This window comes from Gymnoscopelus microlampas, assembly GCF_963454915.1.
Source record: "Gymnoscopelus microlampas genome assembly, chromosome: 1".
In the NCBI taxonomy this organism is placed as follows: Eukaryota; Metazoa; Chordata; class Actinopteri; order Myctophiformes; family Myctophidae; genus Gymnoscopelus; species Gymnoscopelus microlampas.
Window position 1 is genome coordinate 33,197,741 of NC_139962.1, and position 70,511 is coordinate 33,268,251.

A 70,511-nucleotide genomic window follows, 5' to 3' on the forward strand; every position below is an offset into this window, starting at 1 on the left:
GGAACATTTGCAATAGCAATGCATTGTGAGTTTGTAGATCTGCTATTTTCGGCAAAGAGATTTGCTAATTATTAGTTTACTAAGTGGAGGGTTTAAGTGGTTAAATAAACAGAATTTACGGTAGAGAAACGAAGGGAAGACTTGCTGCAAAAAAGCAGTCACAGTTGAACAGTATTGCCACATTTATGCTCTGCCAAAAATAGCCGATCTACAAGCGTTACATCCACGGCACGTTGTGAGCTTGTACATCTGGATATTTTCAGTGCACGACACCTTCGTACAATGAAGTATAAATCAGGCTAATGGACATGGAGGCTTATGGCTCTGGTATCTCTAACTCAAACAACACAAGCATGCCGGGGTTTTGTCCAGTCAGATTGCAGCTCATTTGTAAACAGCCTCTCAGAGCCACTTGACTCCCCTATCACCCACCCTTGTTGGTCCTACACACATTAACCATTTACGATGTCTTTTTGACAAGTTGATCATTGTCATTGACCTTGAACATTTGGCTTTCTCACCCAACAAGTAAGGGATTGCCTGGGTATCACCCATTTATTTTCTTGTGTCTTTATCGTTACATGTGGTCAAGAAGTGTAGCTCTGTCTCCACCAGAGAGAGAGCACAGCCTGTCCTCTCTGGGCAGCCAGGTTTGCCGGCCTTTCTTGATATCCAGGCTGTGCACTCTGTACATTGTTAAGATTTTTCTCAGTTTATTAGTCGCAGTGGTCCCTATCCCTTACCACACCCAATAAAACCCAAGTAACACAATCCCCATTTTTTTTATTGGGTATTGTGTTACTTATATAATTTAGAAAACATCTCTTCGATGTCCAAATATCAGATTTACACAACTGGACTGTTAGTATGATTATTACGTAATTCTTTGCCTATTTCCCATGCAGGGAGAGGAAAAAATAGCCTGTTACGATTATAATTGTATAATTGTATGGTTGTCAGGCCCTGTCACATCAGGCCCCCTCACAGCACTGAATGGAGGGCTGTCATGGCCCTGTCACCATGACCATGATACTGACATGATACTGGTTATGTCAGTATCATGTCAGTATCATGTCAGTATCTTGGACAGTATCATGGTCGGTATCATGTCAGTATCATGTCAGTATCATGGTCAGTATCATGGTCAGTATAATGTCAGTATCATGGTCAGTATCATGGTCAGTATCATGATCAGTATCATGGTCAGTATCATGTCAGTATCTTGGACAGTATCATGGTCAGTATCATGGTCAGTATCATGTCAGTATCATGGTCAGTGTCTTGGTCAGTATCAGTATCATGTCAGTATCATGGTCAGTATCATATCAGTATCATGTCAGTATCATGGTCAGTATCATGGTCAGTATCATGTCAGTATCTTGGTCAGTATCATGTCAGTATCATGATCAGTATCATGATCAGTATCATGATCAGTATCATGGTCAGTATCATGGTCAGTATCATGGTCAATATCATGGTCTGTATCATGGTCAGTATCATGTCAGTATCATGGTCAGTATCATGTCAGTATCATGTCAGTATCATGGTCAGTATCATGATAAGTATCATGGTCAGTATCATGTCAGTATCATGGTCAGTATCATGATAAGTATCATGGTCAGTATCATGTCAGTATTATGGTCAGTATCATGTCAGTATCATGTCAGTATCATTTTTCTTACGTCAATAAGCACACAAAAAAAGGTTTGAAATCATTGGTAGGCTGGTTTTGGAACTGTCTACAGCACTCCTCTGAGACACAGAGTGAGTAGACGGAAATGCTACCATCTATATAATAATATAATGAGCATTAGTGAGGACCAATTATCTGAAGAAAGAATCTTAAGACTTCAAGTGCCCAGTTATCCAGTGTCCACTTCATTTTATTTCCCTTTGTTCAACAGTATCCCTAGTGGTGGTACAGTAATGGGTATTACATTAGCCTGCTACTGTACTTCCTCAGTCATGTAGCCTGGCTGTCTCTGTTGGAATGTGGTAGCCTACTTGGAAAGAATAACATCGCCCTCAAGTGGACAATTGCAATATTGCAGCATTTGTGATTGTCAATGAAATGTGATGGTCATGTTTTGATATTAAACCAGAAATAAATGGCCGCGTCCCCTCCCATCTTCAATGTTTAGGAAACTAGTTAAATGTAGTTAAATATTGTGGAGTAGCGCACCACCACCTAGTGTTTTATTGTTAGGAGAAAAGCTTGTCTTTGCCTCTGTCACGCTTGGCTTGTATAACAAGAGAGAGAGAGAGGGGAGGGGAGGGAGAGAGAGGGGAGGGAGAGCGGGAGTGTGTAGGGGGGGGGGGGGGGGACGACGACAATACAGTCACTGTATGTTTTGTAATGATAATCAAAATCTACGAAGTAACTATAGTAACTAAAGCTGCAAATAATTGTAGTGGAAGTAAAAGTACAATATTTGCCTCTGGGATGTAGTGGAGTAGGCCTAGCCTAGAAGTTAAAGTACTGAAAACTGTAATTGCTCCAATAAAGTAAAAATACCTCAACATTGTACAGTAATAGAGTAAATGTACTTAGTTACTTTACACCACTGGTGAGAGGGGCTAGAAAATGCTACACACACGTGAGCTGTCCAATCACAACAACCACTGCTCCAAATTCCCCTGCCATTACTGCACAACCACAAACTCAACTCATGTAGAGGCATGTGAAAGACTGGAACCCCCTCCCCCCCCCCCCCCCCCCCCCCCCTCTCTCTCTCTCTCTCTCTCTCTCTCTCTCTCTCTCTCTCTCTCTCTCTCTCTCTCTCTCTCTCTCTCTCTCTCTCTCTCTCTCTCTCTAGGAATGGAATGACAGCAATGTAAACAACGTGCCATTTAAACCATCACGTGTAGGGCAGGTTTTATTGAGTGCAGTCAGTCAGTGCACATGTCATGGTTTGAAGACATAATTCATGACATGATGTGTAGATGAATATCTACATGCAAATGATCAGAGCCAGCAGATGCAGAAGAATGAGCCTGTTTGTGTCCCCTGGGGAAACAAAGGTTCATATCAGTAGTTGTACTTACAGTATGGTATATATATCATTGCTGTCAGGTGGTCCTTTTTTATAATATTTTTTTTCATTCACTACTTTTGTGCGACACTCGCAAAAATGATGAAGTAGGGCATTCATTTATGAAAAAACACAAACGTTGAAATATGGAGATAGAGGGTTCTGCCCGACAGCAACGATAATACAAAATGAAAGCTAGGTGATCATTATCAAAGTTGTTCCCTTACATTATGTAATACCTAAGTTGGATATGATGTAAAAAGATAAAAAACATTAGTTAATTTGCTCTCAATTTCTTTTACAGACAGATGAAGACATTAATGAACTATTAATAATTACAGCCAGTAATCAATAGATTGCAATGATGTAAACGTTTTATCAATGGTTATGGATAACAGTTTCATTAAGTGGAATTACACCATATTGTGTTTAATCTGAAAGATGCTGTGTGTCTGAACATACCTGTTTGTTCCCAACTGCTTGTAGGTGGTGAAATACTGGGCTCTAAACAAAGCAGACAAACCGTCATCATCACACCTGTCCCACCTGTCCAACACACTCACCTGTCATCACATCAAACCCAACTGTCATCATATCAACACCTGTCAAGTGTCAATCAAGCGTACCTGGCTGTCATCACTTCAAACATCACATGTCATGCACTATATTATTAATATATCCCAAGTGATTTACAATATATTTTACGTTCATACACATATTCACACTGATGGCAGAGGACACCATACAAGGTTGGCTCATAGGGAGCAGTTAGGGGTTCAGTGTCTTGCTCAAGGACACTCGATATCAAACCTAGTCATGACATCAAACTCACATGTCATCCACATCTCACTCACCTGTCATCAGGGCCACATCGATGCTGACATCAGAGAACTCATGTGGCTTGCTGACGGAGCAGAGGTGAGTTCCGGCGTCTTCCATTTTGACTGCTTGGATGGTGAGAGCTATCCTGCCTGGTGTGTATGATATGCTGTAGCCCACACTGCAGTTCTGGAAGCTCTTGTGTTTGATGTAGTGACACAGGAGGCCATTGTGTGGGTTTCTCCACTGCACAGACAGCTGGGTGATGTTAATGAGGTCTTCATAGTGGTACTCACAAGGCAGAGTGACCGCTTCGCCAGGCCGTGATAGCACTTTTACTACGCTGCCTGGAGATAGAAACGATGGGACAGATTGCACTGTCAATATCGATCATGGTACTGATGGTAGCATAGGATTTTTTGTGCCCACTGCCCAAGGCACACCAATGTGCAAGTAAAAATATCAAGGCACACTTGTATTCATAGTGAATTACATGATCACAAGATTTTAGATCTGCTAATTCTTTTGTGTGTGTGGCAGGTAACGACATGCCCAAAATAGGGACTCCAGGTCGAAAGTGGTTAAAGTATTTGTTTTAAGGTCTAGAATTTGCCTCCGTATTGGGAAATGAATGCACACAAAGTAGTACTGGTGATATAGTAAATGACATTTTTGTAGAGATATATATTGCAACAACAATGCGTTGTCACAAAATCACATGGCATACCTGGACTTGTCCCACAGCACACCTGTGTTTTACAGCCATTGATTTATTGTAGGCCTATATATACAGTGCGATCAATGTATTTAAGGACAAATAAATGCATCTGGGAGTAGAATACTGTTCATAACAAAACTTCTCTACATGCCAATCACATTTTTCTGCATTGCAAACTTACCCCTCCCAACCAGGTGTAACATGACCAACCCCAAACACAGCACAGCAGTCCAGGTATGCCAACGAAATGCTGCTCGCCACATCTAGTTCTGGTTGGACCCTAATCTTTAAATATCTGCGTACATTCTAGAGATGACTAGGGTTTTCTTGGACACTCTGGTCACTTCAGAAGTGAAACCTGCCAACTGTCACTTTTCTTTTGAACATCACATGCCTCGGCTTGAGTAGAACTGTTTACTAAATCTATGGTTACCACATAGGAAGGTCCCTAAAGAGTGAATTTAGTTGTGCACCAGTGTCGCGCACCTGAAACAGCTGATTCATACAAGCTCACGACATGTTTTAAATACCTTTTGTTTTGTTTTTGTTTTAGTCTCTTCTGCTCAGTCCTGTACTTTTATTTGTATCAGTTGTCCTATACCCTTTATCATAGGTTTCTATATATGGACCATTCTACCGAATTGGTTGAAATTGCAGTCCCACAATGAAAAAACTATTTTAAAAAACAATTAAGTAGTCAGACCTTACATGTGTACTAATATCATCTTATAATCTATTTAATCACAATACATTAATTGAGATAGAACAAAATCTAATATATAAAAAAAATACTTTATATGTTACTTCATATTGGGAGGTGGCTGTCCCAACCCCTAACTCCTAAATTTCAATTCATGAAAACAATATCTAAATGTTTTTTGTCAATTTAATACATTTTGTTTTTAAATACATCCTTTATATTTATCTTAAAGGGAAGTTGAAATATTAAGATTGATTTTGTGGATTTTCTTTAAATTAAAAAACATTATATAAAAAAGCTGTCCCATGTTTTCATGTCACTACCGAAACACAACAAGTTTTAGTCCATAGGTGGAGCCTGGTTTTAGCCACACTCCCACACTTTTCACCAAGAAATGACATAGACTTCCTGTTCATCATGGCCCCCTGGTGAGTAGCTAGTTTACTTCAGTCAGAAGTAAATGTCTTCCAAAGTCTGAAAATCAGTGTGTATTTTTAAGGATTGTCACTACCGAACACATCATTTCAGCAATTATAAACTCCTTTTGGGTTTTACTTCAAATGTGATGTTTTTTATCCATGTAGGCCTACAACTGCTCAAAGCTGTGTTTGCAAGCCATGTCTTCACTGCTGAGAGTTTTCTCAACCTGCAGCCTGTCCCTGTCCGAGACCAGCAGAGCCGAGTCATCTGCGAACAGGAACAGTTTGCAGTCGCAAGATTAAAAGCCACAAGGAGATTCCTCTAGATAATAAGAATAAGAATAAGAATAACTTGTAACAGAGTATTTCACTACACAATACAATACACTGCGGTATTGATACTTTTACTTGAGTAAAAAACAGTGAGTACTTCTTCCATCAGTGTATTAAAGGACATAACTGCTGTATTTTAATGCAGTTCAAAGGTGCAGATCTCCATAATGTCCAAGACCACAAACCAGATGTATTAAGCAGAATATATTTTCAATAGATCAATAGAGAGATTGATTGATTCTTTATAAAGGTATTAGTAACTATTCATGAATAAGCCATGTATAATACATCTGTAAATGATTATTAAATAATTTGTAACTGATGTTACATAATATATACAAGCTATTGGTAGCTTGTTCATGTTTAACATATGCTTTGTTAAACTTTCCTAAAGTATCTATAAATCCTTAGTACATGTTATTATGTGCCCTATAGTAAAGTGAAGACAGTTCATCATTTACAACTGTCTGTTAATGTGTTTGTTCATGTTTAACATGCTTTGTAAAACATTCCTAAAATATCTATAAATCCTTTGTACATGTTATTATGTGCCCTACAGTAAAGTGAAGACAGTTCATCATTTATGACTGTCTGTTAATGTGGACTTTCTCCTTACCTGTTGCAAACAACCTGGCTTTCATGAATGCAGACACCAAACAATTACTAGAATTATCATTCATGTTAAGCAAATGATGCGTAAGACATTCGTAAAGAGTATGTAAACCATTTGTGGTGTTAGGGACCAAAAAAGTCACTACAAAGTACTACCAATCAACTCTAAATTGCCTGAAACGTACTCCTAACAGGTTTTTGGGGGGACGATTTTGGCCTCCACACTTAGTGATTATTTCGGATTTAACTTTCGTTTCGGTGGTGACCAACTTTCGTTTCGGTAGTTTGATTACAAAATGTAAGTTGTGTAAAAGATAATCTGACTATACTAAGTTGTTATTTGTTTGTTTAAGTCAGGCTATACTCTACTCAGAGTCATAAGTTTACAAAATGTACTAAAGTACAGTGAACGTCTGTGCGGTTTGTCTTCATCACTGAAAATAACGTACATGTAAACTGATGTCATGTGCAGTTGGGGTGAAGAAACACAACCATTTCACTCCTAATAATACCTATCTGATTTAACATCCTGACTTGCTGCTGTAGCTGAGGCTTGAACCTGTTACCTGCTGCTCACTAGTCAGTGACTCTATCCATTCACCTACAGCTGTTTCCTTGGAATCTGTGGTTCTGAAACGTTTTGTTGTCAACCCCCTAAATTGACATGTATTTGGGCAGTGGACCCCAATGTGAAAAGATGTAGTGTCAGGGCCCCCCATGAAAACGATTTATATTTATGCTGTAACACTTTTTTTTTTAAAGTTATTTGTCTTGTTTGTTGTTCAAGTCAAAGCACCAGGAAGGCTGTACTTGTCAGCCATCTGTTAGCTCAATGGGTTGAGACGCAGTATTCATGATCCAGAGGCCATGAGTTCAAATCCCATTGATGTCTTTCCTATGATTCTTTCCTTTGCAGACTGGCTTCCAGAAGATCAACTGAAAACTACCAGGAAGGCTATATTTGTCATCCAACTGTTAGCTCAATGGGTTGAGACGCAGTATACATGATCCAGAGGCCATGAGTTCAAATCCCATTGATGTCTTTCCTATGATTCTTTCCTTTGCAGACTGGCTTCCAGAAGATCAACTGAAAACTACCAGGAAGGCTGTACTTGTCAGCCATCTGTTAGCTCAATGGGTTGAGACGCAGTATTCATGATCCAGAGGCCATGAGTTCAAATCCCATTGATGTCTTTCCTATGATTCTTTCCTTTGCAGACTGGCTTCCAGAAGATCAACTGAAAACTACCAGGAAGGCTGTACTTGTCAGCCATCTGTTAGCTCAATGGGTTGAGACGCAGTATACATGATCCAAAGGCCATGAGTTCAAATCCCACTGGTGTCTTTACTGTGATGCTTTCCTTTGCAGACTAACTTATAGAAAAACAAGTTAAAACCACCAGGAAACCTGTAACTCTCAGCCAGCAGCTTAGCTCAACTGGTAGAGCGTCTGTCCAATAACATGACTTGACCTGACTTGAGTGGGTTCGATTCCCACTCCGAGTCATGTGTCCCCGGTAACTTGGGGCAACGGATAAATTGACTGATATCCTTCGTGATGCTTCCATTTGCAGAATAACTTCTAGAAAAACAAGTTAAAACCACCAGGAAACCTGTAACTCTCAGCCAACAGCATAGCTCAACTGGTAGAGCGTCTGTCCAATAACATGACTTGACTTGACTGGGTCAAGTCAAGTCAAGTCAAGTCAAGTCAAGTCAAGTCAAGTCAAGTCATTGGACAGTCTGTCCAATGACTTGACTTGACTTGAGTGGGTTCGATTCCCACTCGAGGCAAGTGTCCCCGGTAACTTGGGGCAACGGATAAATTGACTGATATCCGTAGAATAACTTATAGGAGTGTCCTGGTTCAAATCCAGTCACCACCTTAGTAACTGAAACCGAATCTGGCCAATTCGGTCTCAGTTACTGAGGATATCAGTCAATTTATCCGTTGCCTCAAGTTACCGGGGACACTTGCCTCGAGTGGGAATCGAACCCACTCAAGTCAAGTCATGTTATTGGACAGACGCTCTACCAGTTGAGCTAAGCTGCTGGCTGAGAGTTACAGGTTTCCTGGTGGTTTTAACTTGTTTTTCTATAAGTTAGTCTGCAAAGGAAAGCATCACAGTAAAGACACCAGTGGGATTTGAACTCATGGCCTCTGGATCATGTATACTGCGTCTCAACCCATTGAGCTAACAGATGGCTGACAAGTACAGCCTTCCTGGTAGTTTTCAGTTGATCTTCTGGAAGCCAGTCTGCAAAGGAAAGAATCATAGGAAAGACATCAATGGGATTTGAACTCATGGCCTCTGGATCATGAATACTGCGTCTCAACCCATTGAGCTAACAGATGGCTGACAAGTACAGCCTTCCTGGTAGTTTTCAGTTGATCTTCTGGAAGCCAGTCTGCAAAGGAAAGAATCATAGGAAAGACATCAATGGGATTTGAACTCATGGCCTCTGGATCATGTATACTGCGTCTCAACCCATTGAGCTAACAGTTGGATGACAAATATAGCCTTCCTGGTAGTTTTCAGTTGATCTTCTGGAAGCCAGTCTGCAAAGGAAAGAATCATAGGAAAGACATCAATGGGATTTGAACTCATGGCCTCTGGATCATGAATACTGCGTCTCAACCCATTGAGCTAACAGATGGCTGACAAGTACAGCCTTCCTGGTGCTTTGACTTGAACAACAAACAAGACAAATAACTTTTAAAAAAAAAGTGTTACAGCATAAATATAAATCGTTTTCATGGGGGGCCCTGACACTACATCTTTTCACATTGGGGTCCACTGCCCAAATACATGTCAATTTAGGGGGTTGACAACAAAACGTTTCAGAACCACAGATTCCAAGGAAACAGCTGTAGGTGAATGGATAGAGTCACTGACTAGTGAGCAGCAGGTAACAGGTTCAAGCCTCAGCTACAGCAGCAAGTCAGGATGTTAAATCAGATAGGTATTATTAGGAGTGAAATGGTTGTGTTTCTTCACCCCAACTGCACATGACATCAGTTTACATGTACGTTATTTTCAGTGATGAAGACAAACCGCACAGACGTTCACTGTACTTTAGTACATTTTGTAAACTTATGACTCTGAGTAGAGTATAGCCTGACTTAAACAAACAAATAACAACTTAGTATAGTCAGATTATCTTTTACACAACTTACATTTTGTAATCAAACTACCGAAACGAAAGTTGGTCACCACCGAAACGAAAGTTAAATCCGAAATAATCACTAAGTGTGGAGGCCAAAATCGTCCCCCCAAAAACCTGTTAGGAGTACGTTTCAGGCAATTTAGAGTTGATTGGTAGTACTTTGTAGTGACTTTTTTGGTCCCTAACACCACAAATGGTTTACATACTCTTTACGAATGTCTTACGCATCATTTGCTTAACATGAATGATAATTCTAGTAATTGTTTGGTGTCTGCATTCATGAAAGCCAGGTAGTTTGCAACAGGTAAGGAGAAAGTCCACATTAACAGACAGTCATAAATGATGAACTGTCTTCACTTTACTGTAGGGCACATAATAACATGTACAAAGGATTTATAGATATTTTAGGAATGTTTTACAAAGCATGTTAAACATGAACAAACACATTAACAGACAGTTGTAAATGATGAACTGTCTTCACTTTACTATAGGGCACATAATAACATGTACTAAGGATTTATAGATACTTTAGGAATGTTTAACAAAGCATATGTTAAACATGAACAAGCTACCAATAGCTTGTATATATTATGTAACATCAGTTACAAATGATTTAATAATCATTTACAGATGTATTATACATGGCTTATTCATGAATAGTTACTAATACCTTTATAGATGATTTGTAACCGTAGTTATAAAGGTTTTAGTAATCATTTACGAATGTTAATAAACAGGTTGTTAATGATTTGTTAATAGTCTACAAACTGCTTATAAACGTTTATAAATGCTTTAGAATGGGTCGTTACAAATGATTTAATAATCTTTTACAGATGTATATAAATGGCTTATTCATGAATAGTTCACTACTTACTAATACTTTACAAATGATTTGTAACTGTAGTTATAAAGGTTTTAGTAATCATTTACGAATGTCAACAAACAGGTTGTTAATGATTTGTTAATAATCTACAAACTACTTATAAACGTTTATAAATGCTTTATAACGGGTCATTATTGTAAAGTGCTACCCTTTTTTTTTGGTCCCTAACATTCATCGAGCTCTGGACTTAGTCATTTTTTTTCCGTTTCGGTAGTGACACTACCGAAACGAGAAAAAAAAAGTTCCCCCAAAAACCTGTTAGGAGTACGTTTCAGGCAATTTAAAGTTGATTGGTAGTGACTTTTTTTTTTGTCCCTAACATTCATCGAGCTCTGGACTTAGTAAATTTTTTTCCGTTTCGGTAGTGACACTACCGAAACGAAAAAAAAATTGTTCCCCCAAAAACCTGTTAGGAGTACGTTTCAGGCAATTTAAAGTTGATTGGTAGTGACTTTTTTTTTGGTCCCTAACATTCATCGAGCTCTGGACTTAGTCATTTTTTTTCCGTTTCGGTAGTGACACTACCGAAACGAAAAAAAAAATTGTTCCCCCAAAAACCTGCTAGGAGTACGTTTCAGGCAATTTAAAGTTGATTGGTAGTGACTTTTTTTTTTGGTCCCTAACATTCATCGAGCTCTGGACTTAGTCATTTTTTTTCCGTTTCGGTAGTGACACTACCGAAACGAAAAAAAAAATGGTTCCCCCAAAAACCTGTTAGGAGTACGTTTCAGGCAATTTAAAGTTGATTGGTAGTGACTTTTTTGTGACTTTTTTTTTGGTCCCTAACATTCATCGAGCTCTGGACTTAGTCATTTTTTTCCCGTTTCGGTAGTGACACTTAACCTGACGCTACCAGATCCAAGAAGCTTGCTCCACAGGTTAGAGTCATTTCACACATGCCCTATAACTAATACACTGCTTCCCCCTCCACAAACAGCACACCACACTACATACACACCAACATGCAACGCCTGCATGTACTACTCTCTCCACCCACACCCCTATCTACATTTGCCTGCCCAGCTGCACATACCACCAACACCACAGCACATCATTTCTCCCATCCCTCCCAAACACACTGCACATTATTTCTCACATCTATCCCAAAGACATTATTACCGTTCATGACCACACCTCACATGCATATAGCAGTACTGTGTTTTTTTTCCCCCTCACATCCAACTATCTTTACTTCTCAGCTCGACTCCTCGCAAAGAAGACACACAGGCGGGAACAGCAAAGCCAGGCACAGAGACGTAGACGCTCATTGCGACAAGCTGCGGCCACTGGTGAGTTATGAATGCATTCACATTCATCGTCAAACACTATGCATCCACTACACTGACATGCCAATTCACAACCTCACCACTAAAAAAACACCACTCTCATTCTCCTCCATACAACACCTGGCCCCTTCATGCCTTCATTTCACATTCCACTTATTAATCTAACTCCACTGTCTTTCCTTCTCAGCTGCACACCAGGAACACACACGCCAGACACCGGCCCAGGCCACTGACATGGAAGCACAACACAGCCAACAAAGGCCACACCGACCACGCAACTCGCAAACAGCCACAAAGACAACAACCCCGGCCTCATCTCAAACCTGCAACTAAGACTTTGCACTTTCTCAATGGCAACCTACAAATCCCTGAACTCACACGCACAACTGACACTATTGGCATTACAATCAGCATCAAGTGCGTCAAATGTGGCGCATATAAATTCAAGAAGGAGACGAGCAGTCTCTGCTGCTTACAGGGCAAGGTACGTCTTCCAGCCTTCCCAACGCCCCCACAGCCCATCAATGATCTGTGGTTTGCCGACACCCCTGAGGCCAAGCTCTTTCGCACACACAGTCGTGTCTTCAATAACGCTGTCTGCCTCGCCAGCCTAGCAGTACATGAGCTCAGATTCACTCACTACTCCCCCACTGTCATCTTGCAGGGCAGGGTCGTCCAGCGCATGGGCCCACTCCAGGCACAGGCAGGTGCCCAGCCTGTCTTTGCACAACTTTATGTCCTTGACCCCAGTCTGGAGACAACCACAAGATTTGCCAACATGACCCTTCCTACCAACTTATCCGATCCCTTGAAGGAGACAATGAAGGATTTGCTTGAGACTGCCCAGAAAGCCATTCACCAGCACAATACCTTCATTCAAGACTTCAAGCAGATTATTGAAATCCCAGAACAATAACTACACCAAGGCAAAGTTGTCATCAGTGCTAAAGCAAGGCCACAGGGAGGCCATCCCCGACTTTACAATCTGCAGGCCAATCTCCAAGAACTTAGCATTGTCACCAATGAAGAGCCACATGATCTGGTACTCAACTTGCGTGGCGGAGGCCTCACAACCATATCTGACCTCAATCCGAAAGCCATGCCCCTCCACTTCACACTCCTCTTCATTCAAGGCACATCTGGCTGGGACCAACATCTCAAGCATTACCAAAGTAGCAAAAGGCTCACAACCCGTGAGTTCTTCGCCTACCACATGAACATCCGCCATACTGGGAGCGACTACCTTTTCCAGGCTGGAAGGCTGTTCCAAGAATGGATCCTCAATGCCTGGATAACATGCGAGAACCAGCGGCTGACTTACCAGCGCCTCAACCAGCATACCTTACGTGCTGACACCTACACGAACGTCCCCCCTGATCCAACCGAAGTGGGAATCTCAGCCCAAGAAACAGCACGTCGCCAGCCACTGTGGAATATTGTCCTCTCCAATATGATCCACGGCCCCTGTGGAGTACTGAATCCCAACTGACAATGACGCAAATTACCACTTCACAGACATTTCACTGCCTTGCCCGCACACCAGCGCAATAAGGTGAGTCTGCAATGAGCCAATATTCACAACGCCTCTTTGCAAACAACAGAATCCCACGATCCACCTCCCTTAAAGGAGCATACATCCCATCTTAATGCCCACTCTGTGCTACAGCGACACAAACAAAGACAGACACACGTAGGCACCAGCGAACGCAAAGCCCCGCGCAGCGGCTGGGGTCTCGGGGGGCTACGCCCCCGAGACTCTTGTAAATGGATAAAGTGGTTAAAATGTTTATGATGCTACCTTAACTACTTTAGCTGGGAACCCCCTGAAATCCCCCCAAGGACCCCTGGGGGTACCCGGACCCCACTTTGAGACAGGCTAAGAGCTTGTAGCTGCGTTAGCATTTGGAACCGTATCCATCACACTGTCAGAGCTGGTGTGTGGACTTCACGTCTGATAAACCATTACAATACCAGTAATCCTCAAACTTTTACATTTCAAGGACCACCATAACGGGTCCATTTGGTTCCATTTGTACGCTAAATAGTTACAGACCTGTAATGGTCCATTTGGTCATCAACAATTATAATGATAATGAAGGATCCCAACCCTACACAATGAACATAAAGAATAAAACAAACCATTTAAGGGTAAATACAACATTATGAACGTAAAGATAAAATAAACCACATAAGGGGAAATACAACACTATGAACAAAGAATTAAACAAACCATGTAAGGGTAAATACAACACAATTAACATAAAGAATAAAACATAAAACCATAAAGGGTAAATACAACACTATGAACATAAATAAAACAGACCATATAAAATGGTAAATACAACACTATGAGTAGGGCACTGCAGGGAATTGAACCCCATCCCGGTAAACCAGGAGAACCACACCAGAGCCTTTGTTTTTATGTTGTTATTTACAAATCACATGGTAACATTCACTCATTTACATTTCAACAGTAAAGTCACTTTACAATTTTCAATGTAGATATTCATCTATACTCTTTGTCCAGAGTGACTCACAACAAACAAGGTAAACACATACATAGAATGCAGAGACAGTGTAGTGTCTCAGTAAACTAGGATCACAGGTAAACCAAGAACCTAGCATCAGTCTAAACGGTATAATAAATTCATAATCTGTACATAGAAACTATAGGATGCCAGGTCAACAAATGAACCCAGCATCTGAGGTATTTTTTACTTTACTGGAGTATTTCCAATTTTCAGTACTTTTACTTAAACTCCACCACACCTCAGAGGCAAATATTGTATTTTACTCCACTACAATTATTTGAAACCTTTAGTTACTTTGTAAGTAATTTTGATTATTACTACAAAACATACAAACATTAACCCTATTTAAACTTTGTCCATTTGAAAATAGCAGATCTACAAGCTCAAAATGCATCTAAGTGCTACAGGATGAGGTGGAGTCTGAAGATGAGTCTCTCTCACATTACAACAATGATGAGCTACGCTGTTTGTCACAGAATTCCTGAAGCAGCACAGCTGTACAGTTACAGATAATGAGCCTATTGAGATCAGATACGGTAATGTTTAGTGATATAGCGCCTTTATAAAAAAAAAAGAAGCAATAAATAAACAAATAAATACAATTACAAAAAAACACATTCAAATACAGTAAATGGAAGTTAAAACAAAACATACATTTCAACTGAAATATTTTTTGTGCAAATATTACATAATTTCCAATGATATTATCCATCAAAGACTAATGCTATTATGTAATTTTGACAAGCCTATGAAGTCATGACGACCAAGAAGAAAACAGGAAAACAACCCAAAATACATGTCAATAATTAACATTACAACAATAAAAAAGGAGAAAAACTAAAACAAAATACAGATAAGATACAATAAACTAACAGATATTCAAATTAATATTTGCACAAAAAAAAACTTGTGCTGACCTCCCTCATCTATCCCGTCACAGTTCATCCATTTACCAATTTAGTTTATCCACTTAACAAGGCTGCCATGTTAAAGGACAAGTCCGGACTAGATTAACAGCCTTTTTTCCTACTTTTATTGATCCAAAATGACTGGCCATGGAAAATTCATGGACAGGCCATAAATAGGTAGCCATGTTTTCACTCCACACAAACTTTAAGGAAAACTCCTTAGACAGAGATTAAGAAAATATATTTGCATTTTATTTGTTCATGCTCATAAAGTGCTCCAAGAGCTAAGTGAAAAGTGCAGCAGCAAACTTTTGGGTCAAAGGACCATCGTCAGTGCCTCGCCTACTGACCGCCGTGAATAATGAAGCTTTACCCGCAAATGACAACACATAAATCCACATCACATACAGCGCCTACGGTCATATGTGATGTGGACTGACGTGATGAAGACTTACCTGCACATGACTGAAGTGAAATGATAAGACGAGACGCAAATCAAATTACGCAAAATGAAACGAGACTTAAGTCCACATCAAATACTACACTACACTACACCAGACATACACTATGGTCATATGTGATGTGGACTGACGTAATGAAGCTTTAACCGCAAATGATTAGATCTGATGATATAGCACTGACGATGGTCCTATGACCTAAATGTTTGCTGCTGCAATTTTCACTTTGATCCCTTGGAGCACTTTATGATCATGAAACAAATAAAATAAAAATAGCTTTTCTTTGTCTCCGTCTAAGGAGTTTGTGGAGGGAGTCTTTTTTTCTGCCAGTTTTGCTTTGTTTTTGAGACCAGCTACAGTCAGTAAATATTCCTCTTTTTCCTTTTAGTTTCCTACAATAAAAAAAAAAGAAAGAAATGTACAGAAATAAAACGTTATTTTTCAAAGGAACTTCATATATTTAAGGAAACACATGGAACCAAATGGACCCTTGTCCACTGTTTCCCAAGTTATGGGTCGGGACTCAATAAAGGGTCGTGGACACATTTTCTTGGGTCATGAGTAAATAACCCCCCCCCCTCCCCCAACCTGTTAATTAAGTATTCAATCAAAGCTTCCAGCAGGTGATTGGCCTGTGGATTACGGTTCATTGAACATTGTAATGTATTAAATACATTTGAAAATGACATTGGTTTGTTCTGAATGGAGCAGATATGACACATTGGAATATTGTTGATGTCCAAAAAACATAAAAAGTGAAAATAGCCGATCTACAAGATCAATGTCACAAAATACAGAAAAACATTCAAAATAATGTAATTTAAGAAAATGCTAAATAAGAAATTCCATAAAGAAAAGAAAATAATGAAAATCTACAAGAGTGAAGATCTACAAGCTCAAAATAATTTCATAAAGTAAATTAAAAAAAGAAAAGCAATTCCATAAAGTAGGTGAATCATTTGTTTAACATACAACGTACATTTAGTTGAAATCTAAACCAGTGGTTCTCCTCCTAAATATTTGGCAAAAACATTAAGATTTAATATAAAAAAGTTATACTAAATAAAGAATTTATACTAAGTTAGTACCAATGGATTGATTGGTCTTTAAAGCATGCTCTGAAAAGGCCCACCCATCTGTCCACTTAACACGGCTGCCATGTTAAGTGGTCAGATCCAGAATAAGGTTGAGAACCACTGATTTACACATTTCAAAGATCTACAACTACAGCAGAAATGAACATTTAAATAAAGATCTACAACTACGGCAGATGAAAACCTAACCCTATGGATTAAGTACATGAGCAACATGTAATTAAGTTTCACAATTAAGATTGACATTTTTAGAGGAACTTTATTTTAACACTTTTTTAAAGCTCTGTGGACATTGTTTTAATAAAAACCTGATAATGCTTTTAATCGGGTAAAAGACATATAGATCATATTTGTTATCAAAAAACAAAAATGTCCACAAAACTTACAAGTGTGAAATAAAATCTCGACTCCTCCAACCAATTTTATATTTTTGAAAATTGTAATAATGTAATCATTTACAGACCATAAATGGATAGGCATGTTAACATCTTATAAAAACCGGTTGAAGAAAAGACTCACTCCACAAAAACCTTATGGAAAACTCCTTAGACAAAGACTAAGTAAATATATACACATTTCAAAGATCTACAACATCAAAACATAACCCTATCGATTAACACTTAGTACATGAGCAAAATGTAGTTAAGTTTCACAATTAAGATTGTTTTTAAAGGGTTTAAAGGGTTATTTTATTCAACACTTTTTAAAGCTCTGTGGATTTTTTGTTTTACTTTTTTTTTTTAAATAACCTGATAATGCATTTAATCATCGGGTAAACAATACATCATATTTGTATCAAAAAAACAAAGCAAAAATATCCACAGAACTTACAAGTGTGAAATACAATCTTGACTCTTCCAAACAAAAACATTTAGAAATTTGTAATAATTTAATCATTTACAGACCATAAATGTGAAGCTGTGTTAACATCTTTATACAAAAGGAAAACCGGTTGAAGAAAAGACTCACTCCACAAAAACCTTAAGAAAAACCCCTTAGACAGAGACTAAAAAAATATATTAGTGTTTTATTTGTTCATGCTCATAAAGAGCTCCAAGTGCTAAAAGTGAAAAGTGCAGCAGCAAACGTTTGGGTCAAAGGACCATCGTCAGTGCCTCGCCTATTGATCGGCATGAATAATGAAGCTTTACCCACAAATGACAACACATAAGTCCACATCACATACTACACTACACTACACTACACTACGGTCATTATGTGATGTGGACTGACGTGATGAAGCTTTAATTGCAAATGATTACATCTGATGATATAGCACTGACGATGGTCCTACGACCTAAATGTGTGTTGCTGCACTTTTCATTTTGAGCACTTGGAGCACTTGATGAACATAGAAAAAATAAAATAAAAATATATGTTCTTAGTCTCTGTCTGAGGAGTTTTCCTCAAGGTTTTTATGGAGTGAGTCTTTATTTCTGCCAGTTTTCATTTGTTTTTGAGATCAGTCAGTAAATATTCATTTTTCCTTTTAGTATCCTACATTTGTTTTACATGAATAAAATAAAAATATTTAGAGTAGTAAAACGTCCTTATGTTTCAAAAGAACCCGATACATTTAAAAACAAAAATCAAAGAAATTCCATTTAAAATATTAAAATAAGAGTAATGAAAATAGCAGATCTACAAGCCGAGCTTGTAGATCTGCTATTCTCACTAGGTCCCAGGGAGACATCACATTTCTCTTTTGGGTCTCGAGCTAAAACGTTATGAAAATATTTACACTGAAATGTTTACATTACAGTGTGTTTTTGCCATTGCTTGTTTATTGATAATTTCAGATCCAGATTCAAACAGTGACTATTTTTCTTGGGGTCAAATAGTAAAATTAAAATGAATTAAAAGCACATATAAGCAGCAAGCAAAATAGAGCATATGCTATTTCGTGAAAACAACAAATCTAAGCAATAAATTAGAAACAAACAAAAAAAGAGGTTGTGAAAATAGATTTACATGCTCGTTGTGAGCTTGCAAATCTATTATCTTCACTAGTTTGGGTCCTGAGCTAAAAGGTTTGGGAACCTCTGTAGTGGCACAATGCCTGGTAGCTGTTAAATTAGAGCTTGCACATTTTGAATGACATCAGTTATGACTGTAATGTTTAGAATGCAATCACACAGTTATGACTAATGTTTATTTTATTTGCCAGCAGTTATACAGTCTACAGTGACTGAACTGCCTCTTACACAGTGTCACAGTGGCTGCTAGCTGATGCCTATGAGTTCAATTCAAAGTTTACAATTTAAATGGTGCATTTATCTATAGTACCTTTAACCAAAGCACTTTGTAATGTGCATTACATTCACCAACATACTTAGCAGGGGGAGAGATAGAGAGATGAGGGATAAAGAGACAGAGAGAGGGATAGATAGAGAGACCCGTATAATTTACATCATTTGTGAACGATTGACAAATCATACGAGGCGCATATGACGCAATGGCAGCAGCATTCTTTACTTCATGTTCTCTGCATCAGTCTCAGTCCAGCATCAGTCCATTTTCTTCATTATTCTCCTGCCAAATGACGAGCATTGTCCGCAAACAACGTGAAACGAAGTCCACATCACATACTGGTCATATGGTTGTATGTATCTTTATATTATATTATTATATTATTATTATTATTATTATGTGATGTGGATCGACGTGATGAAGCTTTACTCGCAAATGACGGCACAAATAACGAGTAACTATACGTGATGCACATGCCGACATCCGTCACACACCTTCACATCACATACTGGTCATATGTGATGTGATTTGGCGTGATTAAGCTTTAACGCAAATGACGCAACGCAAAATCAATTGTGCCAATATTTGTCAGCAATACAGCAACAGCATGAATGACATTAGTACACAACATACAACACTATGAATGACATTAGTAAACGACATACAACACTATGAATAACATTAATACACAACATAAAACACAAGCAACAGGAATAACCAAAGTCATTAACCCTTTAAGACCTGAAGCCGATTCTACATGTCTCCTAAATCCCAACAGTTTTCTGAAAAACATAATTTTCTATATCAGTGGTTCTCAAACTTTTTCATGTCAAGGACCCCCAAAATGATATGTATTTGGCCGTGGACACCCATCAAAATATTTTGTTCCAGGGACCCCCCCAGAAGCAAAGATTTGAGTTAAAAAATATTCGCTTTAAAAATATATATATTCAAAGATTTGCACACATTTTTAAAAAAAATCAAAAATAACAGATCTACAAGCTCATAGCGTGGCACTCGGTGCTGCGCTATGAGCTTGTATATCTGCTATTTTTGAATAGCCAAAGTGTAAAATAAAGCTTTTTAGCTCAAATCTAAAAATGACACAGTTCCAGGTCTTAATAGGTTAAATGCATATGATATGAATGATGGCCCTACATCTCTTCCTGTTCTGACCAACTGTAAACAACGGCGTGTACCTCGCCTAAAAGAAAAAAATTGCCGACCGATGTGAATGACGAGCTATCCGCAAATGTCGTGAAATAATCACAAAATCACATAAATCCACATCACATTAACTGACCAGTAATGTGATGTGGGCTGACGTGATTTACTCGCAAATAACCATAAACGGTACAACACCAATCATATTACGTGAAACAACACACGACGTAAAGGACGACATGCATCACATACCTCCACATATGTTCATATGTGACGTGGAGTAACGTGATGATGTTTTACCCGCATATGTTGTGAAATGACACAACACAACACATACATCACATCAATGCACATCACATGCGGCCCCCCTGTACGGTCATATGTGATGTGGGCTGACGTGATGAAGACTTACCTGCATATGACGGAAGCGACGTGAAATCAAATGTAATTTTTACCCGCATGTGTTGTGAAATGACAACACATACATCACATCAATCCACATCACATACTACACTACACTACACCATGGACTTATGTGATGTGGGCTGACGTGATGACTTACCTGGACACATGTGACGTGAAATCCTGAGACGCGACTCAAATCAAAACGCTGGCCGTGATCCAATAATAAAAAAACACTGGTCCAGTCCCTTCTTACTTATTCTTCACGAATGACGGGCATTGAACGCAAACGACGCAAACCGCTGGCCCGCCACCCGTTAAATGACGCAACGCAAGCGGCTCTAAGCGAATGACGCTGATAGTGCAAATTTTACAGTTAAAACTAAAAAAGGTTTACTTGATACTATGACAGGGCAAAAAAAAGCTATATTTTTAACTTTATCAAAAATAGATACATCGCAAATAGGTTTAACTATGTGAGTTTGCTATGTGACCAAGAGCCACATATACTATACCCTGTCACTATATTATACAACCTAGTATACATATACTGTACCCTGTCACTATATTATACAGCTTAGTGTGAGCCTACATATACTGTACCCTGTCATTACATAAACAGCCTAGTATACGTATGCTGTCAGTACTACAAATAGAACCAAATGGACCAATGACTGGTCCATTTGGTTCCATTTGTACACAAAAAACACACAAAGACACACTAGGGGGAAAAAAAGTAATAACTTTATTAAAGCAAATAATAAAGAGAAAAGAGGGAAAGTTAAAGTATGGAGGTCAGGTAGAAACCTTTTATGTCCAAAACTGTTACTTTTTAAAATGGACACAAAATAAACTGTGTTCCAATGGAGCCAATGTAATTACCATGATCTTTGCTTTGTGAGCTTGTAGATCGGCTGTTTGTACTGCTTTAGTGTGTGACACTGTAGTATGACCAAGTAAAGAAATGTATTTACAAAAAATAATGTTTAAATATGGAGATACAAGGTTTCTGCCCGACAACCAATGATAGACCGTGTCACTACTAGCACTTACCTTCAACAGCAGCCACGACTCAAACAGCAGCAAATGAAAAAAAAACACTAAGAAAAGCAAATGACACAACACATCATTTGCTTTCTCTATTAGTTTGCACAGACCTACAGCACAGATGGATGTAAACACAGTGTTAATGGGGCTACATGCTACCATAATGATACCAGACATAAATCACATAGCTCCACATCACATACATTTGTACACACAAACCACTAGTGAAGAACTAGTGCAATAGACAGGCAAGAAGAAAGAAATGTGTTTGTGAAAAGAAAGAAAGACAAAAACAAAAAATCGATCAAATAACTCAGACACAAAAGTGAATAAAAACAAATCATTTTGTTATTGCTTTATTAAAGCAAAGAATAGAGGAAAAGAGGAGAAGTTACGACCACATATGGTCGTATGTGATGTGGACCGACGTGACCAAAGCTTTAGCCGAACAATTACGTGAAACGATAAATACATCACATAAATGTGATTTGGACAGACATTTGTCATTTGTGGCAACGCAAATGACGTGAAACTATACAATAGACGACGCGAATGACAACATACATGGTATGGTAGCATGTAGCATGTAGCCCCCTTAACAAGCAGCAGCAGAAATAAAAAGGTTCCTACCTTCCTGCCATCTACAGACGTCTTCTTGTCAACTTCATGTTCTGTAAAGACACAAGAAAAAGAAAACAAAAGGTTGAGTCGTGCCGGCCCTACAGGGTGACATTTTGGAAGCCATAGTGACATGTCATAACCTAGTCACTGACAGGCTGTGTCACCATTATGACATTTTACTTCATTAATTGTCACAAATAATTGCAATTAATGATTCAATTGTGTTTGTTTGGCATTGAACATAAATAATATATTTTTGGCTGGCTTTTAAACTTCGTAAACAGGGCAGATATGACAAATAACTTAAATGAATGCCATAGTACCTGACTTGACTTTCTAATGTAAAAAAAAAAAGCGATCTACAAGCTCACAACGTGTCGCGATCACGGCACGGTGTGAGCTTGTAGATCGGCCATTTCCTCCATTTTATGAACTGGAAACTATGACGATTTTATGCAAAATAATTGCAATTACCTCAAATAATTTGCGATTATGTAACCGGAAGAGTGGGCACCTGGGAAAAGTGGGCACTTCAATGTGTAATTGGCCAAACAATACATTGAAGGGTACGTTTAGGTCTGATAATGATGTACAGTACACATTTTCACATCATGTATACTTTACATCACTGAAGACCATTTAGCAAATTCTTAATTTGTTTAACATTTGAGAAACAAAAATAGCCAATTTAACAAAGACGTGCCCACTATTCCTCTATCAAACACCATTTTCAAGTAAATACACAATGCTTAGCATTTAATCCAGTTTTAGAAACAACTAAACAGTGGCTCTCAAAGGTTTTCATATCAAGGACCCCAAATGAAAATACATTTGACCAAGGATTGGGCCTCTTCCGTACTTTCCTTCACAGGTGTTACAAATGATACTAATTAAGAGTGTACAGATGGAACCAAATGGACCCGTAATTTGTTTCCATTTGTACACTCGGAGTTAAAGGGATATTTCATTTAAAAAAAAAACTTTGGGTCATTTTATCGTCTACTCAGGCTTTTGTGAGCCCCCCAGACCGTTTTTAAGTTGCTTGATTCAGTATTTAGACATTTGATATTCATTTTATCAGACACGCGCCCTTGACACGGCTCCCTTATCAAACAAGCTGGTTGCTTGTTTCTCTCACAGAGTCTGGCAACACCGAGGACAAGCTTCACGCCGTTCTGCATGAACGGCAGCTCATAAGGGCATAGACGGATTAAAGTGGAAATGGGCCCTGTGCACAAAATCGCAACGGACCCCCCCTCCCCCCCCGCGCGCGCAGCGCGCGCGGATTTTTTTGCGGTTATTGCGGTTATATTGGCCGTTTTGGGGCGTTTTTTGGTTACTTTATTTCGGTTTTAGGGTTAGGGTTAGGGTATATATATATATATATTATATGTATTATATATATTTTTTAAAAGCCTATTAAATCCAAGGCCCCCCATTGGCTCAGGGCCCTGTGCATGTGCACACTTTGCCCAAGCCGTAATCCGTCCCTGCATAAGGGACATTCAGTGCATGTTTAAGTGTCAGTACACTGCAAAATGAGGATTAGTGGAAAAAAAACGAACTTTGGCGGTGCTAAAATCGGCGATTTTCATTTATACACATTACTCCATTAAGCCAGGGGAAGGGGTCTCCACAATGGACAACAGGGGCTTCTCTGGAAAAATTCAACGGCCCTTTGTATGTTGGTGAGTGATTAGCGACACATCAAAGCAAACATCTAAAATGACTGGAATTCTCCTTTAACCCTTTAAGACCGGGAACGTATCCGTGTCATTTTTAGATTTCTTAATAGGCTATAAAAAAAATTGCAGATCTACAAGCTCATAGCGCGGCACCGAGTGCCGCGCTATGAGCTTGTAGATCTGCAATTTTTTTGAAAGAAATTGTGAAAATGTGTGCAAATCTTTGAATATATATATATTTTTTAAGCAAACATTTGTAACTCAAATCTTTGCTTCTGGGGGGATTCTACAAATGTAGAAATCCTCAGACCCCTCAGACCCCCCATCTCAAAATATTTTGTTCCAGAAGCAAAGATTTTAGTAAGAATGTTAGTTAAAAAATATATAAATTCAATGATTTGCACAAATTCAAGATTTTCCCTTCTTCCTTTTGGACAGTTTTACTCCGGCGATTTCCGTACCCCAATATACACGCGCCCACGCTGGGCCCCGTGCGCGGCTGGGGTTGAGGGGGGCGTAGCCCCCCGAAACTCTAGTAGTTTATAGTGTTCAGGTGTGATCCAGGTACGTACCGTGTGGGGTCTCCCGCCGCGTGGTTGAAGATAGCTGGTATTAATAGAGCCGCGTAGGTTGTATGGCACCACGTCCCGAGCACCGTACGCCTTGTATCTCGACGGAGAACGTTCGTTGGCACCGTTATACGTTTCAGCTCTCGGGGCCTCGTTGCTGCGTCGACTCCATCGAGGTTCCGTCTTCAAGCCCCTTGTCCTGAGTTACAGACACTCTATTACCAGCTATCTCCTGATGACTCCATCCATCCAGGACCTTCACTGTAGAACTCATACAGCGAGTCAAACGCTGAGTCATAGCTAGAAGCCATGACTCAGCGTTTTTAACTCACTGTATGAAGTAGATTTAGTCCACTCTTTAGTCCACCTCATGATTAACCTGCAAGACACAGATATACACCAACATTACATTTAATATATTGTAGAATAATAATAAAAACAATAATAGAAAATAGAGCCACTATATTTCCACACTCACTGCAGAGGAACACACTGCATATTGTTGTTGCCGGCAGAAACCTCTCATCTCCTTATTTTAACTTTTTTTTGTAAATTAAATTCGTCATTCTAGTATGTCACACAAAAGTAGCAAAAATAGCTGATTTACAAGCTCAAAGCACACCGCGACGCGCTTTGAGCTTGTAGATCTGCTATTTTGGAATTGGAATCCTGAATTCTTTTTGGGTATTTTTTAATTGGAATCCTGAAGTTTTTTTATATTTAATTTCAAATGGATTTACTTATACTTAAGATAACTTTATGAACTTAAATACAAATACATTGGATATAAAGTCATTAAAGGAGTAGTTCACCCAAAAAATGACTTATTTTCTATCAATTACACACCCCATGAAGCCTTGAATTCATGGAGATGTCTTAGTTTTTGTCGCATTCCTAAGCCAATAATTTGATGATAATAATAAAGAACCTTATGTATCCGGTAGGAGACTCAAAGGAGACTCTTTGTGTCTCCTACCGGATAGACCGCTGGTAATCAAATTATTGTCTTAGGAATGCAACAAAAACAAAAAAATCTCCATGAATGCAAGGCTTCATGGGGTGTGTAATTGATAGAAAATAAGAATTGTTTTGGGTGAACTACTCCTTTAAACTGATAATATAGACTGAAGTAATTAAAGCGGGTCATGATTGCATGTGTGGAATTGTAACAGCTGAAATCAATAATATATCACTATTAACCTGCGGGCCGCATTAAGTGAAGGTGAGGGCCAGTGGTGGAAAAAGTACTCAAATTCTTTACTTAAGTAAAAGTACCAATACTGCAATATAAAACTATTCTGTTACAAGTAAAAGTCCAGAATTCAAATTTTACTTGAGTAAAAGTACAAAAGTATTGGCATCAAAATGTACTTAAAGTACCAAAAGTAAAAGTAGTGTACTAAATATTTGAAAATAGCCGATATACAAGCTCACAACGCGACGCGTTGTGAGCTTGTAGATCTGCTATTTTCAAATAGCCTAGGTATAAAATAGGTTTAAAGTGGTTAATGTATGTTTTATAATATAATCATTTATATATAAAACTATATAAAAGTAACTAGTAACTAAAGTTTTCAAGTAAATGTAGTGGAGTAAAAGTACAATATTTGCTTCTGAGATGTAGTGGAATAGAAGTAAAAGTATTGGAAATACTCAATTAAAGTACAAATACCTCAAAATTGTACTTAAGTATAGTACTTAAGTAAATGTACTTAGTTACTTTCCACCACTGGTGAGGGCCGCATGTGGCCCCCGGGCGGCCGGTTGCCCATGTATGCTATAGTGTTAAGTATACGTTTGTTGGTGTCGGGCAGAAACCTCTCGTCCTATTTGATCATACTGCAGCGTCACATAAAAGCATCAACAGTAGCAGATCTACAAGCTTGAAACGCACAAAGCAACATGTTTTGAGCTTGTAGATCTGCTACTTTTGCCATTTTTGAATCCTGAAAAGTAACAGTTTTGTGACATTCTGAGGTTTCCTCCCGATAGACGATATTATAGTTTCATCTTAGCATTAGATCAAGACTCACATTTCTTCTTATTGATTTTGATATCGATACTTAGTTTAGATTAATTATTCTCCTGCCCTGAGTGTCATTTATCTTATGTTACAACTTATAGCTCTGTTATCTCTCCTATCCTTAGGCTTTTACATTTGTTTTGTTCTAGATATTTTACGAATATTTTATGTGTAAAGTGCTGTACAAATAAAATGTCATTATTATTATTATTATTATTATGATGATCTCATCTATGACATTCTTGAACACTCTCCAAAAATAGTGTTTGTAGTTAGTTCCATGTTAAAGTCTCAAATATCTTGATAAATGTATATTACTCTAAATCATACATGGGCAACTGGCGGCCCGGGGGCCACATGCGGCCCCCACCTTCACTTAATGCGGCCCGCAGGTTAATATTGGAATAGTGATATATTATTGATTTCAGCTGTTATGATTCCTAACATGCAAACATGACCCGCTTTAATTACTTCAGTCTATATTAGTAGCTTAATGACTAGTATTTAAATTCTATAGTCTTTTTTATGTCTAACGTATTCGTATTTAAGTTCATAAAGCTAACATAAGTATAACTAAATGCATTTGAAATTAAATTAAAATGTAATACTTTTCAGGATTCGAATTCAAAAATAGCAAAAAAAAAAATTGGATTCCAAATCAAAAATAGCAAAAATAGCAGATCTACAAGCTCAAAACGCGTCGCGTTACGACGCGTTTTGAGCTTGTAGATCGGCTATTTTTGCTACTTTTGTGCGACAAAGAATGGCGAAGTAAGTACAGCATTCATTTAAGAAAAATACGGAGGTGTCTGCCCGACAGTATACAGTATAAGCAATGTGGCCCTCTGGAGTGAGTGTGGAAATATAGTGACCCTCTGCATCATCAAAGTTGCATCACCCCTGCTCTAAATATAAAGTGTTTATCCCAAAGCCACAGATGTTATCCCACCATACGGACCCTTTATGTTCAGTAATATTCCACATTATCCAATGAATAAATGGTTCAATCTGGTCTGTCTGAACATCACCATCCATCCATCCATATCTACGGTATTACACCCCATGTAATCCAGGAAATACAATGACGTTCATCCACAGACGGGATAAATCACTTTTTTATTAAACTATAATGAACATTAACTGAACATTAACACCCCGTATGTACGGATAACATCTGTGGCTTTAAGATAATCACTTCATATTTACAATGCATACATGAATGTAGACGCACGCGCCTTAAACACAGAACCACAAACTATTTGGTAAACTGGCGCAGCAGGTGAACGCAGGTATTACACTCCATGTAAATGTGGAAATAGAACGGCGTTCCGACACACACGGGATTAAAACACTTATTTATTCAACTTTACGCAATATTACGGAACACAACTGACCCGTATGGACGGGTAACATGCGTGGCTTTGGGTTTAAACACTTTATGTGTTGGTTTGGGTTCATTTATGGGGATTTATGAGTCGTTTAAAACGACCAACAAACATCAGACTCGATCACCATCAATAAAATCCCTGACCGTCTTGATCCAAGGCTTAAATAGATTACAAAACGCACATTAATGTATATATGGCGGGATTAGATCTACAAACCCCCTCACAGTGAGTGTGGTTTAAGGTTTAAACTTTAGGTGACAATTTAGTTCAGTGATCATTTGGAACAAATGTTTGTTTGATGATAGCCTTGGATCAAGACTATCAGAGATGTATTTGATCGATTTAGACATTTCATTTCAAGTCAGACTCTATAGAAATGACTAGTTTGATGCATTTTCTCCCTCAGTTATAAAATACAATATTTCACATATTTGTCCATGTTGGTGTCATAATTATTCACAGTCCTAGAACACCTTGAAAGCTTAAATAATAATGGTGTTAAATATTGGTGGATAAAAACGTGTCATGTTGATATAAATACCTTCTACAGAGGACCGTGGCGCTCTGCACCCACACCAAACAATTCAAAGCAAACGAGCGTCGGGCGCCTACGTGTGATTTAAACCCGTATTCACATCCGGTCTAAAGCCCCGCCTATTGGATCCGGTGTGTTGAGAAAGTTCACCTGACAGGGACGCAGCATTTCCGTTTCCGTTTCCAAACCGGATGTTCAACCTGCAGAGTGAATCGATCCCCAGACTGCTTTCAAGTCATCAACACTAAACCATCTACACCTGTGTGCAGTGGTGGAAAAAGTACTCAAATTCTTTACTTAAGTAAAAGTACCAATACTGCAATATAAAAATACTCTGTTACAAGTAAAAGTACAAAAGTATTGGCATCAAAATGTACTTAAAGTACCAAAAGTAAAAGTACAAAATATTTGAAAATAGCAGATCTACAAGCTCACAACGTGTTGCGATGCGACGCGTTGTGAGCTTGTAGATCTGCTATTTTCAAATAGCCTATGTATAAAATAGGGTTAAAGTGGTTAATGTATGTTTCATTATATCATAATTTATATTTGAAAAGTAACTAGTAACTAAAGTTTTCAAATAATTGTAGTGGAGTAAAAGTCAACATTTGCCTCTGAGATGTAGTGGAGTAGAAGTAAAAGTATTCGAAATTGGAAATACTCAAGTAAAGTAAAAAATACCACAAAATTTGACTTAAGAGTAGTACTTAAGTAAATGTACTTAGTTACTTTCCACCACTGCACTAAACCATCTACACCTGTGTGGAGTCAGAAAGCTCCACATTTTATACTTTGGCTTTTCAAAAAGATGTTTTTAATATTTTGGAAAATCTTGAAAATGTTTGGAAAAGTTTGAATAATGTTGAATTTCTTAACATAAATCTTCTCTTCCTGGGGTCCCTGGTACAACATATTTTCAGATGGGGGTCCGTGGCCAAATGCATACTGAAGTAAACTTTCAAACATAAACATGCTATTTCATCCTACTTGGTAAACATTGGACTGTGGTTGATTTTGGTCAAATAATATAAACCAGGGAGAGATGTCACTCGATTTTGTGTACTCAGCTGTGATGCAATCAGTCACACCCAGAAGTTCCTGCCCTTTTGTTCTGGAGCAGAAGGTACCAGTCTTAAGTGTGAACCCAAAACAAGTCAACAAGCCATTCTTGTGTACGAGGTCCCTATCTCCACTGTGGAGACCCTGGAAAGGAAAGTCAGTACCTGTCTCAGGAGATGGTTGGGGTTGCCCAGAAGCCTCAGCAACATCGTTAAGTGACTATGGCACCGCCTTGTAAACAAAATACTATGGTCACTACCGTAACAATACAGTCACTACCGAAACACCAGTTATGTTGTCAAAAATCAAAGATAGTGAGTTGTCAACCAATATTTTATGATAATGATTGGTTAGGTGTATGTGTTATGTCAACAATGAATGTTTAGCAAAAAGAGTTAAGTGACTATGGCACAGCCTTGTAAACAAAATACTATGGTCACTACCGTAACAATACCGTCACTACCGAAATAGTGCAGTCACAACCGAAACACCAGTTATTTTGTCAAAAATCAAAGATAGTGAGTTATCAACCAATATTTTATGATAATGATTGGTTAGGTGTTTTTGATTGATTGATGTACTTTATTTAGTAAGACATGAGAACAACAGTACATGGAAGTACAAATTCACAATACAAGGTCTACTAAACTGGAAGACTCATAAAAGCACAGAGCTTGTTTCAAATGAGTTCCCCATGCACACAAATCATGATGACATATAAGAGACAGACAGATATACACAACTACTATAGAATGTCATACAATCAGTTTACAGGTTACTGGTATGAAGAGTGAGAAATATGTACAAAAGGAGAAGGAGAGAGGGGGGGGGGGGGGGGTAGGGGGGTAGGTTAGGTTAGGACTTAGACAGGGGCCATTTTCCAATTGCAGCCTCCTGAAGGTGTATCTTTAGGGCTGTTTTGAAAGAGAGTAGGGTTTTACACTCCTTTACTCCTTTTGGTAGGGCGTTCCACATTTTTGATGAATAGCATGAGAACGAGTTACTTCCCTTTGTTGAGCCAAAAAAGGGTTGGACAAGGTTTGTGGAGCTGCCTCTGGTATTGTGATCGTGGACATCATTAACATTTTGGAAGTATTTTGACAAATACAGGGGGATCCCAATGTTGTGATATATCTTGAAGACCAGGCCCATAGCAAGTTGCTGTACTCTGTCCGCAACCCTAAGCCATCCAATCCTATCAAAATGATCAGGGGTTAGATGGATTTTGTAGTTGAGGCCAAGAAGTAGCCTTACAAGTTTGTTTTGGGATGTTTGGAGCCTTGTTTTTAAGGCCTTGGTGGTGTTGTGATACCATGAAGTACATGCATAATCGTAATGACCTTGTATGAGGGCCACTGCAAGAGTCTTCAGAGTCTTCTTACTGACTTTACGATCAATACTCCGCAAATAGCGTGTTTTTTTGTGGACCGTTTTGATCGTTTTTTCAGCATTTTTGTCACCAGAGAGGTCAGCCTCCAAGATAGAGCCCAGGTAGGTAATTTTGTTTTTTCTTTTGATGATATCATCACCCGCTTTGATCGTGAAGCTCTCTGCCTTTCTGAGGTTAGGAGTGGACCCAAAGAGGATGCATTCCGTTTTGCCCAGGTGTAATGAGAGCTTGTTGTCGGAGAGCCAGATGCAGATCTTGTTGAGTTCAGAGCTGAGAGTTTTCTCAACCTGCAGCCTGTCCCTGTCCGAGACTAGCAGGGCCGAGTCATCTGCGAACAGGAACAGGTTGCAGTCGCAGGCTGACGACATGTCATTCACATATATCAGGAACAGTAAGGGTCCTAGTATACTTCCTTGGGGAACACCACAAGTCACTGGGAGGGGGGGGGACTGGGTGCCGTTTACTTCCACCACTTGCTCCCTCCCTTCCAGGTAGGATCTCATCCAGTTCACTGACGTGTCATCAAAACCTATTGCTCTGAGCTTATTGATCATAATCGGGTGATTAACGGTGTCAAAAGCCTTCTGGAGGTCCAGCATGACCATGCCGCAATATTTGCCCTTTTCAATCTCTTGTTTGATAGAGTCGTTCAAATAGAGAAGGCATGTGTCAGTGGAGTGGTTTGTTCTGAAGCCAGATTGGAATTTGTAGATTAGATTTTTCTCGGCAAGATACTTGTCGACCTGTTCATAGACTATTTTTTCCATGACTTTCGAGATGGAGCTTAGAATAGAAATAGGGCGGTAATTGCCAGGGTCTAATTGGTTTCCTTTTTTGAACAGAGGGGTCACCCTTGCTTTTTTGAAGTCGTTGGGGACCTGTCCCTGTGTGGTGGAGAGGTTGAATATGTGGGTAATGATTGGAGCAATGGAGGCGGCTGAGTCTTTTAGAAATTTGGGGGGGATATTGTCGAGGCCTGTGGCTCTGTGTTGATGAAGAGCACTCAATTTTTTAAACACCTCTTCTGTTTTCACAGGGGAGTTTAAAGTCATCTTTGCAAACACCCTGTTTTTCGTAAAATGAGACAACATACTCCTCACCATATCTCCCAGAGTGTGGAGGAAGTTTTTCAACCAAATCTGAGGCTACGGTCCTGAAGAATATGTTGAGGATTTTACTCACTTCGTGTTTGGATGAAATGAGAGTGTCATTCACCTTGAGGCTTAAGTTTGAAAGCCTGGTTTTCAATTTTTTGCTGCAGCCTAGGAGGTTCTTGAGTAGCCTCCAAAGCTCTCGTGGTTTTATGTGTATGTGTCATTTCAACTATCATTAATTCTGAAATCAATATAATCAACTTTATACATTTTACAAAGAAATATAGCATTTAATTTTGATAAATCTTAAGAATTCAATATTAAAAAATCAGTTAGAATATTATAGAGCTTGTAGATCTGCCATTTTCTGATCTGCCAAGTATAAATAAGGCATCAGGTTAAGGATGTCATTTAATGCTTGAAATCATATACAGTACTTATATTTGTGCATAAATGAGAAACTGGTACCACTGTTAACATCGCAGAAGACATTTTAATGTCAATTCACCAACTGACATACAAATTGAGAGAAATTTGAAAACACATGTACAGAAATTATTCATCAAAAAGTCACATTTTTTACAACTGATGTGATAAACATCATTACACAATGCACATGAAAACACAATACTGTACACTGGCACAGGCCTGCTTATTAATATCTACATTTGCACGAATGCATGCAAGCCCAACACACACACACACACACACACACACACACACACACACACACACACACACACACACACACACACACACACACACACTTTAAAGGAGGTGTAAGTGATTTTCTCTTTTTTTATATACACACGCTAAATAGCTCTATATTCTGATAGTAATCATTGCTATACAGTGTTTGCTCAGCAACTCCCTGTCTCTCCAGCTAAACAGAAAATAGGTTGAGATACCATTTTCATCTAATCAAGAGAGAGAACACGATACAGCATAAACAAGTGAAATTGGAAGTGATTCCAGCAGATATCTTTGAACATTATAACATTTAAGCTGATAAATGGATGCAATTGTTCTTCCAATTGAACCCTTATTGACTGAAATTGGTGACACACTGAAAATGTATTTTTTGTTTATTAAGGAGCAGGAGAGACAGGATAACCCCTGTTGCTGAACAAACACTCCATTACAAAGACAAGTAAGACGCGCGAACGCTGGAAGCGAACGCAGCTCCAAAATATTGTGTATTTAAGGACGTGTGTGTGTGTGTGTGTGTGTGTGTGTGTGTGTGTTTTGACTGTAGCTGCACTCTGGCACACTCTGTGGCTGCACACAGGCAGTGCACGCACAGTATTGCACACAGAGACACACACACACACAAGCCGAGCAGAGTTTATGCTCCACTTGGGCGGAGGCGCGGCTTTCCTTCCGCGTTCGCAATTATTATCAAAACATAGAGTTTTACCTTTTAAACAGTATTTTTGTTTTAACAAAGACATATCACTTGCAGCACCTTTAAAGTGAAAATGTATCAATTTACAGGCATCCCATGACATACTTTAGTACTCAAACACTCCATGGTCATAATACTTCACACAGAACCTTGAATGTACTGTACACACCCTCTCCACTATGGTCTAACTCAGTGGTTACAAGCCTCTCTAACTCTGAGAGCATACAAATGGAACCAAATGGTTTCCATTTGCACGCTCACAGAGAGAGCTATGGGGGTCCTTGAAATAAAAAGGTTTCAGAACCACTGTTCCAAATAGTGTAGTTTGGATTTATTGAGCTTCTGAGCACTAAAATCATCTTCAACAGTGCAGACAGAGCAGGAGTGGCCTCAACTAAGACACTTCATTTTGTAGGTTACAAGGTTAGATGCCAGAAAAGTTACAGCTTCACTTCACATCATTCTCTGTCTGTGTCTGTTGTAAGCTGTACCTCAAACTAGGGCTGGGCGATATGGACAAAATCAAATATCATGATACAGTCTTGTTTGACTAAAAATACCTCAATACCAATATTGTGACGATAATATAAATTTTCATTTAAAGACAGCTCTGCTATTTTTTACCATTTAAAAAAAATCTGGCTTAAATGATTAAAGCCAGGAAAAGACAACACTTATGCCATATCACAATATTACTAGTCTTGTATCACGATAACGATATAATTCATATATTGCCCAGCCCTACTGTAGCTCAGACGGCCAACCGTGCGGAACAAATTCAAAATCTCACTTCCACAAGACACATGAAAAGTAAACAATACTGCAGAAGCACACGTTTTTATGTTGTTTTGACTTTTCTCCTGTTTCTTTCATGGTCTGTTTCGTCTGATATCTCATGGCGTCGTGCGCACGGAGGTCACTGGATTCCTCGGAATAAACACATGGCAAAAACCATCGCAAAGAGCTGGGGAGATAATGAGAAAGACAAGAGTTGGACATGGCTAATTTATTCACCACACATTGTGAGCTTGTAGATGTGCTATTTTCAATAAAAAAAAATATCATATTTTTGATACATTTTGGCACATTTGCGCAAATTAGGGAAGCCAGGGTTAATGTGGCTAACATAATTTGGTTTGATCAAATTGTTGAACTGTGATATTATCAATTATAAATGTCAAACATATCAGACAGTCTACATTTCCCATAAGTAAATGCAAGTATCATTCATTTACTTTCTGATCATTCTGGTCATTAATTTTTTATGGCTGGTGGGGATATGCCATAAGACTTAATGACCAGAGGGGGGGGGTCAAAAGCACCCCCCCCCCCCCCACACACACACACACACACACACACACACACACACACAATCCAACCCTGATTATCATTATCATAATGAAGTTTAGAAAGATATCTATGAACATACTTCAATAGTCAGCACCATGATGGCCAGAGCTCCAGCCATGTAAATGTAGGTTTCAAAGTAGTCCATCATCGCTGAGTAACACCCCTGCATGGAAATGTGAGTATTAGAAGAAGAAAAACATTCAAATGACAGCACGGTTAACCCATTATAAGACCGGGAACGCATCTGTGTCACTTTAGTTTTCTTTGGCTTTTCCAAAAATAGTAGATATACAAGTTCATAGCGCGGCACCGAGTGCCGTGCTATGAGCTTGTAGATCTGCTATTTTTGAAAAATCGTGAATTGTTTTGCAAATCTTTGAATATATATTTTTGAAAGCAAACATTTTTAACTCGAATCTTTGCTTCTGGACGATTATACAAATGTCTTCTAAATCCTAACAGTTTTTTGAAAAAAATAAATAAAAATGTTGCTATAATCAGTGGTTCTTTTTTTTTCATGTCAAAATGTATTTGGCAGCGGATCCCCATCTCAAAATATGTTGTTCCAGGGACCCCCCCGAAGCAAAGATCTGAGTTAAAATGTTTGCTTTAAAAAAACATATATTCAATGATTTGCACACATTTTCACGATTTTTCTAAAATAGCAGATCTACTAACTAGCTCATAGCGTGGCACTCGGTGCCGCGCTATGAGCTTGTATATCTGCTATTTTTTTAATAGCCAAAAAATCTTACAATGACACAGATGTGTTCTCCGTCTTAAAGGAGAATTTTGGACTAAGGTTTTCTTACCTTTTCTATGACGTTATGACGCTATGACGGTAGGATGAATGGTACAGTAGAAAAATGTCATAACTCCATCCCGGGTCTTCCACAGCTTAAAACGTGCGCCAATAGGCCTTGCGCTAGATTGCGTATTCTAATAGCTTTTTTCTTGTTTTTTTTTGGTGAGATCTGACGTTCATAGTGACAGAACACTATGCAACCAAAAAAAAAAAAAAAAAAAAAAAAAACCTAAGTCTCGCTAGACGAGATTGAAATACTGTACCATTCATCCTAAAATATCATAACGTCATAGAAAAGGTAAGAAAACCTTAGTCCAAAATTCTCCTTTAATGGGTTAATCACATGAACCCTAGTATCCCTATTCTGGGTATGTCTTCAGCTATTGATTATGTTCTACTTCTTAGCAATTATTGTTATCGATTCATTTATTTTTCAATTAATCAAATAATCGAGAAGGTTTTAGTTTTTGGGATTATTTTGTTTAAATCTTTTATATACAGGATATCAATTAATCAACACACAAAAAAATGTAATTCCTTTTTTGTAACTGACTAAATCGATTAGTCTGATTCACCACTTAATATTGTAAATCAGCTATTTTCGGTGAAAAGATTTGGTGTGCATAATGACTACTTCTACTTTTGGTACTTTAAGTACATTTTGATGCCAATACTTTTATACTTTTACTCAAGTACAGTTTGAATTCCGGACTTTTACTTGTAACAGAGTACTTCTACATTGCACTATTGATACTTTTACTTAAGTAAAACATTTGTCTGTGACGTCTGTGGCCTAATGCATATCAAACTGGGGGTCCTCGAAATTGAAAAGATATTGAGAATCACTGCTATGTTGAATGTGTTCTTAGTACCTTACCTTGTTGTAGCGGTAGGCCATGCTCCCACCCACACACTGGTCCATATCAACATAGTAAGTGAGGGCCCTCTGGCAGCAGGCTTCAGGTACCATCTTACTGGGGTGGATGAGCCTGAAGAAGCTCTCCTCAAAGTCCTCCGGGCTGCTCACGCCACAGCAGTCAAACTGTGTTCAGAAACATGACGGTCAGGAACCAGTGATGGAATATTCACTCAAGTACTGTACTTTGAGGTATTTTTTTCTTTACGTGAGTATTTCAATAGTTTATAGTTCTACTCCACTACCTCTACAGAGGCAAATATTGTACTTTTCACTCCACTACAATTATGTGAAAACCTTAGGTAGGCTACTAGTTATTTTGAAGATTTCGAATATTATTACAAAACATATTTAATGGATGATTTTGCCAATTAAGCCCTGTTTAATACTTTATCTTTCGAAAATACCCGGGGTGTTGTGAGCTTGTAGATCTGTTATTTTAAGAACATTCAGCTGTCGGGCAGACACCTCTAACTTTTCGTAAATGAATACCCTACTTGATCATACTACAGCGTCACACTAAAGCATCAAAAGGAGCAGATCCACAAGCTCGAAACACGGCGCGAGTACTTCTACCACCACTGGCCAGAACAAAAGAAAACCTCACTTAACATTTTACCGGGAAAGGTCACAGGGTGAACATGGAGTAAGTAATGTTACCATGGTGATAGAGTAAGTAACGTTACCATGGTGATAGAGTAAGTAACGTTACCGTGGTGATAGAGTAAGTAACGTTACCATGATATCATGTACATAAAGCATAACCACCACCACCAAGAAAATTGTCCCGACTCCTATGTGGCTTATCGATTGCTGATTGATCCAGAATTCCACGACGATGGAGATAGAGTTAATAAGGTTACCGTGGTCATGACTGCATTCCACGTGGAGCTGAAGACATCTGTGGTGTTGTGGCCTTGATAGTGACGTTTCAACTCCCTGGTGAAGTATTCTCTGTTCAACTGCATAGACACAGGTACACAGCAGTTATATACTGTAACACAGGTACACCACACAAGTACATATACAACACGGGTACACAGCTACACACGGGTACATAACAGCTTCATGCTAAGAGAACAAGACAGGGTCTGATAACGGATCTCAGTTGTCATGTGGCCAGTATGTGACATCAGTCGCCTATGACGTACTGTATCTATGACAGGCCGACGTGACTTGACTGATTACACACACACACACACACACACACACACACACACACACACACACACACACACACACACACACACACACACACACACACACACACACACACACACACACACACACACACACACACACGTAACAGAGTGGTTCACTACCTCAGCCTGATGGCATGAAATTCTAATATCTCCCCCGAGTGATAGGGATATCCCTTTGGCTTAGTGGGTAAGATGTTGGCTTTCCACGCGGGAGACCCGGGTTCAAATCCCGGGCGTTACAATGGTGCCGTGACCCGGATCAGGTTTCCCCGTGGGAGGAGGTCGAAAGGGGGGTGAGTGTAACAGAGTGGTTCACTACCTCAGCCTGATGGCCTGAAAGTCTAATATCTCCCCTAACTGATAGGGTTATTCCTTTGGCTTAGCGGTTAAGATGTTGACTTTCCACGTGGGACACCCGGATTCGAATCCCGGGCATTACACACACACACACACACACACACACACACACACACACACACACACACACACACACACACACACACACACACACACACACACACACACACACACACACACACAGACAGACAGACCCTCTCGACATGGCTCTTTCAGAGCCATGCCGTAAAAAGTCACTTCATGTCAATGTTTCCCGTTTGATCAATGTAATGTGCCAATAAATGTATTGGCACATTACATTGATCAAACAGGAAACATTGAAACAGTCAAAGACACTGAAAAAGCAGCAAGTAACTCACCTGCTCCCGGAAGAGGAAAGCCAAAATGGCTGCTGCCAGCTCAGCCAGGAAGATGAAGAGGATGAGCATGAAGAACTGAGATGAGAGAAGGTGTAAATATGGTTTATAACTTTATATGCATAACTGTAGGTTATACAGTGAAGATTGTTTATTGTTACATTATATACAAGTGTATGGTCTGGAGCCGTTGGGACTCCCATCACAACATCAGGTCGGTGGGAACTGCCAGCAATGACTACCACCAACAACTGAAAAATATTAGACCACTAAAAAAATGTGATATGAAAACTGGGATGGAGTATCTTCCTTCTGGGCCTACTGGTAGCATGCATGAAATGTTTGAAGCTGACCGGTCCAGTAGTTTGCAAGATTAAGTCGCTCGCTCGCACACTCACTCACTCACTCACTCACTCACTCACTCACTCACTCAATCTCCTTTATTATCTCCTGGCCCAGATAATAAAATAAAATAATATTTATTTCATACCAGATATTGAAATCTAGAATGAAATACACCAAATAGTCCTATTGTTACCTGCCCTGGCTGCAATCTCATTTCAACTCCTCCAGGGGGCACAGTAGCACCATGTATTTTCAGTATTACAAAACTAACAGAGGCAAATTCCATTATCTCAGTATGGCACTACAGTAGCAGTATTTTGTTTTGTATATAGCCTACTCTGCTGCGTATATGAATGACATCTACTCACAAAGAGCAGAAGACATTTGTTCTCTCGCACGGCTCCACAGCAGCCGAGGAAGCCCAGCAGAAAGAGCATGGCGCCCATGGCCAGAATCACGTAGACGCCAGTGAACAGCAGAGGGTTGGCAGCCACGATCTCCCTGAAACCCATTGGATCCACCAGCACCCAGACGCCGACACCCAGCAGAAGCGAGCCACCCAGCTGCAACACAGACAGAGACACAGATACTGTACACCTATACTGTATATGTTGACAAGAATAACAACATTAGGTTAGGGTTGTTCAATGTGTCAACAGCTCCCTCTCTGTGCTGGAAAGTCTTGGATAGCCGATGTGTAAAGTGATGCATTTTTACATAATTCATGTTCTGCAAAATGGCCTTTCAAGTAAACCTAACTAAGGCAGGGGTATTTTCACTATGTTTGACCATGTTCGAAATTCGACGAAGTTCAACAATTTTTGACAATAATGTCATGCCTAATATGGATGCCAGGTTGAAAGTGGGTAAAATGGCACAACAATCTTAAGAAATTAATTGAATTAACATTTTCTTCCCCTTTCCAATTGGCCCACCTGGCCACCACTTGTTCTAAGGTGAGCTTGCTTGGGGCAGACAATAGAATATATGATTTCTACTCAGTGGTGTAAAGTAATTAAGTACATTCACTCAAGTACAATGTTGAGGTGCTTTTACTTTACAGGGTATTTCCAATTATCTATACTTTTACTTCTACTCCACTACATCTCAGAGGCAAATATTGTACTTTTACTCCACTACAATTATTTGAAAACTTTAGTTACTAGTTACTTTGCCGATATAAATGATTACATTATAAAACATACATTAAACACTTTAGCCCTATTTTAGGGCTAAAGTAATAATAGCCTAGATAATAGATAATAGATAGTAGCCTATCTACAAGCTCATAACGTGTCGCATTGCGACGCGTTATGAGCTTATAGATCTGCTATTTTCAAACATTTTAGTACTTTTACTTTTGGTCGTTTGGACGTTTGGATACCAATACTTTTGTACTTTTACTCAAGTACATTTTGAATTCCGGATTTTTACTTGTAACAGAGCACTTCTACATTGCAGTATTGATACTTTTACTTAAGTAAAACATTTGAGTACTTTTTCCACCGCTGTATTCTAGTGTTCAGTCCAGTGTGATGTCTAGTGACCTCAGTATTTCATCAAAGTCAGCAAATGAAACCTCAATCATATATCTCACCAAAACAAATGGCAAACTATCTCATAATGAATAAAGTTCATGATGGCATTTAAATGGTGTGTGTGTGTGTGTGTGTGTGTGTGTGTGTGTGTGTGTGTGTGTGTGTGTGTGTGTGTGTGTGTGTGTGTGTGTGTGTGTGTGTGTGTGTGTGTGTGTGTATGTGTGTGTGTGTGTGTGTGTGTGTGTGTGTGTGTGTGTGTGTGTGTGTGTGTGTGTGTGTGTGTGTGTGTGCGTGTGCGTGTGTACTGTATATGCAGTATGTGTGCGGAGTATGTGGTGAACTCACAAAAATGAAGAAGTTGAATATGAACATGAGGTATTTTATACAGCTGAGACAGTCTGACTCCATGGCTGAAACCTCCCCTTGACCCTGGATAGAACACACACACACACACACACACACACACACACACACACACACACACACACACACACACACACACACACACACACACACACACACACACACACACACACACACACACACACACACACACACACACACACACACACACACACACAATTTAAACATGACTGGAGAGGAGACACACAGAGCCAAACGTATAGAGTACTTGAGTCAAAGTATAGATACTCCCGAGTCCTGGTCAAATATGACTCCACTTCCACTACAAGTGAAAGTTGCTCAGTCAAATGTGTACTTGAGTTAAAGTAATGGACTACTAAAAATACTGTAATTAAAAGTACAAATTGCCAAGTACATTTTCTTTCTAAAAATCTAATGAAATGCATATCAAAATGTCAAAACTAGTGAAAAATTGCAGATCTATAAGATCATAACGCGTCACACCATGACACATTGTAAGCTTGTAGATCTGTGATTTTCAATAGTTTGGAAGTACAATATTTGAAATGTAGTGGAGTGGGCCCGGACAGCTGGCGTAGCAGTTCGGGCACCTAGGCTGCTAATGACAGCGTGTCGCGGGTTCGAATCCCGTTCACGACAACCTTTTGCTGCGTGTCACTCCCCATCTCTCTCCCCAATTCCTGTCAGTCTACTGTACTCTATCAAATAAAAGCAGAAAAGGCCAAAATAAAATTTAAAAAGTACTCACTTAAGTAAAGTACAGACAGTCAAAACATTAAGTAAATGTACCTAGTGACTGGCCACCTCTGCAATTAGTCGGTACAAAAGGAACATGATGGACACAGCTGTCAAGACCTGCGAGCACAAGCTATAGCAAACTGTCAGATGGAACACTTTTGCTTTGCACGCCACTGACAGCCTGTCCCTCTGGTGCCAGTGTGACGGGTGGGAGGACGTGGGAGTGTGAGAAGGAGGAGGAGGACGACATGTTCATGTAAGTTGGCCGGCAGCAAAGCGTGTGAAGACGGTCAACTGTGTGCATTTATACAGGCCCTGATGCTGTTTAATCCATTAAGAGCGGGAACGCATCTGTGTCATTTTAGATTTTAGCGATAACCATAATTTTTATACTTTGGCTATTCAAAAATAGCAGATAACTGGTTGGAATAACGTGTTCCTTCCACGCGCTACGTCCAACCAGGGAAACCCCCCCTGTCAGGTGACAAGAAGGTCAGTTGGCTCTCATGCATTGAAGGAGGCATGAGCTCTGCCCTGGGCTCCCTAGGCTGGTGGGGGGAGTGTAGTGCCCAGGATCACTTAGCAAATTGGCACCGGGTGAAAAAAGGGTTACAAAATCGAGGGATAAAAAACAAAAAAATAAAAAAAAATAGCAGATATACGAGCTCATAGCTCGGCACAGAGTGCCGTGCTATGAGCTTGTAGATCTGCTATTTTTGAAAAATCTTGAACTTTTGTGCAAACCTTTGAATACATATATATATATATATATATATATATTTTTTTTTTAAACAACATTTTTAACTCAAATCGTTGCTTCTGGGGGTCCCTGGAACAACATATTTTGATGGGGATCGGCGGCCAAAAACGTTTAAGCACCACTGATATAGCAACAATAGTTTTTCAGAAGAATTAAGACATTTGTTGAGACGTTTGACAGTTACAAATGTTCGCTAAAGATGTGCACAAATTGTCACAATTAAAAACAAATAGCCAAAGAAATCTAAAATGACAGAGATGCGTTCCCCATTGAATGGGTTAATGGTTTAGATAAAAGTGGTTCTGAAACTTTTTCATGTCAGGGACCCCCAAATTAATATGTATTTGGCCGCAGACCCCCATCTGTAAATATATTTTGTGCCAGGGACCCCTATACAAGATTTAAAATGTTTAAGAAAATATGCTATTTTCAAATACCCTATGTATACAGGGTTAAAGTGGTTAGACAGATTTTTATGCTATATTAACACATTTAGCTGGGGACCCCCTGGAACCCCCCAAAGGCCATACTTTGAGAACCAGTGGTTTACTTACTTACTTACTTATTGGTGGTATTTACTGGTTTAGATCTAGGTATTGGTTGTATTTAGATCAAGGTATCCGCCACATCCATCACTTGTAAGAGAAGAGCAAGAAATACGGTTTAATTTGGTTCAGTGACAGGCTATTTCAAGCTGTCGTGGGCCTGGTGATGTGTGACTTAATTGCAATTATTCTGTTATCAGTCATCAAATCAACTGGGAGAGGAACCAACCTGATATCGTCTGAGCCATCTGTAAAAGGCACAGACACAATGCTCATCGGCACTGGTAATTAATGCTTATTTGCAATCTCGTCTGTGGGCGCTCAGCTGTGTAAGTTGTGTATTTACTTCCTATTTGACCTGTCTGTGTGAGGCTCTTCTTCTAATGAAGAAAAAGGCTGGGTCTGTGACTGACAGTGCACTCAGGATAATTACAACGTCTTTGGGTGAGATATGGGTTAATGAAGCAAACCACCTAAATGTGGTGAAAATGTGTTATAGTCAGATGTGCACAGAACTATAAACACCCTCCTGAGACAGCGGCACATGAATCACACCACAAGAACATGAGTTATAGCAAACCCGCTCAACATGGTTACAAAAGATTAAAAAAGGCACAATTAAAGCTCATTTGTGACAAGAAACACTAAGCATGAAAGCATATGACAGTGAGAAATGTGAGAGCAAAGAACAACATGAGTAGGCTACACAAAGGGTTGACGTGATCACAAAACCACTGTCTGTTTTGGAGAGAGGACACATTGTTATTATTATTCGTTTTTTTTTTGTTGTTTTCTCCCAATTTACATACATTGACATGTCTTCTCTGATACACATGAAGTCACCAGACGTTTCTTTTCACCTGACAGTCAGTGATGAGTTTAGACGGGAGAACGTGACTTGCGTGGGTGTGGAAGAACACACTATACAACCCAGTTCTGTTCACTGCTGAACAACTATTCCACAACCTCTGAATGCTATATAGAATCTGTTAAATCTATTTTAAAATATCTGTACATTTTATTTTTGAATTTCCATTTCTGATAAGCAGCAAGCTATTTAGGCTTCGATTATTTAGATTTATATTACTGCTCCAGACTGTATGACGGAGGCATTTGAAAATTGTGGGAAGCAACAGTCTGGCTCGCAAGACTACTGTGCAGTCCTTTATTCTGTTGACAATAGACTTCATAAATAAAGCTTTACCTTCATAAACATGCAGGTATGCACACGTGCAGGCACACGCGCACACACACACACACACACACACACACACACACACACACACACACACACACACACACACACACACACACACACACACACACACACACACACACACACACACACACACACACACACACACACACACACACACACACACACACACACACACACACTCCATTCAGTTTCATGCAGCCAGACAAGAGGAGAGCAGCTCTACTGATCTTCAGTCATATTCATGCATGTTTCTCCAGGGATGTTTCCTGCAGTACAATAGTAGAATATCCCTGAGGTGTTGGGCTTCATCCACCCATGCTGGGATGGACCCTATGTATAGTACTATCAGCATACAAAGATGCAGGTGTGCCATTTGTGTGTGTGTGTGTGTGTGTGTGTGTGTGTGTGTGTGTGTGTGTGTGTGTGTGTGTGTGTGTGTGTGTGTGTGTGTGTGTGTGTGTGTGTGTGTGTGTGTGTGTGTGTGTGTGTGTGTGTGTGTGTGCGCCTGTGCGTGTGTGTGCGTGTGCGTGTGTGTGTGTGTAGGCACACATGCTCTGAAGATCAAGAGAGGAAAAGTGCTTTGTTATATTGAACATGATAGATAGATAGATAGATAGATAGATAGATAGATAGATAGATAGATAGATAGATAGATAGATAGATAGATAGATAGATAGATAGATAGATAGATAGATAGATAGATAGATAGTTCTATCATCAATCGGTTTCATACAAAATGGAGCTTTCTTTTAGCCCACAGCATAGCAAGGAGGACTGCAGTGTCAGCACATTGTATCAGTGCAACAAGATACCAGACTGAAGCCACAAAGCAGCATTCCAGTTAGGTACTGGTAACCTACTGCTGACCGGGGACGCCTGCAGTCCAATAAATCACTGGTTCTCAGAGTGGGGTGAGGGGGTTCCAGGGGTCCCCAGCAAGCAAAATTAGTTAATATATATATCACAATCAGTTTAACCACTTAAACCCTACTTTGGCTATTCAACAATAGCCCATATACAAGCTTGTAGATCAGATTGTTTTCAAATGTCTCTAAAAAAATATTTTTTTTTAAAGAAAAATCACACACAACTTCTCTTATGGGGGTTTCTGGCACAAACTCTTTTCAGGTGGGGGTCTGCGGCCAAATGCATATCAATTTGGGGGTCCTTGACATGAAAATGTTTGAGAACCACTGCAATAAATCAGTGTCAGAGGGGCTGGGACTGGTTTCATCCATCAGGACAGAAGCGTGGTCTGCAGTATAGAACAGGGAGGACAAGGCGGATCCGTGCGGACGTCACGTGATCTTCCAGCTCCTTAGTGAGGAACGTGACCTGGCTTTATCACAAACACATTGAGGGGAGAGCTATGGGATTTGGGGTTGTTCCACGTTATCTTTCAATGCATTTTCTCCCTGTCCTGCTTGGTTTCGCGTTTAACCACATGAACCCTAGCTATTCTGGGCATGTTATAATAGGTGAACAGTCAAAAATAGCCAATCTTCCAGCTTGTGAGCTTGTAGATTAGCTATTTTCAGCTGAGATTTGATGTAGATAGAAAAAAAGAAGCAGTCAAATAAAGACCCCAGGGGGACCCAGGTCAACAAAGTGGTTTACGTTGTTAATCTGAATGCAATGTTCCATCGATTCCCATAATGGTCAATCTAAAATAAAATGAGGCTTTCTTTTTTTTTCGGCACAAAAGGAATGCTTTATGGAAAGGGTCAGTCTTCCTGGCATTTTGCTAATTGTAAGCCACTATGATTAATTACCTATGGTGTTCAGTGAAAGTTAGTCTTGGGGGTTGTACCTCAGTGGTAAGCCACAAATAGACATTTTTCCTTCTCTGTTTTAATAAACAGTAAATTGTAAAGACAAAGGAAGCCTACAGCAGAGACATATATTGCCTTTTTGGTTGTTGCAGAGAACCTATACTTTTCTCATTTCTTCTTGCCCTCCCACACTATGTCCAACATGGTGTCTTTCAGTTAAGTGAACAACACTATGAATTTGACTGTGTATACTGAAAATGTTCTGGGTTGAAATGTCTTGATAAAGTGAAAGACAAGAATTCCACCATCATGATGTTGGCTGATGGACTAAAGCCTCAGAATACTGTGTTTAACCTTGGAAACCCCCTTCTTTCTGCTCCCTGCATGCTTCCAATGCTGGAGACAAACCAGCCTGTACCACTGTAGTCAAAACATGAGGGAAATGCTCACTGAATGATACCAGCGAGTGTGTGGTCAGATATACGACACCTCAAATCACAGCTGCAGTGTTTAGGATTCCCAGTCTGGCCTTTCTCTAACAACAGTGGTTCGCAAACTTTTAACAAATATATATATATTCAAGGACCTCCATATCTCTGAGAGTTGCACACTCTCAGAGTTACAGATCTGTAAGGGTCCATTTGGACCCCCTCAAGGAACGATGAGGGTCCCCGGACCCCATTTTGGCTGAAGCCATTATGTCTTCAGCCAAAAAAACTAATGTTGGCTTCATGAAACTGAAGTACAGATCCTTCTCCTTGTGGTTCCTGTTAACCAGTAAATCACTGTGGTGTCGAATGATTTAAGGGTCAATGTGCTTTAGACCAATTCAGAGCATTTGGAGAGAGCTCTGAATATCAAGACCCAGGGGAGTGCTTTCAAAGAACCTTTTGTCTCTCTCTCTCTCTCTCTCTCTCTCTCTCTCTCTCTCTCTCTCTCTCTCTCTCTCTCTCTCTCTCTCTCTCTCTCTCTCTCTCTCTCTCTCTCTCTCTCTCTCTCTCTCTCTCTCTCTCTCTCTCTCTCTCTCTCTCTCTCTCTCCAATGGCACTCCAGCCTAATACCATAACCTTTAAGGGCCTGCCACCGTGCTTCAGAGCGATAAAGAACCTGGTAGAATCAAATTATCTTGAATTGCTTTTCATATTTTGGGTGGATGGATGTTGTTCTTTTTATAATAATAAAAATACTGAAAGTAATGAACTAAGAAAAACAAATAAGAAAATTATTGATACGTCAGAAATAAAGTACAGCCAGAAGGGCAATAAACCTCTTACAGTAGATATGATATTTAACAGCAATGGAGAATGGAGAAGATGCAAGAAGGCAAAAGGCATACATAATACTATATGCATGCCATCAATTTCACTTGTCTATTTAACTTGTCTATGTACAGTAGATGTGCAAGTAACTTTTTGAGTAACTGCTAGGAATTCTTACAGTTTTTGGTTTATTCATTATATTTTTTTGTTCTTCCTCATTCAGGGCTCTGATAGCCATAGGGGAAAATAACTTTCTGAGCCTTGAGCACCGGGCTTGAGATACCTCCAGTGCTTTCTCAGATCACATTGTCACAATCAGTGTCTGTTACTTGGGGTGCCATTGTCTACCATGTTCTGAATGTTGAAAAAGGCTAGTGTGAACAAATATTTCTGAAGTGGACAGGCGGAGGCATGTCTGTCAGGTCTGTTTGTTCAGCTTTGGGAAAACACAATCACCTCAACAAGTTACTAATCTAAACGTATTGATTGCTACATTTTATAAAAGAAAAAAAGAGGATGGACATAATATGACAAGAACTCATCATGTTAGCTCTGTAGCAAGCTGTCCGCCCCTCACTGGCACAGTGGAATCAATGATGAGGCTCCACACCAGTGATCAATAGCTGATTAACTGTTCTCTATTCGCCAGAGGATTCATCAACATCAGACACCCCTCCTCTTTCCTCCCAGAGGAGATCAGCTTGGTTTATAGGTGAGAAGTTGTTCTGCCATTGCTCACTGGGAGTCGTTAGGCTGAGTAGTTGTGTCTCAAACGAGCAGGATTTACTTTCCTCTGAATCGTGCACGTACGTGCACGATTCAGAGGAAAGTACGTCCTGTTCGCTCTGGAGAACAATATTGAATGATGGCAACTGAACAGCAATTGTCCAATTCAAGTGCTTTTGTGATTTACGGTGTAGCAAGAATGCAATGACACACTACGGTTTCCTGCTACTCAGATACTGAGGTACAGCATTAGCTGAACTAAATAAACTTGATAACTTCAACATATATGTAAAACCTTATGTTCAAAATTGGCATACATGTCATGTCTTTGTGAGTGACCCAGGTTCTCTAGCTCTCCAGTCTGTTCCCTAAGAACATAAGAAGACATAAATACAGTATGTATGACTTTTACAGAACATGCATAAAGCGTTTTCTGTATTCCAAACAGATAAAGGCAAGGAAGTGTAGATTGTAAGTGATATTTGCCAGTGTAAATAACGGGGCAGTTGAATTCATGTGAGACCCTGAGGCCCAGCTATTGTTGCGATAGTACATTCATTACTCCCACCACTGGGAGGATGAGCGGACTTACTGTACATTTTCCAATTTTTCTTCTGTTAAGGTTGCCAAAAAACAGCTTATCAATAATTGATTTGACCCAGATTTGACAGAGTTGACCATGACAAAAACCTGCATGCACAATATAATGCTATAGTGGCATGACAAAACAAATGTGTGTGTGTGTGTGTGTGTGTGTGTGTGTGTGTGTGTGTGTGTGTGTGTGTGTGTGTGTGTGTGTGTGTGTGTGTGTGTGTGTGTGTGTGTGTGTGTTTAAATCTATAAAATGTACATTATTCACGACATGATTCATAATATTCAATAAGATTAACGATATACTAAGCGCAGAGCTTAACAATTTATCCTCCCTCCCTCAGGACAGAGGTTCAGCTGAATTCACACAATGCAATATAAAGGGCATGCAGGCTACATCGCCCGGCTGTTTCTATAGAAACCAACACATGAAAGGAGGACAAAATCATGACGGATGCTGATGTTGTGATGCTATGCTATCAGGAAACGCCCCAGGCTCTAACGTCACATCAATAATGAAACATTTCTTATGGTGCACAGTAGATTCACGCCATGCACACTGTGACCTTGACCAGTCGGTTTTCAAATTGGGGGCCGCAACCCCCCTAGGGGCCGCCAAGACGGCCAATTGGAAGGAGAGGGAAAAGAGATTTTTTTTTTTTTTTAAATGTATACATGTTTTTTTATTTCAATTAAAATGCAATTCACACGATTATTGTGCCAGTTAAACCACTTTCACCCTGGCGTCCCTAATTTGGTTATGTCATTATTGTCAAAAATGTTCAAAATCTTTTGGAAACAGAGAAAATAGCAGATCTACAAGGTCACAATGCACCGCGTTGCAACATGTTTCAGCTTGTAGATACCGGTAGGCCTTTCTTTCTGTTGTAAGCCATTCCACAATAGGGGGACAGTTCAGCTATGCGGTTGTCCAGAACCGCCAATATTCCCATATATGGGCATGCCCATACAGTATATGGGACTGACCGACTTTAAATTCGGCGTGGACCCGAGGGTGTGATGCGGCGAGTGGGAAGTCGGTCGGATCAGCGGATCTCCCAAAAATCCCCATAGATGGAGTACGGTACACTGACGTCAATATGGCGTCAGCAGACTGACCTGGACTCCATATTTGGGCATGCCTGACACAGAACTCCATATATGGGTATAAAAGGACACAGACAGAAATCTCCACACAGACAGACGGGTACAACCGTACTCTGACACTGGTACAACGGGTATCATAGCAACAAACTACTGTCAACTCAGATGGCCTCCCAGCTCAAGGTGTCTTCTCGTTGAAGGCCAAATGCTTGCTCAGGGGGGAAATGTTGGGTATCTGCTTTATGTGCAAACTTGTTGTTGCTGTGATAAGCTTTCTTGGGTTTAAAATCCTCTTAGCAGACCTTGTATTGAACTATAATTTCCTGTGCTTTTTTTGCAAACTGCTAATAAATTCAATCAATCAATCATTTAACACTAAAACTGAATTGAAAAAAAACTATGCAAACAGGAAAGTAAAATGTAGTGTGCATTTCGCAATCTGCCGAGATATGTTATTTGGGACCAATGTGTTGGATGGACAGATGGATAAACAGAGTGACAACAGTCATCCTAAGAGCCTGGCGGCTAGCGACATTAAAAACTGAAATAAACACTAAACAAGCATGTAATCCCCGATAAGATGTAACAATCTCTTTGGCTTACCCATGAACATTTTGGAACGACTAACCGGACAGACAGACAGACAGACAGACAGACAGACAGACAGACAGACAGACAGACAGACAGACAGACAGACAGACATACAGACAGACAGACAGAGTGGCTTTTACCTTTTGTAAAAAGCACTCTGCCTCATGAGGAGGATTGCAAAGTCATGGCATCACGGGTTTGATTGGAGCATACAAACAATGAACCACATTAACCCTGGCGTCCCTATTTTGGGCATGTCATTATACTGTAGGTGAAAATTATTCAAACTTTTGAAAATGTCTAGAGGATCTACAAGCCGATCTACACACTCGCAATGCGTTGTTATTCCTTGTATGACAAAGTATATAGAGCTTAAGTGTTTTTAATATTAGATTGATAAACGCAGTATAATGAGCTGGTGATCATCTGAGCAGCCAGCAGCTACAGGTTGCTGACAGCAGATAGCTGAGGATGACGGGCCTGGTAAACACAAGACACATGACTCACTGACCAAATGCTTCCCACATCCCACACACCATGACCCTTTATTCTGCTTTCAATTATCTCCAATGGTGTTTGAGAAGCCAAAGAGGTTTTCTATGCGTAAACGAAGTGACTAATGTTGCACTGTTTTTCTCTCTGTGTCATAACATCAAATATGTGGAGGTGTGCAAGGATCCCACCTCACTTGTGGAAGACTTTTGGTAGAATTACACTGTATTGTTATTATGATAGTTCACCTTTGGCCTTAAGATATGTTCTCACCATTTGAATATCATAGATTCAAGATGATTGTTTTGGGTACAGCTTGATCCTGTGACTCAAGCAGTTCCTCCATTATCTTTGTATGTAGCTGTGCTTTTTCCCGTCTTCTTCTCCACCAAACTAGTGTTTTTATTGCATTGGTTCTCAAAGTGGGGTCCGGGGACCCCCAGGGGTCCTTGGGGTGGTTCCAGGGGGAAAAATGTGCAAAATGTGTTAATATAGCATCACAATCATTTTAACCACTTTAACCTTTTATACTTTGGCTATTCAAAAATAGCAGATATACAAGCTCATGGCTTGTAGATCTAGACCTGATTCTGAGGATAGGAAGTTTAAGAGGGGACAGGTCACTGTGTCCCTGTTCTTCAGGTAACTTGCGTGATCAAATTTTGCATTTGACAAATTATTAAGACTAGTCCATACCTGTTGAAGTGTACACGTCAACTGCGACTACAGAACCTATAGCCGTGACAAAAATTCTAATAAAGAGCTTTAATTTGGGAAAAGTAAAAAATCTGCTTCATCGGTCTGCATATGCCCATGTGGCCATGACCAGATTGATTGATCACATCAGATCAGATCAATATACCAAGCCACTAAGGAGAAAAATGCCTGAGAACGGCCACATAACTGTATGAATGTCCCTGTCTGCCGATTTGTCATTATGTCACTGTAGCATGCTGAGTGCTACTGTGGGTTGTTGCCAACACAATATTGATGAGATAATTTTGTAATTCAAGCTTCTGCACTTTATTGACTACACACACGTACATGAACAACAACAACACAGGATTATATCGGAGCTCAATGTTTATATAGGTCAGCCTCTCTGGCTCTGCTGCTTGCTAAGCATTTAGATCAAAGTCCTTTCTAACTTTATACCGAGCCGAGGTCCAGTACACTACTAATCTCTCAAGAACAGATTCCGACCTGCGGTGGAATCTGTCGGAGCGGTTCGTCCTAACCAGTGCGCATTGGCTAAAAGTGGGCGTGCCTTCAGATCAGGAAGTGGGCCGCGCTTTACCCAATCAAATGTAGTGGGCGGGATTCACGTGTCCATCCACCATGATCCACCCTCCCCCCCTCGAAACTAGCCGAAACTAATTTAACAATAGCGTCCTCGGAGCGGACAAAACCACGGAAAGATATTCACATTTTAAATTACTCTTTCATCATAGAAACAAGTGGGCTTATAACCAAAACCATCCATGTTCTCTGGGAGAAGTGGTGTTAGTGTTCCGTGTAGAAATATTGTTAGTGGGAATGAAAACATGGTCGCACCAACCGGAAGTGATGCGCTATAGGCAGACATGAAACCGGTGTTTCCCTGCGCTCTAGTCTAACATTATACTCCTGCCAGACTCCACAGAATATCAGAAAAGCAGAGGTCGCTGTTTTTCATTTTCTGTGGGGTCTGGCTACGCGAGACTAGTACACTACTAAAGAGAAGAGCACAATTAGACAATTAGAAATACCTGACGGGCCGAGCCCAAATCACACAACTCTACCACTGTCACCCTGCACCAACCATCAACCAATAAAAGTAAAACCACGGCATGTCCATCCTTCCGGGCTATGGAGCCGCGACGGTGACTACAGATCCCATAGCCCATGGCAAAATGCTAATAAGCAGCTCAAATTTGTGAAAAGTATAAAATCAGCTTCCTCATTCTCTGCAATGGTCAATGCCCATGTGCAGACAGACAGACAGACAGACAGACAGACAGACAGACAGACAGACAGACAAGTCATTTTATAGTAGGATAGGAGAGTATGATAGTAAGGATTTATAGTAGGATAGTAGGATGGTAGGATATGTCAGAGTTGCTACTTGACTTGACTCTACTCCAGCCATTCCCATCATGTAGGCTGGGGCCCTATTAATATAAAATAATGTAAAAGAAAATGTTGGTAATGGTATTTTTTCTTTAAAAACTTGAAAACATGAGTTTTCTTTGTGATACACTGATAAATATGAACTTAATGTATAATACGTTAGTTCCATTGATCCAATCCAGAACACAATCGATTGATTGATTATTAAAATAAACATGCTCTGAAAATGTACACGGCCCACCCATCGGCCCACCCAACACGACAGCCGTGCAATCGCTTTCAAGGTCTTCAAGTGGGCTCTGATCCAGAAAAAGTTTGGAAACCAGACTGCTCTACTCACTTTAATTCATTTTCCACTGCAGATAGAGCCCCCTCAGCATAGCTGCTGATATCTATTTCACATGTACAGTCCAACAAAAAAAACGGTTTGTGATAACATTTTAGGCGAGAAATACGCAATGCAGTATTGCAGGTTGCTCAATATTGACTCATTTCACATCTGCAACATCTAGTTGAAAAGTTTGTTAACATTATTCAGGAGCGTCCATGGGGACACAGACAGTGTTCCACCATCACCAACCAGAGTCAAGCTGGCCCTGGGCATCATGGGCAACTATGAAGCACAACGTTTAGTTTCATCATCCACACCTGGCCATTTGTTCCAATTATTTAAATTCGCAAATACAACACATACTTCATCTTTAGTTTGTGCTTTTTAGGTTGCTGGTCTATTAATACTTTTTTTTTGTTGAATGTCAATGCTAAAGCTTTGTTGTGCTGTAAATGTTGAATATCACTTCTGAATGGGCAACAGTGCTGGTTTCATATTCCTGCAGAAGGCATTTCCTAAAGAATAATTTATGCAACGGGACTTAGTTATGCAACTGGATAATTCAAAGCACTGTCGTCTGGAGGTGGCAGGCAGCAGCTCAGTCTGTAGGGACTTGACTTGGTTCAAGTCCAGCACAGACCACAGCATGGAGTGTGTGGACTGGAGAGGTGCCAATTCACCTCCTCTGTACTGAGGTGCCGTTGAGCAAGGAACCAAACTTACTGCTCCTGTGTGCAAGTCTATATTTTGAGCCAATGGGTGTGTAATAGCTGAGTAATATTATTATCATTATTATTATATTTCATATTGTTGTTTTTTTTCTTCCTTTTTAGTGCAGGTTGGCAGGTCGAGTTCGGATTGTTTTGTATGTGCATGACAAATAGCACCAGTACATAACTAGAGCACTAAATCACACAAGTCAGCTATGTATTTTTTATTTATTCATTTATGAATGAATTAACCATGCAGTAATAAAAGTAAGTAAAACATATTGTCTTGCTTACTTGGGGCCCCCCAAGGCCATGGGGCCCTTAGTGGCTGCTTAGTTGTCTGTCATGCCCTGTGCAACTCACTTGCGATCTTATCAGAGCTCTATTTATTTATTTATTGTCATTATGCCAATTAATTCACCCCCACACACATTTGTGTGTTGTCACTGCTGTTGTATCCTACTGACTCACTCACCTGCCAGTGAGGAGCCCCCACCGGGAGGACATAGAGCCTTCCTACTCCTCCCAACCAATACTCCCTGCTGACAGGTGCCGCCCCTGCTCTTAGGAATGCGTGCAGTGAGTGATATCACCCTCCCCACCCGAACACGGGTCAATTGGGTTCGTATACACGCTCGACAAAGATGCACCATGGGTGCGCAGGCACTTTACCACTGCGCCACCCAAGCGCCCTTATCAGAGCTCTATGTATTGCACAACTTGGATGGACAAAAATGTACATTACTGATGTCCAGGTGGCAGATTTGAGAAATAATAATAACCGAACAACTGTGCCAGACTATATATTACTCACACAGTATGGTATTGTGCTTGTAAAGTGCTGTATAGTAAATACCACTGAACGGAACTGAAACCAATATTCTGGATAAGTCTGTCTTTGCAATGCGGAAACAGAACACCCTATAGCAACCAGGTGCATTTTGGCAGTTGCTGTGTGGATCAGAGTTTATGGGTGGGTGTGGGTTTCTCATCAGAACCTTTCGTACAGATTATGCAACTCTTTGCAGAGCCATTGGACCACTGTTTAGAGGCCTGCAGGACCACACAGGGAGACCCGCTGCTGTAGCAGCCTCATTGTAACAGCCAGCGCCATCTGGTTCCGTTTCTGGAGGATACACTCTGAACATGCATGGAGGGAGGGTGCATGGGGCATGGGGTTGGGGGCTCTTGGTGTGTGTGTGTGTGTGTGTGTGTGTGTGTGTGTGTGTGTGTGTGTGTGTGCGTGCGTGCGTGCGTGCGTGCGTGCGTGCGTGCGTGCGTGCGTGCGTGTATTACTATACATGTGAGGGCCAAACGTCCCCAACCAGTATAGTAGAATATGAGAAACATTTAGAAATGGCTGTTTTCTATGGGTGCGTTACTGTAACAAGATCCTGCTCTTAATCATTGGGTCTCAGCTGTAACTCGGTAGTAAAATAACTGAATGCGTTTGGTTGTAGTGCAGTAAAACCACAGCTATCATACCACATGCATGATGACATATCCACAGCCACTGCCCTGAAACAGCTCTAGCTCTCTAACCCCTAATGAACGTTGCACACAGCACCTTCGAGCACCTTATTGAACCCGTCCCTAGCGTCCTTATTCTGGGGAAAACATTTTTGCAAAAATGGTAGATCTACAAGCTCTCAATATGCGTCAAGTTGTGAAAGAAACAGTTTTGATACTACTGCTACTCTTTTATTCTTGACTATTCCTTTTGTTTTTGTTTGTTATGCTATTTTACTTTTACTGTTAATATTACGATTATTGCTGCTACAATGTCTGAGGACCCACAACTAATTATTGTTATTGTATCTTATGTGCCAGTAGTCCAGTACAAGATCTAACACAATGAAGAAACCTTGAACCTTAAACACAGCAACAGTGTTCTGTCTTTTTTGGGGGTGGGGTGGGGTGTGGGGTGGGGTAGGTCTTCTGTGCAGGGTGACAGGGTGACCATCTGCTTTTAAATTCAGTTTGACTGAACTTAATCTCATTATGAGTGGAAGTCTTTGAAAGAGCAGCCGAGCATTAGCATTAGCATCATGTGTCCTCAGTGTGTTTTTGGAAAGCCCTGCATGTCAATAGGCATTGTTCAAGCGTGGTCATTTAATCAGCAGCTTCAAGGATGGCTCCGTTTATGTTATTAAAACCAGCCTTTTAAAGCAGTAGAGTGCCTTTATCACTCTGTCATAGGATTTCTTCATTAGCTAATCACCGGCAGTCCTAAAAGTGTAAAGAAATTGATTATTTAACACTAACAGAAACAAAAGAAGATTCATCCCAGACTTATTTTGTTCAGAAAACCAGTTGTAATCAGGTGTAGTGCTGAGATTCGACCTGCTATAACCACTTAAACCAACCAGGTTCCCCCAAGGAGCTGTACTCACCTCCTGTTTTTCTCTCTACATCAAATTGACTGATTGATTGAATACTGTAGTCAGAAAAGTACAGTAAGACATTTAGGCTAAAAGTATGGCACAAAAAGGTTCTGGGGACTTGTTTCCAATGTTGTCCTATAATCTCTTCACCAAAAACCCTGACCACCTCACAACAACCTTATGAGATTGTAGATTGGCTATTTTCGCAGAAGTAGCCAATGTACAGAATGTTCGCCTATCATTACATGCTCATGGTAAGATGCATGTGGTTAACCAGTCTCGTGTCTTCACAAAAGAAGGACAAGGTGCCAACTACCAAATTGAAAGAGTGATTTAATCAGTGGCTCTTGCACCATGAACCACGATGCACCATGAACCGCGGTAACCACGTGTAACGCCCGGGATTCGAACCTGGGTCTCCCACGTGGAAAGCCAACATCTTAGCGCCAAAAAGCCAACATCCTACGCCAAAAGGAATTTCCTATAGCTCGGTGGAGATATTAGACTTTCAGGCCATTAGGCTGAGTTTGTGAGCCACTCTGCTACACTCAACCAACCCCCTTTTGAAGGGAATTATCTTTAGCTTAGTGGAATAGTAAAATGTTGGCTTTCCACGCGGGAGACCCGGGTTTGAATCCACGGAGCACCACAGACCCTGGTGACCACTGTGCACTCACCACTCACTGCTCCATGTGAGTGCACATGCTACACATGCTACAATACACGCAGCAGAGTGCTTCCTGACCTGTGGTGATTCTATTGGCACAATGCGGCATGGATGGTCTTTCAACACTCTGTGACCCACTGGTTTTGTCAAGCGAGGCAACACTCTCACTCTCACACACACACACACACACACACACACACACACACACACACACACACACACACACACACACACACACACACACACACACACACGCACACACACACACAGTGATCCACAAATAGATCAAATGAAAGGAGGGGGACAGATGGATCTGTGAATCACATGACCAGACACACATTGGTCACGTGACCAGACAACATTGGCACACTCACATCTAGACCAGTGGTCTTCAAAGTGGTCTGGGGGGGGGGGGGGGGTCCAAATGGGCCCTGGCCCCTTACAGTTCTGTAACTCTGAGTTATGGTGGTCCTTGAAATTCAAAAGTTTGAGAACCACTGATCTAAATAAATAGTGCATGTTCAATCAGATATGTCCTTTAGCATGGTTCATTATCAGTCTCAGTTCATTCATACAAAGCCATTCAAAGTGCTTTAACCCCTGTGCACAAAAAGACACATGAACAATGGCTATTCTGTGAAAATAGCTCACAACATTTCTCAACGGTCCACAAAGTATATAGGCCTACTGTATTTTTCAAGTGGTTACAGGCACAAAGATTGAACTACTGATGTACTGGTAAATGGTAAATGGTAAATGGTGCATTTATATAGCGCTTCTATCCGAAGCGCTTTACATTGATAGTGCCATTAACCCATTCACACACACATTCATACACCGATGGCGGAGGAAACCATGCAAGGCACCAACCTGCTCATCGGGAGCAATTAGGGGTTCAGCGTCTTGCTCAAGGACACTTCGACACTAACTCTAGGGGAGCGCCCCAGCCCGGGATCGAACTGGCAACCTTGCGGTTTTCCAGCTCACACTACCCGGCCACTCTACCCCTGAGCCACTGCCGCCCCGGGGGGGAAGAAAAATAAATCAATGTGACAAGTTAATCAAGTTAATTGAGGAGTAATTTGGGGAGAGGGGAGAAATAGCAAAAATAGATGAATTATGAAAGGGTTAATCTAAACTCTTCAATCTCTAAATTGGATCTATGTAGATCAGGATCTACATTGTAGATAGTAAAACATAATAATGGAACTTTGGAGCATGAACTCTGTCATTTTCTAATAGGCTGATGCATGCATTTTTTTCTAATTTAATTAATTAGACAACACTAACGTTCAAGAATTAAGGCTTAAAACATTAATTGAAACCTTTCTATTTTACTGGTCATTTTCCTTCAGCTGAACTTTATCCATAGCCTTTACTCCCCACACACACGCGCGCACACACACACACACACACACACACACACACACACACACACACACACGCACGCACACGCACGCACGCACACACACACACACACACAGAGCGAGTAACCCCCCATTTCATGGCTCACCTGTCAGTAATATAATTCAGAATGTTTCTCCACTCTCAAACCCAAAATACATGTGTGTATCTGTTTAGAAAACTGCAGCTTTCTTAATAGCATTCTGGCCAGAATGCGTTTGCAAAACTGAAAGTGGACTGAGTGACATAAAGGTGTTTCCGAATTGTAACTCTTTTTAAAACAATCTCAAACAGTGCTGTTGCAATACATGTAGATTCAGGTGTAAAGTAACCAAGTACATTTACTCCTTGAGGTATATTTACTTTACTGGAGTATTTCAAATGTTCTACTCCAGTACATCTCAAAGGTAAATATTGTACTTTTTACTCCACTACAATTATTTGAAAACTTTAGTTACTAGTTACTTTGTATATTTTGATTATCATTACAAAATATACATTTGGCAGATCTACAAGCTCACAGTTGCATCAGGCATTGTGAGCTTGTAGATCTGCTATTTTCAAAAGATGTTGTACATAACCTGTGACATGGGACATTCTACATATTGGGTACTTTTACTGTTGGTACTTTAAGTACATTTTTATAGCAATACTTTTGTACTTTTACTTACTCAACTCAAAGAATTCCAGACTTTTACTTGTAACAGAGTCTTTCTACATTGCAGTATTGATACTTTTACTTAAGTAAAACATTTGAGTACTTTTTCCACCGCTGCTTAATCGTAAAACGGCAACTCCTGAACAAATGCTTCATATCATTTCAAAATAAATAGTCTACAGATACGGTAGAAAGAATGCGAACCTGCTGGTATCAAAGCACTTTGTAAACTGATGATAATATCAAAAACTACAGAAATTCGTTGATTTCAATAGCACGTGGTAATGCTGTCAGTCTGTTATTGTACAGGCAGATAATAATAATAGATGAAAGAATTGCATCTTACCGCAATAGACGCGTGTCTCCTGAAAAACCTAACACTCGTTCAGATCGTTCTATTTGTAGTTGAATGTTGTGATATGTGTCCCAATGAGTCTCTGTTTTCGGCACAATCATAAATCCTGATTCACGATTGCACAGATATATAGTCTATTCAGTCGCCGTCGTAGGCAGTAGTCTGTGTATGAGCACACACGCGCGTAAAAGCTTCATACTCATCGTGCAAGGGAAGGGTGTCTCTTGCGTGAAGCGCCACCGTCTTTTTACGGAGTATTTAGGCTGTAGTTACGCCCACCACCAGGCACCAGCCATAAAAACAGCAGGTTTTCTGCTGCTGTTGCGCTGTGTTGTGTGAATGTGTGGACCCAATTAGCTAATGCTTCATCCAATCCACTGTTAAAAAAGAGGAAAGAAAGAAAAACTAGAAAAAGAGCACAGGTCTCCGCCAGGTCAGGTAGGTTATTGTGGGCCAGCAATGTTCGGAATTCGACAATCAGGATGGAATATGAAAAATCAGACGGATCTGTCTTGGTCACTTGACTATAGAGATAATGTGTAGGCTACCGATTTGCATGATGTTTGGACGAAATGTGTAGGAGTAGGCTAATATTTTTTTTTTGTGCAAAAATTGGCCTCCTGGTGGCGCTATAATAGGGCAATGTTAAAAGGGTGGCATTTGCTCCTCCAGCGCCACGCAGTGCAAATGTGTGTGCAAAGTTTCACCGCAATGGGAAGCTCAAGCTGAGTTCATACTTTGCATTTTGTTCAAAACACACACACACACACACACACACACACACACACACACACACACACACACACACACACACACACACACACACACACACACACACACACACACACACACACACACACACACACACACACACACACACACACACACACACACACAATGCAGTGTGAATACCAATTACTAATCCAGTATGTACCAATCCTCTAAGGTCCCTGTTGTCACATTACAAAGAGCCAAGACATCAAAGTCATTCATCTCTGATTTGATTTATTTGATTTTGATTTGTGCACAAAATTCAATAGGGAAAGAGTGCCAGGAGGAGGCAAGAAGCCCAAATAGGGCTTATAAGAGGCCTCTACCAGTCTACCTAAGAGCGAGTACATGAATAGCATATAAGACATGATTGCAAGTGACACTTAGACAATATATTTGGCACGCATTATTATATATGATTACAAATGACATGCATACATATGACAATTATGCATCAAGAGGCTCTCTGCAGTTATATAAGTCATGTGAAGAGTGTTTGAGGAGAAGAAAGGTGCGCTAAGTAGGGTGAACATATGAGATATGCCCTGTCTGTCTGGGCCATGTGATGATAGTGTTCTGGGGTTGTGTATGAAAGTGGGCCCAGGGACATCCAGGGGTCCTTGAGAGGGTTCCGGTTCCAATATATATATCCTACTAAAATTGTACTATAAATGCGCAAAATCTCTGTCCATCAGTAGTTTCTCAAGACCCGTCTGACCGATCAACGTCAAAGTTGCCGCCGACGACCTGAGGGAGTGTAGTGCCCGGATGGAGGCGCTATGTCCTCCCAGTGGGGGCTCCTCACTCTGGCAGGTGAGCCAGTAGGGTACAACAGCAGTGGGAGGAATTTATTGGCATAACGACTAAATTGGGGAGAAAAAGGGGTAAAAAGTATTGTCTACAAATATTTTCTTTTAATCTTAACACACTGCAATATGTGTGCAACCCCCCCAGGTCCAATGTCAGTAAGACCCTGCATGCAATTCTAAACAGATTTCTGATTGTCATTCAATATTGAAATGTAATTGTTAATTATAGTGTCATTATATTTGCATCAACAGTCAATCAAAGGTTGTGTCAGGTTTTCAGTGCCCCACAGTTGCTTTTCGAGTCCTTGGCGAGAGGAAGTAAACAATACAGAGGGGAAAAGAGGAACCGTAGTGTCATTGACATACAGAAAGGCTCCAATAAGACATAAAAGCAATGGTTGTTGTCAGCGTTTGGCACTGGGTGATCACGCCAGCCTTGGAAAACTAAAAGCTAAGTGATCATAAGCTAACGAAAAGGTTGCAGACCACTGTTCTAAACCATCATCGTTAACTTACAATGTATTGTTGCAAGTGGGGCGACAGTGGCTCAGAGGTAGAGTGGCCGGGTAGAGTGAACTGGAAACCGCAAGGTTCCCAGGTTGATGCCGGGCTGGGGCGCTCCCCCAGAGTTAGTGTCGAAGTGTCCTTGAGCAAGACGCTGAACCCCTAATTGCTCCCGATGAGCAGGTTGGTGCCTTGCTTGGTTTCCTCCGCCATCAGTATATGATTGTGTGTGTGAATGGGTGAATGGCACAATCAATGTAAAGCCCTTTGGATAAAAGCGCTATATAAATGCACCATTTACCATTTATTGTTGTTGGACAGATATAACAAATCACATGGCCAGGCCTGTACGTGATGATGATATCATGTTGAGTGGACCTGATGAAACTCCGAGCGGAACCTTCGATTTGGTTCCATTTGTATCCACATCCTAGGACATGGTGGGCATCACTTCCTGTCGATTTGATCCCTGACAGGGTGCATCCACACTTGTACGTCAAGTTGACGCTAGGGTCACAAGCCCTTGTTCCGGTTCCGGCCATTACTCAATAAAAAACGGAACCCGGATATGCGCTTCAGACGCAAATCGGGACGGAACTTCATTTTTTTCCTGTAACATGGGAGTGGATGGTACTTACGACTTCCGAGCGTCAACTTGACGTACATGTGTGGATGCACCATAGAGTTATAATATATCTAGAGGGCGGATTGCCCCACCCCCAGCTATTCATTTCTATTTAAGTGCTCAGTGGCGTTTTGAAACACCCGGAAGTAAGAATAGGAACCAATATGGAACCAATAAATGGAATGGATCCATGGGTCGTGACGCGTCGTGAGCATGCGCACAAAACGGGAGACGTACGCGGTACGCGCAGTAGCATTTAAGTGCATTCTCAGATTTGACCACCAGGCTTGGCCGCTTCACTGTTCTACCGTAGTTCTGGGGGCTTGGGATGCACCCATACCTGATCAAATCGACAGGAAGTGATGCCCTAGGAAATGTGTGGATACTCTGTGAGTTAAATGAACACTGCTACTCTTACTGTGGACTGTGTGAGGTGTTTTTCTTCTCATTTGATTCAAAGTTTCTTTTGATGCCATTTATTTATGTTCATAGCCATGTACAATTACAGTTATGTATTCAGATGTATGTTGTCCACAGATGTTTATATTGTGTAAACAGATGCTAGGTTTGATGCACATATGTGTGCTATTCCACAGTAGTTAAATTGTAGTACTTAAAGGGGCTGTAAGTGATATTTCTTTGATTGCTATCAGAATATACAGTAGCTTTAACCTTTTAACAAAACACTTTGATTTAATCAGAAAACATATACAGCACCCTTAATTGTTTTTCTTTGCACTCTATTTACATGACCATTTACGCTATCCTTTGTTGACTAGGGTTCATGTTGTTTACACAGATCTTGTACATTACTTCGGAAGTTGTTCTTGTTCTGGTTAAGAGTGTCTGCTAAATGCCTACAGCTCCCTTTACTGCTAGCAGAGCAACCATCTGCTAGAATGTGTTCAGTGTCTGTTCAGCACGTCAGGACCAGTGATGAGCAGTATCAGCTTCTCTCTGTGTGTGGTCCAAGTGATGTAAAAAAGGGAAAAAAAGCTATTAAAAAAAGAAGAAGAAAAACAACAACAGAGATCAATGGGTTGTTATTATGTTTTTCTTTTAGAGAGAAAGAGCTAAGTATAATTTTCCAATTGGCTTGCAGGTTGCGGCTGGAGGGTGGTGTTAAATAATGCAAGACATTCTCCACTCTCGCAGTGGGTGAGAAAACCCAGCAGGTTTCACAGCGGGGAAACAGAACACATCACTGACATGTAAAACTTAACTCACAACTCTGCCTCCTTGCCCCAAGCAAACGATCAATTAGACTTTCCCAAAGGAACATTGCCTGCTATTGCGTCTTCACAGCTACTGTAAGTCAAAAGTGTTGAAGCAGTGTATTATCAACCAAAACTAAAGTAGAATAAAGGCTACAGTAGCATAACCAACTATATGACCCTATATGAAAAGTTGTATTTTATCTCTAAGAATATTTTGTCTTATAACTCTTAACCCCTAAATAATTAACACAGCTGCTCAAAAACAAAGGAGAGAGAAAAGAAGGAAAGACAATTAAATGGTAATGTCTCGTCTCTTAAATATGCTGTTTGGCTCAGGTGAATTAAGAACATACGATTCTACTTTAATTTAGTTTGAATGTTCAATAATTGAACAATCCTCTGTGAGTTGTCAATTTACCTGACTTACTTTCTTATTTATTAACTTACTTAGGTTTTGGTTCTGTTACGTGTACATGTTCATATCACAACGATTAATTGGGTCAAAGGTGTGCTGAGGTCAAAAAGTTAAGAAAAAGAGCAGAATAATATTGACAACAGAAATCAGTGCATGTTGATCTCCATATACAGTATGTGTGTTTGGTTTATGTTGTGTATGACATCAGTGGAGGTTGATCTCCATATATGTGTATTTGGTTTATGTTTATGGTATATGGATCTTTATATGATTTGTTTGAGTCTGATGTCTTGATGACACGGTTTGTTTGGGTTTGATGTCATGAGACATGCCATATTTGGGTGTAGCTGCAGTAGAGCTGTAACTCTATATGGTTATTATGTCTGAGTGTTACGACCCGGCCTAGAGGTCACCAGGTGTAACACAAAAATGGACTCCCTCCTACCCAGTCCCCAAATTTAGCCAGCTAACACCAGTTGGAATTCCAAAGTACAGTGGTTTATTTTATAATGTACAAAACATACATGGCTAAATTACCTCAGGGTGGGCACCTGTACATAAAACACTTAACTAAAAGAAAACCTATGCTTACCTTACAAAACCCAAAACAAACACAGGTATCTAACATAAACTTTAGAACACAAAAGAAAGGACACCCACAACTACATTACCAAGACTGTAACGCATGTCAACAGGGAAAGTCTAAAATACTGGCAAGGCTAAAAACACTCAAAACACCGGACTAGTGTGGTTTGGAGACTAGCATGGGGGATGCCATGAAATAGACTGAGACAGGCATCCTTATAGGTGAGCCTGGTCACACCAATCACCAGCAGGATCCACCTGGTTGCCAACCACTCACATTCAGACACCACTCACACCCTAGCTGGTACTCAATCACTCAATCATCACCACTCAATCACCCATACACCAATGAGGGAAAAAGACATACTGTACACTGGGCAACACACAGGAAAATACAGAGTGAACTCTATATACAGTATATGGTTATGTCTGAGTCATATGGTGACGGGGGCCCATGTGGTCCACCAACCGACCGACCGACCGCATTACCCATTAGGCAATTTTAATATAAAAGATGAATTCATTAGTTTCAAGTTATTATGGAGCATATTGCATGCCAAGAATGCCAGAATCCACAAAAGGCTTTCCCCCAATTTCCTTACGGGCATTTGATACAGAAAGCATAAGAAGTAGGCTACATAAAGACATACATGAAAGAAACCAATTCAAACCACATTCACATGTCTACAACAAAAAGGCTCTGTATATAAATAACCATTTTTAACTCCTCATTCAACAACAAAAAAACATCATTTTTCATCCCACAAGACAGCTTGTGTGTTGAAGCTAAAATTGTCACTGTGTTGTCCAAAATATATTTTGAAATCTCTCCCTCGTCTAAGCCAGAGACGGTCAAGCTAAAATGTTCAGTGCATTATAGATAGTGAATGCCCTGTCTGTGCCCATTACCTCCATGTGTTCCCCTGTCAGTTACGATGGGCACGCTGGCACAGAGATGCCCACTGCAGGTGTCTGATGGATGAACTTTGACAGGCCTCGATCCAGAGAAGCTGTATATGAAGGACACTGGCAACAGGAAGGCTGCCCACAGGCGCTTTGCAGAATGAGGGGGTTGAGTTGTTCCCCGTCTACTGCTGTGTTTAAAAAAGGTTTACTAGTAAAGTAAACTTTAAATAGAAACTTTAACTGTATGCGTTTAAATAAAGGTCCCCCTGACACACCAGCCGCCACTGGGCGAAAAGCTGTCTTTGGTCGACAATTGGCAGTAGTCAGCCATTAGCATGGTCCGATCATCCGGACTGAGTATGTTCATTTCTTTCAGGCACATGTACAGGTATTTGGTAAACTGTTAAATCTCCCGAGGAGCAAGAAGCACTTTGTTCGCATCTTGACTTTGATTTCTGTTTGCACGTACTACCAATTCCACCAATTTGGACCCAAACAAAGAGCCAAACCACTGGCTGGACTGCCATGGAATTTATTGTGCACCTTCATGCAGTGCATTTAGGCTCCCTGGAAGATAAATCCTAACAATTTGAATGAGTCTTTTAGTCTCTTAGCGCCCTAGTTTGGGGCATGTACACTGGTGTGAGGTGTGCAGAAGTCGGCCGACTTGAAATGGAGACTTGTCATTTTGGGAGGAGAGACACAATAAAGGTTGTGCCATTTTTTATTCAGCGGCACTCTGCAATTTGGTTGTCAATGAGGGCAATGACAACTTTGATTGGTGATGAAACCCATCTCCAAAATCACACAAACCCTTCATATCGTTGCTGTCCGGCAGAAACCTCTTATCTCCATATCTTAACTTGGTGTTATACTGTACTTGATCATACTACAGCATCACACAAAACTATCAAAAGTAACAGATCTTCAAGCTTGCGCTTGTAGATCTGCTACTTTTGCTATTTTTGAATCTGAATCCTGAAAAGTAACAGTTTTGGACAAGGTTTCCATCCGACAAGAGACGACATATTATACATCATAGGTTTTGTTGTCATAAAAGAAGCCTTACTGACTGGTCTAGACAGATTATTACACACATTGCTAGGTTGTGTTTGACTCATCGCTGGACATCACTTAATTGTCTCTCATGAGAAGCTTCCCAGTGCCAGACATGTGAACTGCCTTCCCAGGATCATTTCACATCATCTGTTCTTGATAGCCTGTTTGAGGTGCTGTAGATTTGTTGTTGATGTACCTCCCACACAAGGACATTAAATGTCCTTGTGTGGGAGAACATATTTTGTTCTCATGAGAAATTACATTTCTGTTATGTTTTTCTTCCACAACACTGTGAACAAAGCACAGAACACAGTGCACTGCTCTTAAAGGTAATGAACAGTGATCATTTGATAGGTCATGATTGAATCTACCTGAAACACATGCACTGATAAAATATTCAGCCTAACCCAACCCACCTCTCCACTGCATTGTGGGTCTTCCACCCTTCTATGGTCCGAAAAATACCAAAGGTCTGTTACCAAGCCTCACCCACGTGCTGGTCCACCTATTTCCCCAAAATAGGGCCCTTAGTTTGTTGTAAATCTCTAGGTCCTAGACAATTAGCCCACGGTATGTCCACCTAGTCCTAGAGCATACATGGGCAACTGGCTGCCCGGGGGCCACATGCGGCCCCCACCTTCACTTGCGGCCCGCAGGTTAATATCGGAATACATATATTATTGATTTCAGCTGTTACAATTCCAAACATGACCCGCTTTAATTACTTCAGTCTATATTAGTAGCTTAATGACTATTATTAAACTTCTATTGTCTTTTTTATGTCCAATGTATTTCTATTTAAGTTCATAAAGTTAACATAAGTATAACTACATTTAAAATTAAATCAAAATGAAAATAAGATTAAAAAAAATAGCAGATTAATAAAAATAGCAGATCTGCAAGCTCAAAACACGCCGCACTGCGATGCGTTTTAGCTTGTACATCGGCTATTTTTGCTACTTTTGTGTGACATAGAATGTCGAAAAAAGTTAAAATACGGATATAAGAGGTGTCTGCCAGACAGCAATGTGGCCCTCTGGAGTGAGTGTGGAAATATAGTGGCCCTCTCCATCATCAAAGATGCCCACCCCTGTCCTAGAGTCTAGGTCTAGGACTTGGTGGACATACCGTGGGTATGTCCATGGTAACTATTAGACAACAGATAAATGTGTAATTGTGACATGCTCAAAGGTAGGATAGATGACAGCCAAGGTTCTGAAAAATCACAAGTAAATATGATAAAAGACCCTGGGCAGTACAGTATTCGCTGTATTCACAGGCCTATGTTACTTATGTTTGCAAACATTGGAGTAAAATAGGCCTATATTTAGATTCACGATGCAGCAAGAATGTTCCAACTGTTCCATCTGCAAAACTAAGAATTAAAGATAATCTGATTCTGAATATAACCTAACTAATTTACTGTATTATGTTCAAGACCATCCAGGATTGGGCCTTTAAGCAGAGTTGTTTGAAAATTGGATAGCATCGGATATCTTCACCATCAGGCACGTGCACACATAGACATCAAAGGGGGCTTCAGTCCCTGCCTTTTTACCCGTCTGTAAAAAAAACTGGCCTCTCCAGACCATGAATGCAGCATTTACTATGGTGAAAGACATGCAAATGCCCCCCTTTCCATGACATACCCGAAGGCAGCATCAAGGAGAATTGCCCTTTTCCGAAGTCTCCTGAACTTAAACGCAGCATTTTGCGTTGAAAGAATTGTCCTGTGTAGAAATCCATGTCGTACGCCGTATCTTCAGTAGCTAAAGAGTGTGGGGTCGCGCCCCAAAAATAGCTGATCCACAAGCTCTCAACGCGTCGCAGCGCCATCAGGCAATCAATCGATTGTGCTCCGGCTTTGATCAGTGGAACTAAAGTGGTACACTTAATTGGTAGCACAATAAAGACCCATTATTCAAAGTTTAAAGAAAAAAAATACCATGACATTCTTTTTACATTAAGTTTTTCATATAATGTGAGATTATTAATACAATCTTAGTGTTTTGACAATTATGTGGGGGCCCACTTGCAATATCCTCACGGACCACCTGTGGGTTCCGGACCACAGGTTGTGAATCGCTGGAGTAATAGAGAGACATGAAACAGGGAACAGAGAGAGAGAGAGGCAGTGGTGTAAAGTAAGTACAATTTTTAGGTATTTTTTACTTTACTGGAGTATTTCCAGTTTTCAGTACTTTCACTTCTACTCCACTACATCTCAGAGACAAATATTTTTTAGTACTTTTACTCCACTACAATTATTTGAAAACATAGTTACTAGTTACTTTGTGCATGTGCTATGCGACGCATTGTGAGCTTGTAGATCTGCTATTTTCAAAAGATTTTAATACATTTTATACACTTGAAAACTTGAAATGGGACATTATGCTTAATGAGTATTTCTACTTTTGGTACTTCAAGTACATTTTGATACCAATACTTCTGTACTTTTACTCAAGTCAATTCCAGACTTTTACTTGTAACAGAGTATTTTCTACATTGCAGTATTGAAACTTTTTTTTTTTTTATTACTTTTTCCACCCTGAGAATAGGGGAGTGACATGCAGCAAATTGTCCGTCAGGCCGGGATGGAAGCAGGGACTCACTCTGTCAGGCATTAGAGCCCATGTGGTATGCACCCTAAACATTCAGCTATAGGGTCGCCCTGCACAGCCACAAACCAGAACACTTGATTGAAATACCACACACTCAAACCACAAAAGTGCAAAAACACCTCCACAAAATGATCCCATACCAAGTCCACAAACTTTTGAGGAAGCTTAAAGCACATTGATTTTGACAGCACATTTTGATTTAGTTTTAGTCATAGTCTTTTGAATAAAATTCCATTTAATTTTAGTCATATTTTAGTTATCTGAAATGCTTTAGTTTTTGTCTAGTTTTAGTCAACTAAATATAAAATTACAGTCGACTAAATCTACAGTTGATTTAGTCGACTAAAATGTATTTTGGCAGTGCCTTGATGGTGTCGTAATGGCTGATTTTACACTTGGTTGCATGCTGAAAATAGCCGATCTGCTATTTTCAGAGCGCAACATCCGAGCGCAACCAAACATAAAATAACTTAAAGTCTTAGTTCTACTGGATCTCTTCTCCACTAGTTAACATTTCATTAACATTTTAGTCTACTTTTTATTTGTTGTTGAAATTGTCAATATATTTAGTCTTAGTTTTAGTCATCGTAGTTTAGCTTTCATTTCGTTTTTATATAGTTTTCGTCAGTGAAAAAAAAAAAAAGGTAAAGGTAGTCGATGAACATTTTTCATCATATTTTTAGTCGACGAAATCAACACTGCCTGGAATACACGTTGGCTTATAGCACAGAGCAACAACAAAGTCCATCAAATTATGGACAAAGTCCAGCAGCTGACAGGGGACAGCCACCTTTAACAGTGAGATAGTTCTGTCAGGCCTGCCTCACATTGATAAATGTGCTGTCAGTACAGATATGAGGTATTGGACTGAAGCTATACTGAATGCTTGACTGCCCACAGGGAGACAACCTTCAGGCCCGGAGGAAAACAACATGGCTGACCCCCGAGAACATCATGCTGACAGTAGCTATTGGCCCCTCAGTCAATGTAACTTTGGCACCGGTTATGAAGGTTGTAGATTAACTTTGAAAAGATTCTTTCAAAGGATATTTCTGGGAAAGGCATGAAAACCCAAACCGTCCTAAATGTCTCCTTTAGCTGTTATAAAAGTATGAAGTATGCTTTGCCATTTAGCCATTTATGTTGTTCAGCGGTATGTTAAAAACCTAAGACATTGATTTACAAAAAGCTAAACAAGCAAAGCCTCACTTGGATAGGTATGGCATGTTTTAATTCAATGCAAATATTTCAAAAATGAAATCCACCAGCTTAATGAATACAAAACAATACCACACATAGGGAAGAAAGCCATAACGAGGAAATGGGGCCAGGTAGATGTTCCAATGCAAGGACAATGGGAAGAACTAATGGAGGAAATATACATTATGGAAAGAATGACACACCGCTTGAGACTTCAGGAAACACAAGAGGACAAATGGTCAAAATGGATAACTCACAAGAACTTGAACAGAGACTAAGGTTATGGGAGGAACATCTGGAACAGAGGAGAGTGACTTTGAGGATGTGACATTGTATTAACACGATATCTAATTGAACAGTTGTCTTTTTCAATATGTTTTGTTTTTTCTTTTTATGTTTTGTCTGTTTAAAATTTTCTTTTATTGTCCTGTCTTTTTTTTCTCTAGTGTTTGGTTTGTGTAATGTGTTTGTGTGTGTGTAAAAAAAGGAATACAATTCTATGTGACAAAAAAACGAAACAATACCACACACATCTTGC

At 40.0% G+C, this 70,511-nt stretch overlaps 1 protein-coding gene across 1 annotated transcript; it reads right to left on the reverse strand.

The window, feature by feature from the left end:
* Nucleotides 1-33,666: 33,666 nt before the first annotated feature.
* Nucleotides 33,667-59,382, reverse strand: tspan18b (tetraspanin 18b). The gene is made up of 8 exons (XM_084058094.1): nucleotides 59,253-59,382; nucleotides 40,808-40,891; nucleotides 39,293-39,487; nucleotides 38,583-38,657; nucleotides 37,528-37,626; nucleotides 36,626-36,790; nucleotides 35,023-35,106; nucleotides 33,667-34,557 (listed from the first exon to the last, which is right to left on the reverse strand). The coding sequence occupies exons 2-8, from the start codon at nucleotides 40,868-40,870 to the stop codon at nucleotides 34,510-34,512; spliced, it is 729 nt and encodes a 242-aa protein (XP_083914220.1). The 5' UTR covers nucleotides 40,871-40,891; nucleotides 59,253-59,382; the 3' UTR covers nucleotides 33,667-34,509.
* Between the last annotated feature and the right edge of the window lie 11,129 nt (nucleotides 59,383-70,511).

What these genes read in the sequence shown, in the direction of transcription:
- tspan18b (XM_084058094.1), bottom strand. Translation starts at nt 40,870, where the DNA reads ATGGAGTCAGACTGTCTCAGCTGTATAAAATACCTCATGTTCATATTC. An exon ending in ACAAATGTCTTCTGCTCTTT is followed by an intron (nt 38,658 to 39,292) that starts GTGAGTAGATGT and finishes CTCTCATCTCAG; the next exon opens with TTCTTCATGCTCATCCTCTT. An exon ending in GGAATGCAGTCATGACCACG is followed by an intron (nt 36,791 to 37,527) that starts GTAACCTTATTA and finishes TTCTGAACACAG; the next exon opens with TTTGACTGCTGTGGCGTGAG.